This window comes from Zootoca vivipara, chromosome 4 (genome assembly GCF_963506605.1).
Source record: "Zootoca vivipara chromosome 4, rZooViv1.1, whole genome shotgun sequence".
Taxonomy (NCBI): Eukaryota; Metazoa; Chordata; class Lepidosauria; order Squamata; family Lacertidae; genus Zootoca; species Zootoca vivipara.
Genome location: NC_083279.1, coordinates 97,568,106 through 97,635,981, shown reverse-complemented (window position 1 = coordinate 97,635,981; position 67,876 = coordinate 97,568,106). Strand labels below are relative to the sequence as shown.

Sequence of the window (67,876 nt, the reverse complement as noted above, 5' to 3'; positions counted from 1 at the left end):
AGGGCTCCCCTTCCGCCCTCCTGCTGTAGCATTTGTGCTCCACGACTGCGGGATTTTCACTCGAGCACTGACCGCAGACGGCTGTGGCTACAAAGCACCTCTGTCTATCGTGGATTATACAGCCGTGCTGTTTAAAAATAAGTTTTGCACCGTCATACAATGAAGTCCTGCCCCGTACCTTGGATGCGAGAAGGGATTGTTTTCTTTAAGGGGCATAAATAAATAAATCATTCTCCTCCGCCGCAAATTGCCCATAAGTAATAAACCCAAATCTCCGAACGGTGTTTGGCCAGGTTTTTAGCAAGGCTCCCCAGAGAACCGAGTCATCTCAATGGGGTCCCTCTGTTTTATATCTCCGCTCCCCGATTTTACAGTCCTGAGAGGTCAAGCTAATATTTGCTGAACAAATAAGGTTTCTGTCTTCAGTTTAATAGACTGACACTCGGGTGAAAAGTGTCAGTTCTGATGAAGAAATCAGGTAATGGCTCATGGCTGGGGAAGCGAGAAAATATCTCACATCGAGCCAAGGAAAACACGGGGGGGGGGGGGGGCTATTAAAGGCTGAGTAATTGAGTGGCACAACAGCCATGCAGAGACGTAACTTTTCGTGAAAAGGGAGTGGGCCACTTTTCTGGGATTCTGAGCACCTTGTTATTTCGGATTGGCTTCTTATAAAGTTTTGTAAAACGGGAAGAAGGGGGGGAGAGAGAAATGGAGCAAATGGGAGCTAAATGAGTGAAAACATCATCCAATTTTATTAGTGGAGATTGAACCTGGTGCTGCCGGGGCCGGACTGTATTTTGAAAAAATAATAATGAATGAATTCCTATGTCCCACAAATAACCCAGAGATGCATTTTAAATAAAAGGACACATTCTACTCATGTAAAGACACTAGGCAGGCCCCACAAATAACCCAGAGGTGCATTTTAAATAAAAGGACACATTCTACTCATGTAAAAATATGCTGATTTCCCAGACTGTCCACGGGCCGGATTTAGAAGGCGATTGGGCCGCATCTGGCCCCCGGGCCTTAGTTTGGGGACCCTGTTCCACCCCATTCCTGTTTTCTGTGTCCTCAACAGGACCCACAGAGCCAGCTCAAGAATCCATGATCCAACCTCTGCTTAGAAACCTCCAAGGAAGGAGAGCCCGCCACTTTGCGAGGGAGTCCCTTCCGGTGTCGGAGAGCCCTTACTGCCGCAAAACTTGCCGTCTAGTCCTTTGTCCCATCATCTTGTTCTCTCAGTGGTCAATCTGATGCCTCTGGGAAGCCCACAAACCCAAGAGTCACCATCCTCACTTGGAATTGCCAGCAACGGGTATTCTCCCAAGCCTACATTCCCAGCATGTTCGCCCTGCCGTCTCAGCAATGTCTACGCTGGCTTGCTCATCTCCCCATGGGCAGTTAATGTCCTAAGTTCGATCTCTGGCACCTCCAGTTTAAAACAACCAGGTGATGGAGGAGAAGACCCTTCTCTGCCTGAAACCTTTGAATACCTGCTGAGTTGATTGATTGATTGATTGATTGATTGAATTTATATACCTCCCTATACCTGGGGGGGGGGTCTCAGGGTGGTTCACAGAATAAAATCAAGATATAAAATTACAAGATAAAAATTAAACAACAAACCAATAGCTTCCCTCCCCCAAGAAAAACACATTTTAAAAGGGCATAGGATGTAAATTGGATCAGCCAAATGCCTGGTTGAAAAGGAACGTTTTTGCCCAGCTCCTAAAGGTGTATAATGAAGGCGCCAGGCGAACTTCCCTGGGGAGAGCATTCCACAGATGGGGAGCCACTGCAGAGAAGGCCCCGTTCTCGTGTTGCCACCCTCCGGACCTCTCAAAGAGGAGGCACACAAGGGTCCGGGTAGGTTCATATGGAGAGAGGCGGTCCTTGAGGTATTGCGGTCCTGAGCCATTTAAGGCCTTATAGGTCAAAACCAGCACTTTGAATTGGGCCCAGAAGCTAATTGGTAGCCAGTGGAGTCGGTGTAATATGCTCAGACTGTCCTGCTCCGGTGAGCAACCTGGCCGCTGAATTCTGTACCAGCTGAAGTTTCCGAACCATATTCAGAGGCAGCCCTACATAGAGACTGAGACTCAGATCCATGAAGCAAAGGTCTGGTTCAAGATCAAGCGGTGCAGGGATAACAGTACAACTGCGGTTTCCTTGGGGTCAGAGGACCTTAGGGTGGTTCTAATAATAATAATAATAATAATAATAATAATAATAATAATAATTTATTCATACCCAGCCACTCTGGGCGGCTTCCAACCGAATATTAAAACAGTACAGCATTAAACATTAAAAACTTCCCTAAACAGACAACTATTTGTCTTCTAAAGGTTACTTATTCAATAGTTACTTATTGCCTTGACATCTACTGGGAGGGCATTCCACAGAATGGGTGCCACTACCGAGAAGGCCCTCTGTCTGGTTCCCTGTAACCTCACTTCTCGCAATGAGGGAACCGCCAGAAGGCCTTCGGTACTAGATCTCAGTGTCCGGGCTGAATGATGGGGGTGGAGACGCTCCTTCAGGTATACAGGACAGAGGCCGGTTCTCTGAGTCATCCGAATAAATCCCAAGAAGACCACCTGGATCCTTTGCTCACAACATCCCTTCTCAGCTGACCAGCCGGCCATAAAACTCCGTTCCGGCAGCCAAATTCTCAGCACCTTTACAAGCTGCCCTGACCATGGTCCTTCGAGCGGCAGACAGACCCTTCCCCTCGCAGCCTCTGCCCAACCTCTTGGGTCTTCTCCTTTATCCTTGTCACACATGCACAAAGACATCCCTTCCGAGACCTGGTTGCTTCTCCTTAGTGGAAGTGTTCCAAGCCACAGGACCTCCCCCCCCCCCCGTTCCACCTCACGGCTGCCGTTCCCAGCTTGCTTCCAAAGGCCCATTTTGCGCTGGGAGCCCGGCCCTTACTTGGCGTGCGATTTTAATTAGACTCTGGTTACGCCGCCTGGCAGATGTGGAATGTGGCGCGCTCTCTCTCTGTCCAGGTGGGGTAAAAAAAACCCAACACAACCCTCTTATAAAATCCTCCTGTCGTAAATGGGGAGGAAAGTGGTGTGTGTGTGTGTGAAAGCTCTCGTTCCCTGAGCCCCTTAAACACAACCACCTTTCTTAAGTGCTTAGTGCCTTTCCATTTGACTATACATCCCGTTTGCCACGTATAAGGCCCATAAACTGAGAACACAGCTGTATGTCAAATACAGGTGGTTGGTTTGCTATCCTACCCGAAGGGCACTTAGAATCATAGAATCGTAGAGTTGGAAGAGACCACGAGGGCCATCCAGTCCAACCCCCTGCCAAGCAGGAAACACCATCAAAGCATTCTTGACATATGGCTGTCAAGCCTCTGCTTAAAGACCTCCAAAAAAGGAGACTCCACCACACTCCTTGGTAGCAAATTCCACTGCCGAACAGCTCTTACTGTCAGGAAGTTCTTCCTAATGTTTAGGTGGAATCTTCTTTCTTGTAGTTTGAATCCATTGCTCCGTGTCCGCTTCTCTGGAGCAGCAGAAAACAACCTTTCTCCCTCCTCTATATGACATCCTTTTATATATTTGAACATGGCTATCATATCACCCCTTAACCTTCTCTTCTCCAGGCTAAACATACCCAGCTCCCTAAGCCGTTCCTCATAAGACATCGTTTCCAGGCCTTTGACCATTTTGGTTGCCCTCTTCTGGACACGTTCCAGCTTATCAGTATCCTTCTTGAACTGTGGTGCCCAGAACTGGGCACAGTACTCCAGGTGAGGTCTGACCAGAGCAGAATACAGTGGTACTATTACTTCCCTTGATCTAGATGCTATACTCCTATTGATGCAGCCCAGAATTGCATTGGCTTTTTTAGCTGCTGCATCACACTGCAGCAGTTAAAGTGCTGCCCATCACTGATGACAAGGGTGCCAAAGTCACTCTCCTCCCTGCGTACAGGTGAGTCCCAGTATTAGAGGTTACTGCCCACACACTGCCGACGTGCTTTTTTTTGCTCTGTGGCGGCACCTCGGTAAAACCAATTCTTACTGTTTGTAGCAGAATTTTCCCTGGAGGCAGAGGACAAGAACAGGAGCCCTGCTCAAATTCACAGTCAAAAGCTTCTTTATTGCTTGACTGGTTGCACAAGCATTTCTGTTACAGTGGTACCTCGACTTACGAACGACTCGACAACCGAATTTTTCAACTTACGAGTGGGGCAAATGGCCGCACGCTTACGAATTTCTCGACATCTGAACAGAAACCGCGGCGGTTTTAGATAGGGTTTTTCCGACATGAATTTTTAGATGGGGTTGCTTCGACTCACGAATTTTTCCGTTTCCAATGCATTCCTATGGGAAATCGTGTTTCCAATGGTGCTTTTCGACTTACGAATTTTTCAACCGACGAAGGTGCCTTCGGAACGGATTAAATTCGTAAGTCGAGGCACCACTGTACCAGCTATTTTCATTCCTTCTTTATCTCCCCAGCATGGTATAATCTCAGTCCAGTAATTAACAATCCTGACACAGCAGTCAGCGTGTGTGCATCCCTCATGTGGAAATTGCAGCCCGCAACTTCCTCCCTTTATTTGCGCCTGCAAGTTGACACCAATCAAGCCCAGGGTGTCTCTCCTACACACTAAATAAAATTCTGGAACCCTCTTTAAAGCTTCCAGGAACTTTTGTCTGTTTCTTAAAGAATGTTTTCCTAACACCCAGCTGCAGCTTCTATATGCCATCGGTGGTCAACTAGCGGCCTGTGGGCCAGATCCGGCCCCTGGGGCATTTGAAGCCAGTCTGTGGCAGCCCTGACAAATTGAAAGGAAGGGATGGTGTGTAAAAGCAGCTTTCTCGGTTTGAAAAAGTTGACGAAAGCAAGTTAAAAAGAAGTTGACACTAAGCATGAATGCACAAAAGGAGAGCCTAGGTGGGAACGAACGGCCCACCTCGTGCATAGAATTGTAGGCTCGGAAGGGGCCCCCATGGGGGGGGGGCTCGGAAGTCTGACCCCCTGCAATGCAGGCCCAGCATCCTCTTCTCACAGTGGCCAACCAGATGACCGTGGGAAATCTGCAAGTAGAATTCGAGCAGGAGAACAACTCTCATCTCCTGTGGTTTCCAGTAACTGGAATTCAGAAGCATTGCTGCTTCTGACTAGGGAGGCAGGCATAGCTGCCAAGTCTCCCGTTTTCCCCGGGAAACCCCCGTTTCCCCAGCCGAAAAAATGAATTTTTTTGTTTCCCCCCGGTTTATTCTGGTGTGACGGCCATTTTGGAACTGGGCGGAGCATGCTCAGAAGCGACTTTTGATGCTGCTCTGCCCAGTTCCAAAATGGCTGCAGCGCGACTTCTGGTGTGGCGGCCATTTTGGAACTGGGCACAGCAGCATCAAAAGTCACTTCTGAGCATGCTCCGCCCAGTTCCAAAATGGCCGCCGCACTACTTCCGGTATGCTACTTTCAGTCCGGTTCCTTATTTTTCAGAGAGGAACTTGGCAGGTATGGAGGCAGGGAAGAGCAATCCTGGCTAGTAACCATTGATAGCAACAACAACAACAACAACAACAACAACAACAACAACAATAATAATAATAATAATAAATTATTATTATTATTATTATTACAGCGGTACCTCAGGTTACAAACGGTTTGGGTTACAAACACTTTGGGTTACAAACTCCGCTAACCCGGAAGTAGTTGCTCTGGGTTGTGAACTTTGCCCCAGGATGAGAATGGAAATTGTGCACCAGAGGTGGGGTGGCAGCAGGAGGCGCCATTAGCGAAAGTGCACCTCAGGTTAAGAATGGTTTTGGGTTAAGAACGGACCTCCGGAACGAATTAAGTTTGTAAACCGAGGCACCACTGTATTTATATTCCATCCATCTGACCAGGTTTCCCCAGCCACTCTGGGCAGCTCCCGACAGAATATCAAAAACACGATAAAACATCAAACATGAAAAACTTCCCTGAGCAGGGCTGCCTTCAGATGTCTTCGAAAAGTCAGATAGTTGTTTATTTCCTTGAAATCTGGTGGGAGGGCGTTCCACAGGGCGGGTGCCACCACCGAGAAGGCCCTCTGCCTGGATCGCTATAACCTCACTTCTTGCAGGGAGGGAACCACCAGAAGGCCCTCGGAGCTGGACCTCAGTGAATGATGGGGTGGAGACGCTCCTTCAGGACGGTGGCCATCATTGTCTCCTGTGGCAGAGAGTTCCACAGTTTCCCTATGTGCTGCTTAAAGGAGGGTTTCCTTTCCTCTGTCCTGAGTCTTCCATCTCCGTGGGATGAGTGTTACCAGAGGGGGAGAAAAACTTTTCCCTATCCGCTTCCTTCGTGACAGCTTTGTGGTTCTACTTCGCTACCTGTGGGGATTCATTATCCATGTGGGGAAGCACTCAAGAATATGATCCCCTTAGTTCTGACATGGTACGTACGGTCCAAGTGTGGCTGTTACATGCTGTTTTATGAACCTGTGCTTGAAGCCCAGGGTGGCCAGAAGGGGGCAGTGCCTCCACCTCTTCTGTACCCGAATCCTGCCCCTCAAAAACTGCAACCCTTTGCCAACTGACTCAAAGCTTTCCATTCCCCGAAGGCTCCTGTCGATGATAGCAGGAATTCTGTTTCCTCCAGGCAAGTTCCAACTATTGGAAAATTAAAAACCCACCCAATAGAATGAAATTAAATTAAAATGTCCCAGGTGTGCCAAGGCTTCGTGATTGCACAGTTTGGGAAGGTGCTGGTTGAGAGGATCCAAGAAATTAGAAAGAAGAGCGGCAGGTGCCAAAAACATTAAAGGAAGAATCCTGCCTCTCTCCCGCTTAGCATTACACAACCAGCTGGGCGTTGGCACACAGATATCACGAGAAAAAATCTCGTGGTCGCACGCCTAAGGCCCAAACCAGTCCAAAGGCCTTGCAGACCCCGAAATTTCTTGCCTTCCTCTGCCATTGCCAGGTTTCTTGGGCTCCGGCTGAGTCCTGTCACAACCTTGCCAAACTTATCCATTCCAAGATATTCCAGTCGCACCCAATATTGTGGGTCTGTCCAGGATCAGGCTGGCCATCTCAGGGTCTCCTGTTTTTGTTACAAATTTTGTGTTTTTATATTGTGATTTTATGTTGTAGCTGCCCTGAGACCTGTGGTTTAATCTAGGTTGTTCGACATGCCTAATCTCTTACGTATCACCGCAATCCTTGTACGTGTCATTACAACTTTTGGCATGACTCAGAAGGGCACGGCGGAGGTTTGTAAAACCATTAGCTGTGCGAAGCGAAGGCGTCAGAAAGAAATTTCTCTCTGTGTGCATTCATAGAGTCATATAATTGGGGTGATATGATAGCCATGTTCAAATATATAAAAGGATGTCATATAGAAGAGGGAGAAAGGTTGTTTTCTGCTGCTCCAGAGAAGCGGACACGGAGCAATGGATTCAAATTACAAGAAAGAAGATTCCACCAAAACATTAGGAAGAACTTCCTGACAGCAAGAGCTGTTCGGCAGTGGAATTTGCTACCAAGGAGCATGGTGGAGTCTCCTTCTTTGGAGGTCTTTAAGCAGAGGCTTGACAGGCATATGTCAAGAATGCTTTGATGGTGTTTCCTGCTGGGCAGGGGGTTGGACTGGATGGCCCTTGTGGTCTCTTCCAACTCTATGATTCTATGATTCTAATTCTCATACCTGCAAGATCACCTTACCCAACATGTGGCCCACACAACTGCAGAACTGCAGTCTGCAGAACTGTTATAAATGCCACATAATACCCGTTCCGCCTTTGTAAAAAGTGGATATTTTAATGTGGCAAAACCTGCCCTCTGGAACTCCCTGCCGATTGACACCAGAGGAAAAAAAACAAGCCTGCCCATACATTGGTGTATGTTTTAATCTCATTTTCATTGTTTTTGTTTGCTTCTTCTGTTAAATTGCTTTTAAATTATTGTTTTTTTAAAAGTATTTTAAAAATATATATTTTTTGGTGTTATAACTGTCTTTAACCTACATCCTGTGCCCTTTTAAAATGTTTTGGGGAAAATTTGGGTTGCTGTTGCTCCTATTTGCTTATGTACTTTGTGGATTTATATTCTGATTTTATCCTGTGAACTGTCCTGATACCTGTCCTGATATAGGGGGTAATAATAATAATAATAATAATAATAATAATAATAATAATAATAATTTTATATAGTGTTTTTTTACCATTTTATTGTTTTATTTTCTTGCTGTAAAAAGCCTTTGGTTGAGGTTTTTTTAAACATCTTTATTGAAAGTTCCAAAAGTACATAATTATATGTGCACTAAACATAGGTAAAGGTAAAGGGTAAAGGGACCCCTGACCATTAGGTCCAGTCGTGACCGACTCTGGGGTTGCACGCTCATCTCGCATTATTGGCCGAGGGAGCTGGCGTACAGCTTCCAGGTCAAGTGGCCAGCATGACAAAGCTGCTTCTGGCAAACCAGAGCAGCACACGGAAACACCGTTTACCTTCCCGCCGGAGTGGTACCTATTTATCTACTTGCACTTTTGATGTGCTTTTGAACTGCTAGGTGGGCAGGAGCTGGGACCGAGCAACGGGAGCTCACCCCGTCACAGGGATTCGAACCGCCGACCTTCTGATCAGCAAGCCCTAGGCTCAGTGGTTTAACCCACAGCGCCACCTGGGTCCCATATGCACTAAACATGGCGAGATGTAAATAAAAGAGAGAGAGAGAGAGAGAGAAGAGGAACAGAACTCACACAGAAGGGAAAATAAAGGGAGGACCACCCCAAAATTGCTTATTTCACAAGGTTGTTATTGTACTTCACCAGATTGTACTTCACCTATTATAGTATTTGTGAGAATGGATTCCAAATAACACTGAATTTGTCCATGGCAAAGTCTGTGTTTATATGCAAGTTGTTTATATGTTCCAAGTTTGTATGAGGCCTGAAGGAGCGTCTCCACCTCCATTGTTCAGCCCTTCTGGCGGTTCCCTGCCTGCAAGAAGCTGAGTTACAGGGAACCAGGCAGAGGGCCTTCTCGGTAGTGGCACCCGCCCTGTGGAACAACCTCCCATCAGATGTCAAAGAGAAAAACAACTACCAGACTTTTAGAAGACATCTGAAGGCAGCCCTGTTTAGGGAAGCTTTTAATGTTTAATAGATTATTGTATTTTAATATTCTGTTGGAAGCTGCCCAGAGTGGTTGGGGAAACCCAGCCAGATGGGTGGGGCAATAATAATAATAATAATAATAATAATAATAATAATAATAATAATAAATAATAATAATAATAATTCGATCCAATCGTAGAAGGGAGCTACATTTTTATTTTCCCACTTCATCAGTATCAGTCTCTTTGCTGTGGTAAACTGCCTTGTGCGTAGTAATATAGGAAAGCAGTACACAAATCAAAAGTGGAATGCAATGCAACGAAACGCAACTGAGATGGCTGCTGGCCACAATTATTATTATTATTATTATTATTATTATTATTATTATTATTATTATTATTTAAACCCTGCCCATCCGGCTGGGTTTCCCCCACCACTCTGGGCGGCTTCCAGGAAATACCAAAATACATTAAAATATCACAGATTAAAAACTTCCCTAAACAAGGCTGCCTTTAGGTGTTTTCTAAATGTCAGGTAGTTGTTTATCTCCTTGACCTCCGATGGAAGGGCGTTCCACAGGGCGGGCGCCACTACCGAGAAGGCCCTCTGCCTGGTTCCCTGTAGCTTTGCTTCTCATAGCGGGGGAACCACCAGAAGGCCCTCAGCGCTGGATCTCAGTGTCCGGGCAGAATGATGGGGATGGAGACGCTCCTTCAGGTATACTGGGCCGAGGCCGTTTAGGGCTTTCAAGGTCGGCACCAACACTTTGAACTGTGCTCAGAAACGTACTGGGAGCCAATGTAGGTCTTTCAAGACCGGTGTTACGTGGTCTCGGCGGCCGCTCCCAGTCACCAGTCTAGCTGCCGCATTCTGGATTAATTGCAGTTTCCGGGTCACCTTCAAAGGTAGCCCCACGTAGAGCGCATTGCAGTAGTCCAAGCGGGAGATAACTAGAGCACGCACCACTCTGGCGAGACAGTCCGCAGGCAGGTAGGGTCTCAGCTGGTGTACCAGATGGAGCTGATAAACAGCCGCCCTGGACACAGAATTGACCTGTTTCTCCATGGACAGCTGTGAGTCCAAAATGACTCCCAGGCTGCGCACCTGGTCCTTCAATGGCTCGGTTCGGAGGCAGGAGTCCTTGAAATACCAGCTGCTTGGAGGGGAAAGCAATTCTGCTTTCTCACTCAGGTCCTGCTTGCCCGATTCCCATCAGGGCATCTGTTTGGCCAGAACAAGATGCCTCTGGCCTGATCCTGCAGGGCCTTTTCTGATCTCTCTGGGGCGATGCCATGTTGTTCCTTTCCGCAAAGGAACCAGTGCTGTATCGTTGTAATATCTTGAGGTGGTTTGTTCTTGTTGCTGTTTTTTGAGGGCACGTCAACCCCTCATTTCCAGTTTCCAGGATCTTTCATCCCTGGCACCGCGAAAACCTTTTGACGCTCACCATACGGCAGGATGTTGCTGCACTGGGCTCAGGAATGACGGCAGAAGCCGAAAGCCGTTCCCCGGAGGCATTCCCGAAACAGCCACCCACTCGGTGCCAGGAACGGCTCAAAGCGCCCACGGCCAGGCAAGGGCTTCCATCACCCAAGGGCTGTCTTTTCTCATCCCACCACGGGCTGCCAAGCGTCTTGCTTTCGCTTGCTGGTGAGACACAGTCAGTTCGCGGGAAATCAAAAGGTTGGAGCCGCTTATTAAAAACTGGGTTCCAGGAAGGAGCGATGGCAGACAGCTCAGCGAAAAGGTCAATTTGCCGCTGGAAGGGGGAAGAGCAAAGAATCCAAGGATAGGAGCCGTGCCGGATTTACGTATAAGCTCAACAAGCTATAGCTTAGGGCCCCACTCTCTTGGGGACTCCCAAAAAAATTTAAAGGGGAAAAAAAACCCTGGATGTGCATTTCTAAAATATAAGATAAAAAGTCAAATAAAATAAAACCTACATACAGCAACAGTGTTTTGTGTTGTGTAGGCTCCTATTTGTTATGTGCAAATGGCTTTAGATACCTATTAGGTCCATAAATTATCATATCATATATTTGGTCCAGTATACCTGAAGGAGCGTCTCCACCCCCATCGTTCAGCCCGGACATGGAGGGCTTTCTGGCGGTTCCCTCCCTGTGAGAAGTGAGGTTACAGGGATGAGATGTCCGGAGGGTGGCAACACGAGAACGGGGCCTTCTCTGCAGTGGCTCCCCGTCTATGTGGAATGCTCTTCCCAAGGAGGTTCACCTAGCGCCTTCATTATACACCTTTAGGCGCCGGGCAAAAATGTTCCTTTTTAATCAAGCCTTGGGTTGATCTTATTGACATCTAATACCCTTTTATAATGTGGCTTTGGGGGGGGGAGTTATTGGGTTAGTGCTTTTGGTTTGATTTTATATGTTGGGGTCTTGTTTTGAACTGCCCTGAGACCTCCAGGTATCCTATATAATAATGTCCATGTTGTCCCTGCGTCCAGATGTCCCGTGTGTCCCTGGGGTACTGCGCATGTCCCCCAGAGACACAGGGATTGGACGGAGGGACAACCAGGGACACAGGGATTGGACCCGTGCTCTCGGGACACAGGGAACAGCCAACTGCCGCTCCGCCAACCGCCGCTCCGAAGCCCAGTCTCATGCTGGAGGTGCGCGGTGAGGCGGCGGGGGAGAGAAGCGCTCCCCCCCCCCCGGCAGCCTTGCCGCACACCTCCGGCATGGGACGGCGCTTCCTCGGGGAACCCGAGGAAGCCGAAGCGGCAGCGGGCGCGGAGGGAGGCCCGCTTTGGCTTGGCAGCGGCGGGAAGAAGGGGAGGAATTCCTCCCCTTTTTCCCGCCACCGCCAAGCCAGTCCCGGAGCCGAATTGCGGCGCGGCGGGGTTTTTCGCTGTTTGCCTCCCCCAGGGGAAGGCAAACGGCGAAAACCCCCCGCTGCGGACTGGCTTGGCGGTGGCGGGAACATCCCGCCACCGCCAAGCCAGTCCCGGAGCCGAATTGCGGCGCGGCGGGGTTTTTCGCTGTTTGCCTCCCCCAGGGGAAGGCAAACGGCGAAAAGCCCCCGCTGCGGACTGGCTTGGCGGTGGCGGGAACATCCCGCCACCGCCAAGCCAGTCCCGGAGCCGAATTGCGGCGCGGCGGGGTTTTTTGCTGTTTGCCTCCCCCAGGGGAAGGCAAACGGCGAAAAGCCCCCGCTGCGAACTGGCTTGGTGGTGGCGGGAAGACCCGCCACCGCCAAGCCAGTCCCGGCAGGCCGCTTCCTCTAGCGCCCGTTTTTAAACGGGCTAAAATCCACTAGTAAGTAATAATCATTACTTTTATTGCAAATTCATACCAACTTGTGCTTGTGATGCTATCGGGGTGGTCACACACAACCCTGCTCCTTCAACTCTTTCAGTGAAGCTGAATGTTGGAAGATTCGGGAAAGATAAGGCCACTTCTGCCTTAACCGAGAAATTTCGTTGTTCCTGCAAGGGGACAATGACAATATCTATTCTATTCTATTCTAGGAGATGGTGTTGCGGGCTCTCACGACTCCCCCCCACGTGCGCAGGCAGGGCCGTCTTAAGCGTAGCTGGTGCCCTGGCGCCGTGGTGCGAACTATCCCTCCGGCGCCCCCCCCCATTTCCGAGCGCGCGGCTGTCTGGCGGGCACAGCGCGGCTTGGGCGGGCGCTGCAGTGTGCCGCCCCTCTGACGGCCCGGCGCCACCCAGCCTCACCTTAGGGCCGGCCCTGTGCGCAGGGGGGGCGGGCAGCCAGCCCTGTGTGGCTGGGGGATTCCCGGCTGTGTCACTGGCCAGGCCGACCAATCTGGTTGGTCTGGGGATGTGGCCTGCCCCATAAAGGCAGGACGCAGCCGGGAGATCTCTCTCTTTCCTGCTTCCAGCTGCTCCGGTTTTCCCACCCTCCCAGCCTTTAAGGTTTTCATCTCTCTCTTATATAAGGAATATAATGAAAAGCAAAAGACCAGAGCAGAGGGGGAACTGGAAGTCAGCTTTTAGAGGGGGAAAAGGGGGAGGGGGGTGTTGGAGGAAAGAAAAGGGAACGCTTTTAAGGATTTATTTATAATTTATGATTTTGTTATCAAATCTATGTTGAAGTTCGGTTTTTCTAATTAAGTTTGTATTATTTATTAGCACCTATTATTATTATTTTTCTGAACTTCGCTTGTTGATTATGATTGTGATTAGGTTTATTTGTTATTTGTAATTATTTGCTATTCATTTGTTAACACTTGTAAGTGTTTTTTAAATCTTAATAAAGTTTATTTATTAATTAAAAAAAAAATAAGGTTTTCATCTCTTTTGACCTTGATATGGACTTCGGTTGGTAGCCGTTGAGGGGCCTGGTAGGAATTTTTCCACTTGGCAAATTGGCACCAGCCACTTGGTTTTCACCTTTGTTGTTTAGTCGTTTAGTCGTGTCCGACTCTTTGTGACCCCATGGACCATAGACACGCCAAGCACTCCTGTCGTCCACTGCCTCCCGCAGTTTCGTCAAACTCATGTTCGTCGCTTCGAGAACACTGTCCAACCATCTCGTCCTCTGACGTCCCCTTCTCCTAGTGCCCTCAATCTTTCCCAACATCAGGGTCTTTTCCAGGGAGTCTTCTCTTCTCATGAGGTGGCCAAAGTATTGGAGCCTCAGCTTCATGATCTGTCCTTCCAGTGAGCACTCAGGGCTGATTTCCTTCAGAATGGATAGGTTTGATCTTCTTGCAGTCCATGGGACTCTCAAGAGTCTCCTCCAGCACCAGAATTGATCCCTTCACGGAAGGGGCTTGAATAACTCAGAGAAGCTATGAGCTATGCCATGCAGGGCCACCCAAGATGGACAGGTCATAGTGGAGAGTTTTGACTAAACGTGATCCACCTGGAGAAGGAACTGGCAAGCCACTCCAGTATCCCTGCCAAGAAAACTCCATGGACAAAGACAACATGTTTTCACCTACCTTGTAGCAAATTGTCACAACTTTTTTAAAGGTTAGGCGGTTAGGCATTGGAATATTTCTGGAGAAGGGAAGATTCGGGAAAGATAAACGAAAGCTCTTCTTCACGCAGCGCAGAGTTAAACTGTGGAACTCCCTGCCACAGGAGGCAGTGATGGCCGCCCACTTGAACTGATCCATGCAGGAAAAGGCTATCAACGGCTGATCTTCCTATGTTCCTATTTGCTGTTTGCGCCTGTGAAAGCTTTGGGGACCGTCACACTGCTTCATTTCCCATCAGGGCACAACCCGTAACTTCCTGCTGAAATCCCGTAACATTTTGTATCGCCAACATTTATACCTAGAACTTGGCTCCGATGATAATGGCGATTGCCAAAACACCCAGAAACATGCCGTAACTTAAAAAGCATAGAATGAATCCTCTTTTGAAGTCTGGTTCTGGCAAAATTTGGAGATTCTGCCTGCTCTGCCAGCTTTTGTTGCGATACTAAATCTGATTGAATTATGTGTTTTTCAAACGTTTTATGCCTAATGGCAGTTCCTGGTACCTGTAGGGGCCGGGGTGTGTGGTGTGAAAACCTTGCCTGGCATTCTTCTTCTTTTGCCATCCCCATCCTCGACATTTACTGGCAACACCATCAGAGAGGATGCTAGACTCACAGGTGCAAGCAGAGCAATAGAGACTCCTGGTTGGTGATTTTGATCACACAATTCACCATGGGCAAAAAAGAAAAAAGGGGAAGGGAGAAAAGGAAATCGCAGGGAAGGTGAATAATGACTGCAAAGTTGGAAGCGACTCCAAAGGAGAGATTCAAGGGCCTTCACAAAGCAAGCCTGTTGTTTGGCTGGCAAGTCTGGCTTCAGTTCCTCCTGGCAGCAAAGCAGATAAAGAGAAGGTTTCTGGGGCAGGTCACAGGTGTTAAAGCTCTGCTTTACAGAAGACACTCCTCTGTTTGAAGGGCTGTTTGGAGCCAATCCTCATTTGAAAGCAGCGTTCACACGCAGTGGCTGACCAGATACCCCAAAGCGAAACCAGCAAGCAGGATTCAAACTGTGGAGGCAGATCATAGCCAAAATGAAAGGCCGACCAATCTGGATGGGAGACACCTGGCTTGAGAGCAGCAGTACATGTGAAAAGGATCTAGGAGTCTTGGTAGACCACAAACTTCACATGAGTCAACAGTGTGATGCAGCAGCTAAAAAGGCCAATACAATTCTGGGCTGCATCAATAGGAGTATAGCATCTAGATCAAGGGAAGTAATAGTACCACTGTATTCCGCTCTGGTCAGACCTCACCTGGAGTACTGTGTCCAGTTCTGGGTCACAGTTCAAGAAGGATACTGACAAGCTGGAACGTGTCCAGAAGAGTCAAAGGCCTGGAAACGATGCCTTATGAGGAACGGCTTAGGGAGCTGGGTATGTTTAGCTTGGAGAAGAGAAGGTTAATGGGTGATATGATAGCCATGTTCAAATATATAAAAGGATGTCATATAGAGGAGGGAGAAAGGTTGTTTTCTGCTGCTCCAGAGAAGCGGACACGGAGCAATGGATTCAAGCTACAAGAAAGAAGATTCCACCTAAACGTTAGGAAGAACCTCCGACAGTAAGAGCTGTTCGGCAGTGGAATTTGCTCCCAAGGAGTGTGGTGGAGTCTCCTTCTTTAGAGGTCTTTAAGCAGAGGCTTGACAGACATATGTCTAGAATGCTTTGATGGTGTTTCCTGCTCGGCAGGGGGTTGGACTGGATGGCCCTTGTGGTCTCTTCCAACTCTACGATTCTATGATACGTCCGCTCACCTCCCTTAGTGCAGCGGCGTTGTGGGACGGAGGAGGCTTCACTGGGGCCCCGATGGTGGAATTCAAACTGCAGTGCCCTTCCAGATCAGGAACCGGATCCTAGCCTCCATCCCACATTGGTGAATGGTCAGCACCGACACTTTGAATTGTGCTCGGAAACGTACTGGGAGCCAATGTAGGTCTTTCAGGACCCATGTTATGTGGTCTCGGCAGCCACTCCCAGTCACCAGTCTAGCTGCCACATTCTGGATTAATTGGAGTTTCTGGGTCACCTTCAAAGGTAGCCCCACGTAGAGCACATGGCAGTAGTCCAAGCGGGAGATAACCAGAGCATGCACCACTCTGGCGAGACAGTCCGCGGGCAGGGAGGGTCTCATCCTGCGTACCAGATGCAGCTGGTAAACAGCTGCCCTGGACACAGAACTGACCTGCACCTCCAGGGACAGCTGTGAGTCCAAAATGACTCCCAGGCTGCACACCCGGTCTTCGGGGGCATAGTTACCCCGTTCAGGACCAAGGAGTTCTCCACCCCCAAAACCATACTTCTCTCTTGTCTGTTAGTCGCCATCCATTCTCCAACGGCCTCCAGACACTCACACGAGACATTCACCGCCTTCACTGATTCTGATTTAAAAGAGAGGATGCAAAATTGGGGGGGGGGGAGATGCTGAGTCCTTTTGTTGTTGTTTAGTCGTTTAGTCGTGTCCGACTCCTCGTGACCCCATGGACCACAGCACGCCAGGCACTCCTGTCTTCCACTGCCTCCCGCAGTTTGGTCAAACTCATGTTCGTAGCTTCGAGAACACTGTCCAACCATCTTGTCCTCTGTCGCCCCCTTCTCCTAGTGCCCTCAATCTTTCCCAACATCAGGGTCTTTTCCAAGGATTCTTCTCTTCTCATGAGGTGGCCAAAGTATTGGAGCCTCAGCTTCACGATCTGTCCTTCCAGTGAGCACTCGGGGCTGATTTCCTTCAGAATGGATACCGAGGGCCTTCTGGCAGTTCCCTCCCTGCAAGAAGTTGCAGGGAACCAGGCAGAGGGCCTTCTTGGTGGTGGCGCCCGCCCTGTGGAACGCCCTCCCATCCGATGTCAAGGAAATAGACAAATATCTGACTTTTAGAAAACGTATGTTTAGGGAAGTTTTTAATGTTTGTTGCTTTATCGTGTTTTTAATATTCTGTTGGGAGCTGCCCAGAGTGGCAGGAGAGGCGCAGCCAGATGGGTGGGGTATAAGTAATTTTGTAATATTTGTTGTTTAGTCGTTTAATCGTGTCTGACTTGTCGTGACCCCATGGACCAGAGCACGCCAGGCACCCCTGTACACAGGCATCCACTTCCTCCCGCAGTTTGGTCAAACTCATGTTCGTAGCTTCAAGAACACTGTCCAACCATCTTGTCCTCTGTTGTCCCCTTCTCCTTGTGCCCTCCATCTTTCCCAACATCAGGGTCTTTTCCAGGGAGTCTTCTCTTCTCATGAGGTGGCCAAAGTATTGGAGCCTACACTTCAGGATATGTCCTTCCAGTGAGCACTCAGGGCTGATTTCCTTCAGAATGGATAGGTTTGATCTTCTTGCAGTCCATGGGACTCTCAAGAGTCTCCTCCAGCACCATAATTCAAAAGCATCAATTCTTCGGCAACCAGCCTTCTTTATGGTCCAGCTCTCACTTCCATACATCACTTCTGGGAAAACCATAGCTTTAACTATATGGACCTTTGTAGGCAAGGTGATGTCTCTGCTTTTTAAGATGCTGTCTAGGTGGATCAATGCCTTGTCGTGGCGAAGGGGCTTGAGTAACTCAGAGAAGCTATGAGCTATGCCATGCAGGGCCACCCAAGATGGACAGGTCATAGTGGAGAGTTTTGACTAAACGTGATCCACCTGGAGAAGGAACTGGCAAGCCACTGCAGTATCCCTTCCAAGAAAACTCCATGGACAAAGACAACAGGCTGACTCCTTTTACCCGAGAGTTATTGATTTTCTTCCAGAGGAAATTGGGTGGAGCAGCAAAAGCAGCCCAGCCTGTGTTGCCTCCCTCCCTCTGGGCTTTGCTGGCAAGGTGGCAACGTTCGCCAGTCATGTTCCTTCTGCCCTGATCAATATGTTTGCTTCTGTGCTTTTATGTTCTTGCTGGGGCAGGGAACAAGCCCTGAGAGGCATATGCAAACCCAGCGCGTGATTCTCCTCTTGGATCTTGGATCTTCACATGATAAGACGCTTGTTCGCACCTCTGAGGGCGCAGCTGGCTGTCGCTGGCCCTCTGCCTGCTTGGAACTATAAACCATTGGAAACTAGAAAAGGGAGAGAAACAAATTATTATTTATCATTTCACGCGGTGCCTCCTGTCATGGTTTTTGATCATGGGCTTTGCACATTACACAACATTGCACCTTTGAAATTAAACCAACTCTGCTGCAAAATAGCAAGACGCCTTTCTAAGGTTGGAGCCGATTTATTTGGTGGAGCATTGAACTGCCGTTATATCGTTCCTTTTTGGGCCGACCAGAAGAAGGTAAAAAGGTCAAGGACCCCTGGACAGTTAAGTCCAGGCAAAGGTGACTGTGGGGTTGCAGCGCTCATCTCACTTTCAGGCCGAGGGGGGGGCGCTGGTCCACCACTGACAGCTTTCTGGGTCATGTGGCCAGCAGGACTAAACCGCTTCTGGCGCAACGGGACACCGTGACGGAAACCAGAGCGCATGAAAACTGTCAGGGTTGATGCGGCTACTCTTGAGTAACGACCTGGCACATGCTTGTCTTTCAGAAGTTTTTATTGGTGCACATTATTTACAGTGTAACGAGCTGCTGGTTTCATGTCTGCTCAGTCCGATTCAGATTCCTGCACTGGCGCCTTTCGCGTTCTAGACCAACATAAAAGCCGCGGAACTGTGAAGTGTTTCCCTTTCCCTTTCTCCGCCTCCTCAGTTCCGGTGTCGGGGGGGGGGGTGGTGGTCTGCGGGCTGCCTGACTTCTGTCCCCTCTTTCCTCCTCCCTCTCTCCCTGCCTATGGAGCGAGGGCTCTTGGATGTTGCTAGAGGGCTGGCACTCCCTTTCCGTTTCCTGGCTCTCCCCATCAGACCCTTCGCTCTCATGGCTGCTGGGAGACGGGCTGCTTCTGATGAGGGGGGCTGTTCTCTGTAAGCCTTTCCCCTCACAGAAACACTGTTTACCTTCCCGCCACAGCAGTACCTATTTATCAACTTGCGCTGGTGTGCTTTCAAACAGCTAGGTTGGCAGGAGCTGGGACAGAGCAACAGGAGCATTGTGTTTCTGTTATAGTACAGAACATCAGGACCTTTAAAGCCCTAAACGGCCTCGGCCCAGTAGACCTGAAGGAGCATCTCCACCCCTACCGTTCTGCCCAGACACTGAGGTCCAGTACTGAGGGCCTTCTGGCAGTTCCCTCCCTGCAAGAAGTTGCAGGGAACCAGGCAGAGGGCCTTCTTGGTGGTGGCGCCCGCCCTGTGGAACGCCCTCCCATCCGATGTCAAGGAAATAGACAAATATCTGACTTTTAGAAAACGTATGTTTAGGAAAGTTTCTAATGTTTGTTGCTTTATCGTGTTTTTAATATTCTGTTGGGAGCTGCCCAGAGTGGCAGGAGAGGCGCAGCCAGATGGGTGGGGTATAAGTAATTTTGTAATATTTGTTGTTTAGTCGTTTAATCGTGTCTGACTTGTCGTGACCCCATGGACCAGAGCACGCCAGGCACCCCTGTACACAGGCATCCACTTCCTCCCGCAGTTTGGTCAAACTCATGTTGGTAGCTTCAAGAACACTGTCCAACCATCTTGTCCTCTGTTGTCCCCTTCTCCTTGTGCCCTCCATCTTTCCCAACATCAGGGTCTTTTCCAGGGAGTCTTCTCTTCTCATGAGGTGGCCAAAGTATTGGAGCCTACACTTCAGGATATGTCCTTCCAGTGAGCACTCAGGGCTGATTTCCTTCAGAATGGATCGGTTTGATCTTCTTGCAGTCCATGGGACTCTCAAGAGTCTCCTCCAGCACCATAATTCAAAAGCATCAATTCTTCGGCGATCAGCCTTCTTTATGGTCCAGCTCTCACTTCCGTACATCACTACTGGGAAAACCATAGCTTTAACTATACGGACCTTTGTCGGCAAGGTGATGTCTCTGCTTTTTAAGATGCTGTCTAGGTTTGTCATGGCTTTTCTCCCAAGAAGCAGGCGTCTTTTAATTTCGTGACTGCTGTCACCATCTGCAGTGATCAAGGAGCCCAAGAAAGTAAAATCTCTCACTGCCTCCATTTTTTCCCCTTCTATTTGCCAGGAGGTGATTGGACCAGTGGCCATGATCTTGATTTTTTTGATATTTGTAATATTGTTGTTGTTGTTAGATTTGAGCTTCTTAGCTGCGTTTTTGCTACCCTAACTTCAAGACGCCTTTTGTCAGAGGGGAGTCACTTCAACGGTATCTCATTTCTACCCCTCCTGCAAAGTGTGCCCTGATCTAAGAGACAGGTCAACCTGCCAAGGTTGGCGTTGCTGAGCCAATCTGTTTTATGGGAGGGGAGGCAGGTCGGTCCATGATTAATGGGCGCACATCGGTGGCGTGTCCTTCGCTGGCCTTGCCTCAGAGTCTGCTGCCAAAGGAATGTCAGCCCAAGAGGACCAGTTTTACCACTGAAATGAGATCACACACCTGGCACCAAAGTCTAGGCAACAGAGGTGCTGGAGCACCGGCAAGAACAATGCGCATCTTTTTTCTTTCTGCAGCGGGGGCGGGGTGGAATTGAGCAGAAATTAGAGTCAGGAAGAATTTGGAGAGAATGGAGATGCAGAAATGAAGATCTGGGAGATAAGGAGAAGCCTGGCCATAAATGGGAAAGACGGGGAAGGAGATGTCAGTTAAGGGAAAGAGAGAGTGCTGGGGGTTGTGGGGTGCAAGACTTGGACATTTGGTGGCCATCCAATCTGGATGACATTTGCTTTCAGCTGCGCTCTGCATGCCTTCGTTCCATCTTGAAACAGGAGGGTTTAGATAAGCACATTAAATGGGGCCTCTTTTTGCGGCCTGAGGGCCACATCCCCTCCTGAGCAAAGTATGGTTATAAGAAAAATACTGCTCCTTCTCCCTTATGGGGTATCCAAGAGCCCGTATGGAGTCCTTAAGTGGGTTCCCTATCGGAAGGAGAAAACGACAAGAGGCCAACCAGAGTATTTTGACAAGCAATGCGGCTAGTAAGCCTGATCTTTATTAAACTGTTGCAACAGGGTCCCCCCTCACCACACACAGGAGGGAGGAGAGAACCCAGAACAATGGCGTGCAATATATGTTCAATATATGATTTCTACTCCGGTGGGGAGTTTCCCTTTGACAAAGTGTAGGACCATGGCAATGTGATGCTCTGGCAGGATGTGATTGCCAGCTATGGAAAGGAGGCAGGGGGACTCCAGCTCTCATGCCTCTTTATCAAGCTGCAAAAGGAGTTCCTTCGCAGGCTTGAAATCAGGGCGCCCCAGGCAGAGTCTGGGGCATCTCCTAAGACATTGTTGCTTCCCTGCTTAAAACGGGGCGACTGGAAGGTATGATATCAGGGGCTGTATGCCCATGGCGGGTGGGACTCTATACCTGGTGCATCGTCCACCCCCATCGTTCAGCCCAGACACTGAGGTCCAGCTCCGAGGACCTTCTGGCAGTTCCCTCCCTGTGAGAACCGAGGTTACAGGGAACCAGGCAGAAGGCCTTCTCGGTAGTGGCACCCGCCCTGTGGAACTCCCTCCCACCAGATGTCAAGGAAAGAAACAACTATCTGACTTTTAGGAGAAATCTGACGGCAGCTCTGTTTAGGGAAGTTTTTAATGTCTGATGTTTTATTGTGTTTCTAATATTCTGTTGGGGGTTGCCCAGAGTGGCTGGGGAAACCCAGCCACATGGCTGGGTTATATATATATAAATAATAATAATAATAGTAATTATTATTATTATTACCGTTGCATGAGAAGCAATGTCTGCAAAAGGCAGAGGTTTCTACACATTCCCGACACATCTCCCCCGCCTCCCTCCAGACGATATTGCAAGTGGCGCTATCCCACATCCCAGCCTGCCAAAAGCCAGTCTTCAGTCTGTAATCCCTGCCCACCGGGCAAGCTTAGTGCTCACCTGGCTGTTTTGCCAATTTTCTCTTGTTTGGGGGTTTCCCCACCACCCCCTCCATTTTGTTTCTACACCAACTGTTGATCCAAGCTGCATTATAATATCAGGTTTCTCCTCCATTGATTTCTATGGGCAGCTGTAATTTCCATCCCTGAAGTCATAAATGGGTATAAAAAAGGATGGGATGTAAGGTGGCGCTGTGGTCTAAACCACTGAGCCTCTTGGGCTTGCCGATTGGAAGGTCAGCAGTTCGAATCCTCGCGATGGGGTGAGCTCTCCTTGCTCTGTCCCAGCTCCTGCCAACCTAGCAGTGCAAGTAGCTAAATAGGTACTACTGCTGCGGCGGGAAGATAAATGGCATTTCCGTGCGCTCTGGTTTCCGTCACCGTGTCCCGTTGTGCCAGAAGCGGTTTAGTCCTCCTGGTCAAATGACCCGGAAAGCTGTCTGTGGACAAACACTGGCAACACTGGCTCCCTTGGACTAAAAGCAAGATGAGCGCTGCAACCTCACAGTCACCTTTGACTGGACTTAACCGTCCAGGGGTCCTTTACCTTTACCTTACCCTGAGGCTCCAGTACTTTGGGCCACCTCATGAGAAGAGAAGACTCCCTGGAAAAGACCCTGATGTTGGGAAAGATGGAGGGCACTAGGAGAAGGGGACGACAGAGGACGAGATGGTTGGACAGTGTTCTCGAAGCTACGAACATGAGTCTGACCGAACCGTGGGAGGCAGTGCAAGACAGGAGTGCCTGGTGTGCTATGGTCCATGGGGTCACGAAGAGTCGGACACGACTAAACGACTAAACAAAAGCAACCCTGAGATATTTGACAGGCGTGATGGCAACTTGATGTTGTGGATTTGGGAGTTAGGATGATGCCCTGCGTCCCTCCCCCAATTCTTGGGGTCCTGAACTCAGGGAGGGTTGGAATCTAAGAGAGGTTTCTTTTGCTGAACTGGTCAGACAAGTAAGAAGTCAATGGCCTCAGCTGGCCACTTGAGTCTCCTCATCAGCACCCCAAAAGGATGGGCCAGGTTGCGAGAGCTACAGCTAAGAGAGGGTGAGTTAATGGATGGGCTTTTCCTCCAGCCCCCTCACCTATCTGCTGGGTAGGAGAACAAGAGCGAGAGAGTTGTTTGAGAGCTGAGTTGGCTGCAGGCTGGGAGCTGGAGACACAGAGACCTGCTTGCTCTGCGCCGGCCCCAAAGCTGCGACTAATGGAGAAGCGCCATCTGTTTTGGTGCTGATGCTGCGAGACCCTCCATCTTATGCTCAGGCTGTTTATATTTGCAAATAAAGCCATATATCCTAAAGGCAGCGCCATCTCTGCAAACCTTCATTCCATTGATCTGAAAGCTGCATTTGATTCAATCTCTTGAGTAAGACCGTGGGATAAGTAAAGCAAATAATTTAATTAGACAGCGCCTGTATGACATTGAGCGACAGAATAATTTGGTTGCAATGAGGAAATTTTGCCCATGCTATGATTCTTTCCCACCTAGTCATTTTGACACTTTGCCACCCCATTTGCAAAATTTGACAATTCCAAAATACAGGCGCTATTTCACTTTTGCAAGATTGAATATAATCATAGAATCATAGAGTTGGAAGAGACCACAAGGGCCATCCAGTCCAACCCCCCCGCCAAGCAGGAAACACCATCAAAGCATTCTTGACATATGCCTGTCAAGCCTCTACTTAAAGACCTCCAAAGAAGGAGACTCCACCACACTCCTTGGTAGCAAATTCCACTGCCGAACAGCTCTTACTGTCAGGAAGTTCTTCCTAATGTTTAGGTGGAATCTTCTTTCTTGTAGTTTGAATCCATTGCTCCGTGTCCGCTTCTCTGGAGCAGCAGAAAACAACCTTTCTCCCTCCTCTATATGACATCCTTATATATATTTGAACATGGCTATCATATCACCCCTTCCTTAACCTTCTCTTCTCCAGGCTAAACATGCCCAGCTCCCTAAGCCGTTCCTCATAAGGCATCATTTCCAGGCTTTTGACCATTTTGGTTGCCCTCTTCTGGACACGTTCCAGCTTGTCAGTATCCTTCTTGAACTGTGGTGCCCAGAACTGGACACAGTACTCCAGGTGAGGTCTGACCAGAGCAGAATACAGTGGTACTATTACTTCCCTTGATCTAAATGCTATACTCCTATTGATGTAGCCCAGAATTGCATTGGCTTTTTTTAGCTGCTACATCACACTGCTGACTCATGTCAAGTCTGTGGTCCACCAAGACTCCTAGATCCTTTTCACATGTACTGCTCTCAAGCCAGGTGTCTCCCATCCTGTGTTTGTGCCTTTCATTTTCATTTTGCCCAAGTGTAGTACTTTACATTTCTCCTTGTTAAAATTCATCTTGTTTGCTTTGGCCCAGTTGTCTAATCTATTAAGGTCATTTGTGTGATCCTGTCCTCTGGGGTATTAGCCACCCCTCCCAATTTTGTACTTGAGGGTCAATTTCAAAAAGTTCCACTGGGAAAACGAAAACGATTATGTCCCTGTGGAAATGGGAGTATTGAGTCAGTGGTTTGTGATTCTAGCTTGCACTCTTTATAAAGATTTGAGGAGTGAGCTTATTACCCCTCTGCTATTGTCCATGCTAGGTTGCTCAACCATTGCTACTGTGTCCTGTCCTTTCTTTTAGCAGATCAAGATGATCAGGTGACAGCAAAAAAAGGCAAGGTTTTTAGCGGGGGCAATTAGAATAAGATCTATTATTGCTGTAAACCCCCAAAATGTATTTTCTATAGTTAAGTTTTTATCTCTATCTTCAGTACATTTTATTTTATTGCGATGGCTAGTGGCTGATGCCTGTTGTCTTTGTCCATGGAGTTTTCTCGGCAGGGATACTGGAGTGGCTTGCCAGTTCCTTCTCCAGGTGGATCACGTTTAGTCAAAACTCTCCACTATGACCTGTCCATCTTGGGTGGCCCTGCATGGCATAGCTCATAGCTTCTCTGAGTTATTCAAGCCCCTTCGCCACGACAAGGCATTGATCCATGAAGCTGAGGCTCCAATACTTTGGCCACCCTCATGAGAAGAGAAGACTCCCTGGAAAAGATCCTGATGTTGGGAAAGATTGAGGACACTAGGAGAAGGGGACGACAGAGGACGAGATGGTTGGACAGTGTTCTCGAAGCTACGAACATGAGTTTGACCAAACTGCGGGAGGCAGTGCAAGACAGGAGTGCCTGGCGTGCTATGATTCATGGGGTCATGAGGAGTCGGACATGACTAAACGACTAAACAACAACAGTGGCTGATGCAAATAAATATTATTCTGCTTCTTCATTCCAAGGAAACTAAGTCTGCGCAAGCCCCTGAAGCCCCAGACATTGGCGTGGCGTGTAACACTATGATTAAGGAAGACATTATATATATAAAATAGCAAGAGGAGGATGCTTGGCTTCAGAAACCAGTTTATTCCGATCTATGAGACAGAGATACACATCTCCAAATAAATAGATTTCTCCCCAAACACCCCCCAATCAAAACAGGGATAAATAAATTTATCAGACTGTGAACCTTTTCCCAAAAAACGGACAGGGTGAGTGCAAGTCCCTTTGTACGCTCTCCTCTTGTGACAAATGGACCATGTGCTTCTTGGGAAGATGCATCTCTCGCTTGAGTTGAGTGCAGCTGAGAACGGTGTGAGATACATAATAAATGTGATATAAAGGTAAAGGGACCCCTGACCATTAGGTCCAGTTGTGACCAACTCTGGGGTTGCGGCGCTCATCTCGCTTTATTGGCCGAGGGAGCCGGCGTAGAGCTTCCAAGTCATGTGGCCAGCATGACAAAGCCGCTTCTGGCAAACCAGAGCAGCGCACGGAAACACCGTTTACCTTTCCGCCAGAGTGGTACCTATTTATCTACTTGCACTTTGACGTGCTTTCGAACTGCTAGAGCTGGGACCGAGCAACGGGAGCTCACCCCGTCGCGGGGATTCGAACCACCGACCTTCTGATTGGCAAGCCCTAGGCTCAGTGGTTTAACCCACAGCGCCACCTGCGTCCCAAAAATGTGATATAACCATGTGCTAAACTACTATTGTAGTGCACAGTGTAGACAGTCTGCGCGAGACTCGTGGCGCCAAAACCCCCATCGTTCCAGGCACAGGTGAGTGATGGAGAATGTCTGGTTTTAAGCACAGGGAGAGCTGAAAGGGTTTTCTAACTCCACGTGGGAAGGGCTGAACCACTTTTGAGAACATAAGGAGAGCCTGCTGGAGCAGCCAACGGCCCATCTAGTCCAGCATCCTGTTCTCACATTGGCCGACCAGAAGCCCGCAAGCAGGATCCGAGCACAAGAGCCCTCTCCCCTCCTGGCAGCTGGGATTCAGAAGCATGGCTGCCTCTGACTGTGGAAGCAGAAGGCAGACATTGTCTGTCCCTGCAGCCTTTCAATTCTTCCAGGCAGCTGCCATGAGCAAGCAGCATTTACCAGCTCTGCCATATATACAGTGCATATGCACCTAGGTAGTTTGCATGTAGGGACCCAGGTGGCGCTGTGGGTTAAACCACAGAGCCTAGGGCTTGCTGATCGGCGGTTCGAATCCCTGTGACGGGGTGAGCTCCTGTTGCTCGGTCCCAGCTCCTGCCCACCTAGCAGTTCGAAAGCACATCAAACGGTGTTTCCGTGTGCTGCTCTGGTTCGCCAGAAGCAGCTTTGTCATGCTGGCCACATGACCCAGAAGCTGTCTGCGGACAAACGCCGGCTCCCTCGGCCTATAGAGCGAGATGAGCGCTGCAACCCCAGAGTCGGACACGACTGGAACTGATGGTCAGGGGCCCCTCTACCTTTACCTAGCTTGCATGTGCAGGACAGTTGCCGAACGTGAGCCTGGATAGCTCAGTTGGTTAGAGCCTTGTCATGATAATGCCAAGGTTGCAGGTTCGATCCCCATACGGGACAACTGCATATTTCTGTATTGCAGGGGGTTGGACTAGAGGATTCCCGGGGTCCCTTCTACCTCTGAAATTCTACGGTTCTATGGTAAAATGTTAGAGGGTTTCTTTTAGAATCCCTCTAGCTCGTCGGTTCCCAAAGTGGGTGGTATCGCTTGGTGGGATTACACAGTGGCGGAGGAAGCCTCTCGGGCACCTGGGGCAGTGCGCCCAGGGGCAGGGCGAACCACCCATAAGGGTGGGCCGGGGTGTGCAGCGCAACACGGTGCCCATATGGGCTAGGGCCGGGCCCCGCTGCATGGTGGCCATAGGGACGGCAGAGCTAGCGGCATCGGTGTGTATCCCATCAGACTTTGAAAAACTGGTATCAGTGGGTCAAGTTCATCCATTTTGCTAATTTGGATATGCAAAAGATATTAAAAATAAATTGAAGGAACCTCAGAAAAAGGGGGAAGGAAACAAAGTTTTAAAATGTCGAACTGATTGAAAAATGAGTGAAATGTATATATCTGAAAAGCGTGTGTGTGTGTGTGTGTGTGTGTGTGTGTGTGTAGTTCATCCATTTTGCTAATGGGGGGGTGGCGGCGGGAGGGCGGTTATTGTTTTGCTTTGCTATGTATTTGCTATTTTTATCTTGTGCTTTTATGCTGTGAACCGCCCTGAGATCTATGGATGAAGGGCGGTATACAAATTTAATAAATAATAATAATAAACTAAATAGATTTCAATTGACTTTGGAATAAATGTGCAATTGCTATTGTTGTGTTATTATCTTCCTTGGTGGGTTGTGCAAACTGCTTCTCTGAAGAACGCTTTCCCTAGGGTAAGGTAGCCGGGGAAGCGGGGATGAGTTTGTGGACCATCAAGGTGGAGAAATTTGGGGCAACCTTTGCGCCAGACACCCTTTCCCCTCCTGCAGCCAAACGAAACAAAAAGCACTTGACATAAGGCTTACATTCAAAATTCAAATGAGAGGCCGAAGGAAAGTGGGCTTTTTAAAGTGTAGTTTGTCAAAGTATCCAGGGGAGATCATTTGAATTGTGGAATGCCTGTTCCACTTCCTGAATTCAGATTTCAAATTCCAGCATCGGATGACAGCACTTGGAGTTTGCAGATTCGTCAATTCTTGGCTGTACCCAAAACCTCGAGCGACGCAGAGACTCCTACAGGGCGGCTGGGAGGCAAATGCAAAATATTCCGTTTCTGCAACGGAAACCCTCTTCCTATCCGACACATGCCCTTTGCTATCCCAGAAGAGTTGGTGCAACAGCAGAATCAAAGCTCTATGGCGACTGTTCCCTACATGCTCAATGAGAAGCGGCAGCCCTTCAGTCTCCCCTAAAGGGTTAAAGCATCTTTCCTGGTCTCAACCCCCCCCTCACCCAAGCAGGAAGCAGGTGAAAGGGCCATCCATTCACTCTTGCAGCATTTGGAAAGGCTGGTTGCACCGGCAGGATCTGGAGCGTTGAAGTCAAGCGGCCATATTGGTCGTCCTCGTTGCCATGAGGTTAATTTGCTGGCATTTTCATAAAGCTGGTTGTCGATTGTCTTTCCTGTTTCTGCGGCGATTGTTTACTCAATAATGCAACTTTCCCCCATATATATTAATATCAATAGACCCCCCTCCCCCAATTCTTTTACAAGTTCTTTATTTCTCTGTCCGGACTTTCGGAGATCTTCGCCTCTGGGCCTTGAACCAGGAACGTGTTCCAATAAGCTGAGAGAAGATGGAAGGATATTTATTACTCACTATTCCCATGAAATGTATACCCTATAAGGGCAATAAACTATTTATAGAATATTATCTCTCGCTCCCCCCCCCATCCTAAAAAAAAATGCTAGCAAAGAGAAAGGATCCGCTGGTACTTTAAATACTAATTTATTGCAGTGTGACCTTTTGCAAATGAGAATCTCCTTCTGCAGATGAACCTCCTTTTGCAAAATGAATCTATTCCTTCGCAAACCACACGCCCTCTATAAGGAACACAGGAAGATGACTTTGGCTATGTTAAAACATTGAGTCCTCCTAGCTTGGTATTTCCAACCCCAGATTTCAGCATCCTGGCGAACCTCCAGTTGCATTGACTATAACTCTCGTCATTGCCAGCCAGCACGGCCAATTGCATCTGGCCGTGGCAGACCTAAATTTTGGGGGGCCCTGAAGCTTCAGCTGTCATGGGGGCCCCTTCGCAACCAGCAACGTTGGGTACCATCAATATCGTCTTCAATGGAGTTGGTTCCACAACAGATCGCCAACCCCTTGCGCTGGCGTGCTTTCAAACTGCTAGGTTGGCAGGAGCTGGGACCGAGCAACGGGAGCTCAGCCCATCGTGGGGATTCAAACCACCAACCTTCTGATCGGCAAGCCCAAGAGGCCCAGGGGTTTAGACCACAGCAGAATTTTCTGCCCTCTCCCCTCCTGTGGTTTCCAGCAAGGGCTATCCAGGAGCGTTGCTGTCTCTCAGCTATGGAGGCAGAGCAAATTTATCCAATTCTCTTTTAAGGTTTGGTGGAAATCGCTGCCTCCGGCAGGAGCGATTCCCAGAGTTTAATGATGTCCTGAGTCCTTCATGCTCCAGAACAGCCATGACACCATTGCTAACCCTTGAGAGGTATGCGTCTGCTGGCCTTTTAAGAAAAGAAACAAATGTCCTTGCAGTTTCTGGTAACAAGACTTACATATCTTCCAGGAATGCTCCAGGAGCTATTTTTAATATGGGGGATTATTTTTTAATATGGGGAGGGGGAATGGATTCGTCTGACACATCTCCCGCTTCCCAGAATGCCAGATGGATTGCAGATTATTAGACACCAAACAGCTCTACAGACTCGCGAAGGATGCAATTCGGCGTGGGTGGGGGTTTTGTAACCCCCTGTCCGCCCTCGACGAAATGCGAGCGGGTGTCTCTGGCATCTTCTGATGTCCCGTAAAGTGCAGAGAGGGAGGAAAGACTCCCAGCCAGCAGCCCAGTGACTAACATGGCACAGAACAGAACAAATTGCGAGCTTAAGGCGATGTGTTCACACCTGGTTAAGCCTGCAAAGGGCAGCTGGTTTAAAACTCGCCCCACATTCCGTTCCTTTCCGGCGCTTGTCAGGTTGGGAAAGTGTTTGTTTGGGAACAGAGAACAGGGCAGAGGAACCAAGGCAGTAGAAGCAGGGGCAGAATTTCACGGCGGACAAAGAATCAGAGAACTGTTGAGTTGGAAGGGAACCCCAAAGGTCCACTAGTCCAACCCCCTGCAATGCCGGAATCTCAGCTAAAGCATCCATGGCAGATGGCCGTCCAACCTCTGCTTCCAAACCTCCAAGGAAGGAGAGTCTTACCAGCCCTTTCCACAGCTCTTACCATCAGAAGGTTCTTCCTAATTTTAATTGGAATCTCCTTTCTTGTGGCTTGAAGCCATGGGTTCGAGTCCTGCCCTCCAGAGGAGGAGAAAACAAGCTTTTGCTCCTTCTTCCATGTGACAGCCCTTGAGGTATTTTGGAGATGGGTCTCATACCGGTATTTCCTCCCAGTCTCCTCTTTTTTCAGGACATAAACATAACCAGCTCCTTCAACCGTTCCTCATCAGGTTTGGTTTACTTCATCACCTTGGTCGGTTGCCCTCCTCTGCACACATCCCAGCGGAATGGGAACACGGTGGGATGTGATGAGCACATGGCGGGCTGGAAACTGCTCCCTCCCCGCATCCCTCTAGGCAGAGATGCCACACAATGGCATCCAAGACATTCTGAATGCAAAGCAAATGCTTGGACCTGGGATTATGGCAGCTCCCCTAACTCTGCCCCCCGCATTTAAAGCACATCCAATGGACATTTCAAGTGCATGACTTACCCCAAAGAACCCTGGGAAGTCTAGTTCATTAGGGATGTTGGAGATTGTAGGGAGAAACTACAGTTCCCAGGGTTCTTTGAGGGAAGTCATGTGCTATAAATGTGCATTTGGCAGTGCTTTCCAAAGTATGGTGTGGATCTGCCCTAAAGCTTGGGACACGCTGATCGGAGTTATATTACAGAACATCTGGACCTTGAAAGCCCTCAACAGCCTTGACCCAGTAGACCTGAAGGAGCGTCTCCACCCTCATCATTCAGCCTCGACCCGGAGGTCCAGCTCCGAGGGCCTTCTGGCGGTTCCCTCCCTGTGAGAAGCGAAGTTACAGGGAACCAGGCAGAGGGCCTTCTCAGTGGTGGCACCCGTCCTGTGGAACGCCCTCCCATCAGATGTCAAGGATAAACAACTACCAGTATCTGACTTTTAGAAGACATCTGAAGGCAGTCCTGTTTAGGGAAGTTTTTAATGTTTGATGTATTATCGTGTTTTTAATATTCGGTTGGGAGCTGCCCAGAGTGGCTGGGGAAACCCAGCCAGATGGGTGGGGTATAAATAATAAATTATTATTATTATTATTATTATTATTATTATTATTATTATTATTATTATGGTGCCAGGCTGACCAAGGCTGCCCTGTCCTATCATTCCCAGGCATCTTCTCCCCCCCCCTTTTAACCAAAAGACTCCAAACTTTCTCTGCCTTGTTAGTGTTCTGCAGACCAGGAGTTATTTTCCACTGGGGAGCGTTCAAACACACCACCCTCCCCCCCAAAACCTGGAATCTCAGTGGTAGACTCCCAAGAGAGCTTTGCATCGCATGGCATGCTTAGTTTTACAAGAAGCCCCCGTTCGATGTTGTTAGCTTCAAGGCAGCTTGTCTTTCAATTTTATGGCATTTCCCCCCCCCCCCAAAAAAAAAACACCCACCACTGGTCTTGCAATCCTACCTCATCTTTCCTGCTGCAATGGGGAGCGGAGAGGGAATCAAAGACATTTTTGTAAGTTTGGTTGTTCCTCCCGCTGGAGCTAACAACATTCTTATCAAGCCACCACATCTCTGGGATTCTGCGTTGGCCCAACCCAAACTGCCACGTCACCTTCGAAAGCTCCGCTCGGGTCAACCATACCTTCGTTTGTCCTGGAAACCAGCCGGAAGTTCTGCACTTCTTGCCGGAACTCTTGCTTCTTGACCTTCTTGATCTGGATCAGATGAAAGATTCCTACAAACAAAAAACAAGAACACAAGAGCCAGACACAGGTGCATAGTTTAGAAAATTATGGGGGATGTGACACATAGATAGCAGTCAAGTACAACATTCCTTGTTTTCCTAGAGTGGACATAAAACGGGATGTTTGGTCCAGCCAGTCAGAACTTCCTGTTTCCTCCTGGGCTGGGACAAACTTCCTCTTACATGTGACTAGAGGTGGGCATGACCTTACCTGTCCAGGTAACACAAAAGGACAAGGCACGCTGCATACTCTCCGCTCTTTGACTTCCTCCACAATTGGAGCAGCAGCTTTTTAGCTAGAGATACTCTATTGGCTTCCAACCAACAGAGGACAAAGGGACTATCTCCATATGGAATAGATTGCACATGTATATACTTTGTAACTAAGTCTGCCTTCAGGAATCCATCTGTGAACTGAATGTGTGAGTAAACTTCATATATATATATATATATATATATATATATATATATATATATATCGTATTATTCTTCCTATAAGACACCCCCATGTATAAGGCACCCCCTAATTTTTGACATTATTTTAAAGGAAAAAAGAAAATACGGGAAAATACGGTACTTTGCACAATATTGTGTCGTGTCTATCCTTTTAAGAGGGGTATAAGGGAAATTAGCAGGAATCTAATATTGAGAGGCTTAAACAAACTTCCAACAAGGTAACCGCTGTGCGTTTAAAAGGGGAGTGTAAAACTTTGCTAAGTTATAGAACTTGCTAGCGCAAGTTAGAAAGGATATTAATAAACAATATATCCTCTCCTGCCTCCCTGAACATCCCCACAAATTACATACACACACACACACAAAGGTCTATCGTTTCAAAAGTGCTGTTGCACGCTACCTCGATCTCTCAGCGCTTCAGCGTTCCAGGCATTTACACAGGGTTTGTGTCTCATGAATGAGGCACAGTGAAGACTGCGATATCTTTAGGATATATGCTTCACTTACACACATATACAACCTGAGCCTACGATGGAGGGGCTTGCGGCATTGATGTGTGCAGAGGAGGGTTTTGCTTTTCCCCGTAGCCGCAGCCTTGGATTCAAACAGAAATCAAGCATGGCTCCGGCTCCCTGTCTTCCCAGCCTGCAGTTTGCTTCTAATTCCCATAATCTGCACCCAAATTCTGAATTCTGGCTTTGAGGGAGGGGACCCCATCCATTTGCCACTTCCCTGCAAGAAGTGAGGTTACAGGGAACCAGGCAGAAGAGGGCCTTCTCGGTGGTGGCGCCCGCCCTGTGGAACGCCCTCCCACCAGATGTCATGGAAATAAACAACTGTCTGACATTTAGAAGACTTCTGAAGGCAGCCCTGTTGAGGGAAGTTTTTAATGTTTGATGTTTTATCGTTTTTTATATATATATTCTGTTGGGAGCCACCCAGAGTGGCTGGGGAAACCCGGCCAAATGGGTGGGGTATAAATAATATATGATGATGATGATGATGATGATGGCATCTCACACCAGACCCCTTAATTCCCCATCCCCTCACCAGGAAGCTCGCTTGGTTATTCCTGGAATTACAAGGCTCAATTAGCTTCCAACACTTGCTAGATCCAGGGATGTCGAGGGGTCTGGCATAAAAGCTTAACACTGCAATGGCCACCCGGTTGGCCACTGTGAGAACCGGATGCTGGACTAGATGGGCCACTGGCCTGATCCAACAGCCTCTTCTCACATTCTTATGCAGACTGAAGTGGCACAAGCCATGCTGCCCTGCCAGGATTCGACCACCTCCCCGGCCTCAGGTGTGTCGCTGGAAGCAAACCTAAGAAGAACGTCAAACTTATTTCCTTGGAGGTTTTTAAGCAGAGGTTGGATGGCCATCAGTCATGGATGCTTCAGCTGAGATCCCTAAATTGTGGGGGGCTGGACTAGATGGCCGCTGGAGGTCCCTTCCAACTCTACAATCCTATGACTCTTTGGCTCTATTGTCGGACCAGCTGGAGCTCTGGCTGTGCTGTAACACAGAGCGTGTAAACGACATTTATATTATTTTGCCAGTTCATCCCTTCTCCTATCTAAGAGAAGAGAAACCTTCTCCTCTCTGCCCTGCCCATCCCTTTTTTTCCACAGCTCTGGCCAAACATGGTACATATTTCATCCGTCCGGCAGACACAGCAACTGGGTTTTGGGTTTCTGCTAATTCCCCCGACGTTTTGAAACGTGGCTCGAACAGGAAATATAAAAATATTTGTCTGCAGATTTATGCGCCTTCCTGTGCCGCTGCCATTGAGTCAATTGTTTAAAGCGGAGAGAAAAACGGACTGAGGTGCCTTTTTTTCTCCGAGAGAGGGAGAGGGGGGCGTGCGCCCACATTGAGTCATGGAGGCGAATCCTGCCAAGAGACTTAAAGCAGGGGCATTTGCTAAGCACATAAAAGATCTGGGGCTGGAGCCTCGGGGCACATCTTTGCATGAAATTTGCATATGCTAATTCACACGCACACAATGCAGATCCCCAATTTGAATGCCACAGAAGACATGCCAGCTGATATTTACATCCAACCCTTGCCAGATAGACTCCTATTAATTGGGGCTCCACCCCAGATTATCTTAGGTCAAGTCCTTCCAATTAACTTCACCACAGATCCTAATCCAAATAAACTCAGTTCCCCTTCAATTACCAACCCCCCCCCAAAAACTCCCAAACTCTAGATAAAATCATCTTCAATTAATTTATTTTCTCGTGTTAATATCCTACCCGGTTACTCCCATTCGATTTCCCCAAAATTCTTGGGCACTCAGGAAAAAAGGTTTGGTTGTCTGGACCCCGCTCCGAGGAACCCCTCCTGGACTTAAGGAAGCCCCCCCCCCCAATCCACACCGAGCCAGCCTCCATCGCAGAGGGTTGCAGTAGTCAGGGGTGGCCAAGATACTGTGATCTACTCACAGAATTAAAAACTGGCAGTGATCTACCCCTTTTTTGGGGTTCAGGTCAGGGAGGAGGCAAAATGTTGAGCTTTTAGGGCAGCCACAGTTGTTCAGCTTCTTTGGAGGGAGCCAATGATCTACCAGTGATCTACCGCAGACAACCAGTGATCTACCAGTAGATCACGATCTACCTGTTGGACATGCCTGAAGTAGATGATGTGATTCTGTGAAATGGGCCCTCGGACTCGGGAAGGATCCAGAGATGATGATGATGATGATGATGACGATAATAGGGGGTTAAAGTGTTGGTCGAGAGCCCGGAAGGCCAGGGTTTGAATCCTCACTCGGCCATGAAGTCAAAAATGGTCAAAGGCCTGGAAACAATGCCTTATGAGGAACGGCTTAGGGAGCTGGGTATGTTGAGCCTGGAGAAGAGAAGGTTAAGGGGTGACATGATAGCCATGTTCAAATATATAAAATGATGCCATATAGAGGAGGGAGAAAGGTTGCTTTGATGGTGTTTCCTGCTTGGCAGGGGGTTGGACTGGATGGCCCTTGTGGTCTCTTCCAACTCTATGATTCTATGATAGCCATGTTCAAATATATAAAATGATGCCATATAGAGGAGGGAGAAAGGTTGCTTTGATGGTGTTTCCTGCTTGGCAGGGGGTTGGACTGGATGGCCCTTGTGGTCTCTTCCAACTCTATGATTCTATGATAGCCATGTTCAAATATATAAAATGATGCCATATAGAGGAGGGAGAAAGGTTGCTTTGATGGTGTTTCCTGCTTGGCAGGGGGTTGGACTGGATGGCCCTTGTGGTCTCTTCCAACTCTATGATTCTATGAAGAGGACCAGTGGTCAGGGACGATGGGAATTGTAGTCCAAAACATCTGGAGGGCCGAAGTCTGGGGGTGTCTGGGCTAAGGCATAAGGCAAGCAAGACCAGGGTTCGAAAGTCCTCGCTTGGTCACGAACTCTCCCTTGGGTGTTCCATGTCTCGCTATCTGTTTGCCTGGCCTACCCCACAGGGCTGTTGTGTGGATAAAACAGAGGAAGGGGAGCCATCTAGGGCCCCTTTAACAAGCCTACCCATCCAATCTGTTGAATAGCATCACCAGTGTACAATACAACTGGCACTGGTCTCTTCTTACATTTTAAATTTAGGCTGCTTGTGTGGGAGGAAGAAAAAGAGAGAAACTAGGGATAGATAATAGAATCATAGAATTGCAGAGTTGGAAGGGATCCTAACCTTTATTATTATTATTCTTTAATTGTATTTATTTAATTGCATTTGTGCCCCACCTCCCCCCACCCAAGGAGCTCCAGGTGGCGCACATGGTTCTCCCCCTCCTCATTTAACCCCCACAACAATGTAGGCCTCGGATGTAGGCCGGCTGAGAGAAGGCCCCCAAGGCCACCCAGGGAATCATAGAATCGGAAGGGACCACAAGGGCCATCCAGTCCAACCCCCTGCCAAGCAGGAAACACCATCAAAGCATTCCTGACAGATGGCTGTCAAGCCTCCGCTTAAAGACCTCCAAAGAAGGAGACTCCACCACACTCCTTGGCAGCATATTCCACTGCCGAACAGCTCCTACTGTCAGGAAGTTCTTCCTAATGTTTAGGTGGAATCTTCTTTCTTGTAGCTTGAATCCATTGCTCCATGTTCGCTGCTCTGGAGCAGCAGAAAACAACCTTTCCTGACAGATGGCTGTCAAGCCTCTGCTTAAAGACCTCCAAAGAAGGAGACTCCACCACACCACACTCCACCACACTCCTTGGCAGCAAATTCCACTGCCGAACAGCTCTTACTGTCAGGAAGTTCTTCCTAATGTTTAGGTGGAATTTTCTTTCTTGTAGTTTGAATCCGTTGCTCCGTGTCCGCTTCTCTGGAGCAGCAGAAAACAACCTTTCTCCCTCCTCTATATGACATCCTTTTATATATTTAGCTAGAAATCATGGTAGTTGTAGGCCAAAACATCTGGAGGGCCGCAGTTTGGGGATGCCTGCGCTTAGCCCAACCACTATACCGCAATGTGGCAGGCGGGGTGGGGAGGTGGGCTCCATCAACCTCCCATCAAGCCAAGATGGCTGTGTGGTCTAGTGGGTTAGAGTGCCAGGATTGTGGAGTCCTGGGTTTCAAATCCTGACTCGGCCTTGAAGCTCACCGAGCGACTTTGGGACAACCTCTCACACGCCAACCTTCTGCGCATGGTTTTTTGGGGCCCACTCATTGGGAAAACCTGAAATTGATAGCCGTTTGGCTTGTTCCGCTGCCCAGAAACTTTCCTTCCACATCACTCCTTTCGGGCGGCTCCTCTCCTCCGGCCTCCAGCCTAGAGACCACACAACGAACGCCGTATACAACCGGCAACCCCCCCCCCAAACATAGCGCCTCCACTGCTAACAGGTTGTAAGCGATATCACTGGTCAAACATGACATGGAACTGGGTGACCTGCTCTCTCGGTCCAGAAAGCATTTGTTACTCTGAAAGTATTTATTACCCCCTCCTTGCGAGTGGCTTTGAGATTGGACTCGGGTTGCTTCAGCAAAATCCCAGAGAGAAACTGTGGAGTCTCAAGCCTGAGAGAAGACGAGGAGGAATCTTGGATGAAGCTTCACTTTATCCTCTCCCTCCATTGAAGTCAGAGCTTGACCTCTCTCTCTCTCCATGCTTAACAATAAAGAACTCCACCCAGGCACGAGATCAAGGCCACCAATTTGATGGGGGCAGCATGCCTCTGAGGTGGTGCAAAGCAACTTTTTAAAGCATGAAAGTATCCTGGGAATTGTAGTTTGTTCTGGGTGCTGGGAATCGTAGTGCTTGTTCGGGTGCAGACGGCATTTGCTAAGATTCTTTGGTGTGTATGCAGCCACATGCCGGGGGCCAGAAACTGAGTACCGTATTGGCCTAACACTCTCCCCCCCCCCAAATTCCGAACGTGAAAAGTTAAAGCGCAGCTTAAATTTGCAACCTTACCAAAAATGGGCTTTTATGATATTGCTGCTGAAACAGACATACGGTAAAATGGAACAACAACAAAAAAAGTTCTATTGCTGATTTGTGAGCTTGAGAATGTTGTGCAATTAATTCTAATGTAATTCATTACTTTTTTTTACTATTCATTTACTTTTTTACTATTCATTACAGTGCAGGATTGATTTTTTTATTTGCATTTACGGTGCGACAAACAGGTGTTTAACCCACTTGTGGGTCCTCTCTAGTACCCGAAGGGTTTTCTTCAACATAGAGAAGTTCCCTCATTGCGAAAAGCCAAGTTGCAGGGCCTTCTCGGTAGTGGCGCCCACCCTGTGGAATGCCTTCCCATCAGATGTCAAAGAGAAAAACAGCTACCAGACTTTTAGAAGACATCTGAAGGCAGCCCTGTTTAGGGAGGCTTTTAATGTTTAATAGATCACTGTGTTTTATTTTTCTGTTGGAAGCCCCCAGAGTGGCTGGGGAAACCCAGCCAGATGGGCGGGGTATAAATAATATATTATTATTATTATTATTATTATTATTATTATTATTATTATTATTATTATAGCTGGACTTGCTCAAAACAAGCCTTTGCAACCTAATTCCTATGCTTTTAATTTTGCTGCCAAGGATGGGATTGTGAAACTCTACTCCACCTACACATTTGGAATCCTGGAGAGGTTAGTTGCAATTCATATATCCTCTCCTGTCCATTGAAACGCACCCCATGCTTGCCGCGTGGGGAAGACCAGCGTGACCCCATTCATCAGCAACAGAAGGAGCATTTGGCTGCGATTTCTGCATTGCAGGGGGTTGCAGGGGGTGAAAGACCCTGAAGGACCAGGTGTGCAGCCTGGGGGTCATTTTGGACTCACAACTGTCCATGGAGGCGCAGGTCAGTTCTGTATCCAGGGCAGCTGTCTATCAGCTCCATCTGGTACACAGGCTGAGACCCAACCTGCCCGCAGACTGTCCCGCCAGAGTGGTGCATGCTCTGGTTATCTCCCGCTTGGACTACTACAATGCGCTCTATGTGGGACTACCTTTGAAGGTGACCCGGAAACTACAACTAATCCAGAATGCGGCAGCTAGACTGGTGAGTGGGAGCGGCCGCCGGGACCACATAACACCGGTCTTGAAAGACCTGCATTGGCTCCCAGTACGTTTCCGAGCACAATTCAAAGTGTTGGTGCTGACCTTGAAAGCCCTAAGCGGCCTCAGTCCAGTAGACCTGAAGGAGTGTCTCCACCCCCATTGTCCAGCCCGGACACTGAGGTCCAGCTCCGAGGGCCTTCTGGCAATTCCCTCCCTGCGAGAAGCAAAGCTACAGGGAACCAGGCAGAGGGCCTTCTCCGTAGTGGCGCCCACCCTGTGGAATGCCCTCCCATCAGATTTTAAAGAGATAAACGACTACCTGACATTTAGAAAACATCTGAAGGCAGCCCTGTTTAGGGAAGGTTTTTAATGTGTGACATTTTAATGTATTTTAATCTTTGTTGGAAGCCGCCCAGAGTGGCTGGGGAAACCCAGCTGGTTGGGCGGGTTACAAATTTATTATTATTATTATTATTATTATTATTATTATTATTATTATTATTATTACCCTTGGTGTACCTTCCAGCTCTACAATTTTATGATGATTCTATGATCTACCTGCAGGATAGTAAAGGGGACATTCAGCGAGACCCCCACCTGTTGGCTGGAGAAAAAGCAGCTATCTACAGGGAGCTCACATCAAGAATGCTTTGGTTGAATATTATATGGATATAATATTCAGTTCTAATCTTGGGGAAGGCTGTGGACTGAAGGTATTAGAATAATAGAATCATAGAATCATAGAGTTGGAAGAGACCACAAGGGCCATCCAGTCCAACCCCCTGCCGAGCAGGAAACACCATCAAAGCATTCTTGACATATGCCTGTCAAGCCTCTGCTTTGTTGTTGTTGTTTAGTCGTTTAGTCGTGTCCGACTCTTCGTGACCCCATGGACCATAGCACGCCAGGCCTCTGCTTAAAGACCTCCAAAGAAGGAGACTCCACCACACTCCTTGGTAGCAAATTCCACTGCCGAACAGCTCTTACTGTCAGGAAGTTCTTCCTAATGTTTAGGTGGAATCTTCCACCTAAACATTAGTGCACCTAAGCATTTAATGCAGTAATTAATTTTACTGCATGCAGTGCACTTAAAGAAAATGTGGTGAAAATGATGTATAGATGGTATTTAACACCATCAAAACTTGCTAAAATGTTATAGGACAAGATCTAACGAGTGTTGGAAATGTAAAGAAAAGGAAGGTATTTTTTACCCTATGTAAAGAGGACTTGTAAAGAGGTAAAGGCTTTCTGGGAAAGGATATATAATGAGTTAAAGAAAATGTTTAAAAATACTTTTTGTTAAATAAACAGAAGCTTTTTTACTGGGTATAGTGGGTGAAGAGATACACACACAAAAAAGGACAAAAGACGTGTACACAAAAAAGATATGTACGCAACAACAGTGGCAACAACAACCCTTCTAGCCTAAAAATGGAAACCAGAAGAAGTACCTATGAAAGGAGAGGGGCAGATGAAAATGATGGACTTTGCGGAACTGCGAAGCTGGCAGGAAAAATCCGAAACCAGTACAATCAAGTATTCCAAAAGGACTGGAGTAAATTTGAAATATCATTGTAAGCAATTAACAACACTAGCAGGGTTATCCGAAGACTTGTAATGAGAATTTTTTAACCTTTCTATATTTATTTAAATTTTGAGGTATTTTGTAATGGGTTATATTAGAATTGGAAAATATATAAAATGCTGTGATATAAAGGTTACATTGGGAAATCAATAGGTGGGAGGGAAGGAAGTCGATAGGCTCTAAAGAGCAAAACAAGTGAAGTGGATAATAATGATGTGATTATATAGGTTTAAATGGAAAATTAATAAAAAATATTATTTAAAAAAGAGAGAACGCTTTGGTTGAAAGACTGTGTTTAAGTCCTCCAAATAAATAGATGAAACTCATAATGCTCATTACAAGCAAGGCCAAAAACCAGACGCACAAAAGTGAGAGCGTTGCAGGTTCGAAAGCGGTCCTCACCTTTCACCAGCTTCCAGATGTAGATCTCGACGTCTTCCGAGGATTCCCGCTCAATCGCAATCTTCCTCAAGTTCTCTTTGGGGTTCTCTGAGGTGGAGGACGGAACGAACGTGTAGACGGACACTTGGCATCTGGTGGTATCGACCCCGCTTTCGGTGGGCGTCTCTTTGTCCTCTGAAAGTACACGAAAAAGGGTTAGGACCTTCCAAACAACCCAGGCGAGTTCAACCTCAGAGGCTACCCAGAAACTTTTTTGAGCTCGGGGGGCCGCATTCCATCCCGGCCAACCTTTTGAGGGCCGTAGCCCATTCCACTGTCGGACAGCTCTGACTGCCCGAAAGTTCTTCTTGATGTTGAGTCGGAATCTCTTTTCTTGTAACTTGAAGCCATGGGTTCGAGTCCTACCCTCCAGAGCAGGAGAAAACAAGCGTTCTCCATCTTCCATGCAGGGGCGTAGTGTGTTGGGGGGGCTGGGGGCCGCCCCAGTGCAGTTTTTTTGGGGGGGGGTGCTTTTCTCATGATGCCAGCTGGAGGGTACCGTGAGAAGCAAGCAACAGATCGCACTGCCCGGCAAGTGTCGCACCCTGCCCTGTTGCGTCCTCCTCACCCACCCTCCAGCTGGGCTCTGTGCCATGCTAGGCTTGCAGGGCACCGTGAATGCACCCCTCACAGCAGGGCTGCGTTGGCTGGCCAGGCTACCCGCTGTGGGGCTGGGCAGGGGGCAAGGGGCGCTCTAGCTGTGCGCTCTGCCCCCACGGCGTACGGCACATACCTTGGCACAGCTGCCCTGGGTGCCAGCAAGGACCGCTCTGTCACTGCTTCCAAGCGACAGCCCTTCAGATTTTTTACGAGAGCTATCCTATCTCCTCCCCATCTCTTCTTTCCTTTTCCTGTATACAGGCTTCCAAACGAGGACACCTGGTTGTTGGCTGCTGTGTAGGGCTGTGTAGGGCAGGTGTGGAGGATTCCCTGGTCCTGAATGGGGTAACTGTGCCCCTGAAGGACCAGGTGCGCAGCCTGGGAGTCATTTTGGACTCACAGCTGTCCATGGAGGCACAGGTCAATTCTGTGTCCAGGGCAGCTGTCTATCAGCTCCATCTGGTACGCAGGCTGAGACCCTACCTGCCCGCGGACTGTCTCGCCAGAGTGGTGTATGCTCTGGTTATCTCCCGCTTGGACTACTGCCATGCGCTCTACGTGGGGCTACCTTTGAAGGTGACCCGGAAACTGCAATTAATCCAGAATGCGGCAGCTAGACTAGTGACTGGGAGTGGCCGCCGCGACCACATAACCTGAGAGGTCTACATTGGCTCCCAGTACGTTTCCGAGCACAGTTCAAAGTGTTGGTACTGACCTTTAAAGCCCTAAACAGCCTTGGTCCTGTATACCTGAAGGAGCGTCTCCACCCCCATCATTCAGCCCGGACATTGAGATCCAGCGCCAAGGGCCTTCTGGCGGTTCCCTCACTGCGAGAAGCAAAGCTACAGGGAACCAGGCAGAGGGCCTTCTTGGTAGTGGCGCCCGCCCTGTGGAACGCCCTTCTATCGGAGGTCAAGGAGATAAACAACTACCTGACATTCAGAAAACACCTAAAGGAAGTTTTTAATCTGTGATATTTTAATGTATTTTTGTATTTGTTGGAAGCCGCCCAGAGTGGCGGGGGAAACCCAGCCAGATGGACGGGGTATAAATAATTAATAATAATAATAATAATAAATGCTAAACTTCTGTCTTGTTGATGCTCCAGCTCAGGCATCCCCAAACTGCGGCCCTCCAGATGTTTTGGCCTACAACTCCCATGATCCCTAGCTAGCAGGACCAGTGGTCAGGGAAGATGGGAATTGTAGTCCAAAACATCTGGAGGGCTGAAGTTTGGGGATGCCTGCTCCAGCTTGTTCCACCATCTGCCCGATGGAATGAGCACACTAGATTGATGCAGCCCAAAGCCTTGAGTCATGGCATAGCCCCAGTTCCAGGACCCAAATGAGTGACACCCTGCTGGCTCCCTTGCGCACCTACGCCGAGGTCTCATTTACACTCTTCCCGCTCTCCCCTGCATCGTTCCTGTTTTCCAGCCGCCTGCCATGTTTATCTTTGGCCTGCCAAAGGGCTCACGGAGAGACGTAGTCTGGCCCTCGGGGTGTTTCCTTCACCTGCCACTGGTAACGTTCTGTTTTTGCTTCTGGAGTAATTAATAAATTAAGTTTGGGTTTATTGTGTCTAGTCGAGGTTCTTGGGCGCCCCAGCCGCCCATGGCCTCTTCCTTGAGCTTTTCTTGCTGGGGCAGAGCTATAAATAAGTGGCGTTTAATTCAGAGGGGGCAGCGCTGACAGCGAGTCATGCTCCGCATACAAGCAACATGTCCCAAAGTTCATCCGCCAGGGAAGCCTGTGAAATTTGTTTCTTAGTGTTTCTAGTCTTTCCAAAATTTCAGCTTGTCCTTTCTCTCGCTCATAGGGTCGTGTAAGGATGCTTTATTGTTGCTATGGCCATTCGTTAATGTGAATAAAGTTTTATCTATCTAGCCTAGAATTTTAGAGTTGGAAGGGACCCCTGAGGGTCATCTAGTCCAACCCCCTGCAATGCATCTGCCCCCCCCAGTCCTATACAGCAAAGGGGTAATACACACAAGCACGAAATGCAGTCAGTGTGTTTGTTTATTACCTGGGCAGACTTTACAGCATTTCCCTTCCACGTTTTCAGGTTCCTCGCAGGGGTACTCCTTGGGGCATGTGATCTTCCGGCAATCCTGGCTCCCGTCTTTGCAGGTGCACAGGATGCAGGGCAGGAGCACAAAGTGGCGGATCGTTGGGTGCCACACTTCTCCGTGCGAGTAGGTCTTCCCGTTGTACACACAAGCTGGAGAGAGAGAGAGAGAGAGAGAGAGAGAGAAGACCACGGGTGAAAATACAAAAAAATAAAGAGTGCAGTTCATGTTCAAGCCATTTGAGATGGGTGGGAAAGTTAAGGATAGCAGGAAGGTAAAAGGTAAAGGTGCTGGAGGAGACTCTTGAGAGTCCCATGGACTGCGAGAAGATCAAACCGATCCATTCCGAAGGAAATCAGCCCTGAGTGCTCACTGGAAGGACAGATCCTGAAGCTGAGGCTCCAAAACTTTGGCCACCTCATGAGAAGAGAAGACTCCCTGGAAAAGACCCTGATGTTGGGAAAGATGGAGGGCACAAGGAGAAGTGTTCTCGAAGCTACGAACATGAGTCTGAGCAAACTGCGGGAGGCAGTGGAAGACAGGAGTGCCTGGCGTGCTATGGTCCATGGGGTCACAAAGAGTTGGACACGACTAAACGACTAAACAACAAAAGGTAAAGGTAAAGGACCCCTGGACGGTTAAGTCCAGTCAAAGGCAACTATGGGGTTGCGGCGCTCATCTTGCTTTCAGCCCAAGGGAGTCGGCATTTGTCTACAGATAGCTTTCTGGGTCATGTGGCCCAGGGGTGTAGCAAAGGGGGAGCGGAGGGGGCAGCGCCGGCACCCTGCTACATAGCGCGCATGTGCAGCATCGCTACATAGCGACGCATGCAAGTACGTAACAACGCATACGTCGTACGTAGCAATGCCTCAGCCCCGGGTGCGCGTCATGTTTGCCGCTCCGGGTGCCTGAGCGGCTTCCTACGCCAGTGATGTGGCCAGCAGGACTAAACCACTTCTGGTGCAATGGGATACCGCGACAGAAACTAGAGCGCATAGAAACAGTGTTTACTTTCCCTCCGGAGCGGTACCTATTTATCTACTTGCACTTTGACATGCTTTCGAACTGCTAGGTTGGCAGGAGCTGGGACAGAGCAACGGGAGCTCACTCCGTTGTGGGGATTCGAATCGCCAACCTTCCGATCGGCAAGCCCAAGAGGCTCAGGGGTTTAGACCACAGCGCCACCCGCGTCCTTAAGGATAGTAGGAAATGATGTATTCCTTCTCTCACGCTAGTGAGTGATATAACAGAGCAGATTCCCCTCAATATAGCTGGAAGCTAGTTTGCAGATTCATTTGAATCTCTTAGTTAAGATTATTTCCTGGTGTCCCCTTTGATCCCTCCTAAAAGAATAAAGACAAGAGAGTCTTTCTGAGTAAAGTAACAAAATGTTTACTCACATTTCAGTTCACGATTTGATCCCTGAAAGGCAGGCTTTTTACTTAGTGTCTACGTAAAGAAACTGAGTTCATTCTCATAGGGAGACTGAACTCGCGTACTGCTGGCTGAGAGCCAACAGAGAGCAAAATGTCATTAAGACAACCAAGCGGCTACAGGAGAGCAGCATGACAGCTTCAGGCGCAAGGGAAGAAGCCCCTCCTAGAGCGCATTGCAGTGTTCACCTGAATTGACGTTACCTTTTTTGTTCTGCTCCTTCAGAATAATTCTGACCGTTGTGCCTCCGCTTCCCACTTTCTTCTTTATGTTCTTGGGGATGAGCTCCAGCGAGGCGCCCGTTGGGGGATCAGCTGCTCCGGCAGATCCTCTGCTCCCGGCGCCCACCGCACAGTGGTAACGGGGGTGCCTCTGCAGAGCCAGACAACATGGCGAGATCCCCAGTCAATTCAGCAGGCAATCTCATTGCAGGGGGTCAGACTGGATGACCCTCCGGGGATCCCTGCCAACTCTGATTCTAGTCTCATTCAGTTAAAGGCCCCTTAAATTTAAAGTTCCCGAGATGTGGGGACTAACAGGTGGGCAATGAAAGCGGATTCTGAGAGCCCTTACAGAGGCAAAGAGATTTCAAGGTTGGGAGGATAAAGACCCACCACCCGTCACTCAGTGGTCTGAAGATCTCACTGACCTTTCTACATGTGAAAGTACAGTGGTACCTTGGTTCTCAAATGCCTTGGTACTCGAACAACTTGGAAGCTAAACACTGCAAACCCGGAAGGAAGTGTCCTGGTTTGTGAACTTCTTTCGGAAGCCGAACGTGCTCCGTTTTGAGTGCCACACTTCCGTTTTGAGTGTTACGCTGAGCTCTGTCCGTTTTTGCTATTTATTTTGCGTTTTTATGGCTCTTTTTCTTTCTTTTTTTGTGACTGTGTGGAACCCAGTTCAGCTATGGATTGATTGATTGATTGTGTGACTGCAGTACATTGTTTATTGCTTTCATTTTATGGATCGATGGTCTCGTTAGATAATAAAATTCATGTTAAATTGCTGTTTTAGGGGTTGTTTTTAAACGTCTGGAACGGAGCAATCCATTTTGCATTCCTTTCTATGGGAAAGCACGCCTTGGTTTTGGAACGCTTTTGGTTTTGGAACGGGCTTCCGGAACGGATTAAGTTTGAGAACGAAGGTACCGCTGTATACCTTCCAATCATCAATCTCATTTGGATAACTATTTCTGATATATGGGCTGCCTATACAGTACCGATATATATATTTAGATTGGGATTAATGGATCGTTGTGGAAGTGGGCCAAAGTTCTTTCTTTCTTTCTCTTACGTTTGCAATTAAAAATAAATAAATAAATGGGACGGCACTTATTCAGTTGAATAAGAACCTAAGCAGAACTTCCTGGAGCAGACCAATGGCCCATCTAGTCCAGTATCCTGTTCTCACAGTGGCCAGCCATGTGCCTGCAGGAAACCCGCAAGCGGGATTTGAACACAAGAGCAACTCTCCCCTCCTGTGGTTTCCAGTAACTGGGGTTCAGAAACACTGCTGGCTCCAACTGTGGAGACAGAGCAGAGCCAGCATAGCTTGTAGCCCTCGACAGCCCTCTCCTCCTCTGTGAATTAGTCTAAGCCTCTTTTAAAGCCATCCAGGTTGGTGGCCATCGCTGCCTCATGTAGCAGGGAGTTCCACAGTTTAACTGTGCGCTGTGCGAAGAAGTCCTTTCTTTTATCTGCCCTGAATCTCCCAACATGCAACTTCAATTCCAATGTTATGCATTGTAGGGACTAGATGGGTCCCTTTCCAGCTCTATAATTCTATGAATCTACTAGTGGGACCCGGCCACGCGTTGCTGTGGCCCAGTCAGGGCCCCCGTACCCCGGTGGAGGATGGTAGGGTTAGGGTTGTCCCCGGGGAGTGTTGGCCCCTCCCCCTGTATCTCCATACCTTGGCCCCCACCCTTGGAACTGTCCGAGTCATGTATTATGGTCATTGGCCAGTAGATGGCGCTATGTTGAGTTCCTTAAAATTGGCTTTTATCTGCCTCAGGTGTGACATCTGTCTAAGCAAACTGTATAAGATCCTTCACGTATTCGCATGTGATGTTGTGTCAAAATTTCAACGCAATCGGTCAAGCGGTTTCAGTGAAAAGTGGAGACACGCAAACATGGTCGGTTATATAGATATATAGATAAAAACTATAAATCTATGTTGTTGTTGTTTTAAATAAACCTTCTCTATCTACTTTCTCTATGTCACCTTTTACTGCGACAAATTCTGAGAACCTGTAATGTTTATTGCACGTGAGACGACCTGCTAGTGAGCGATGTTGAACGCCAAAGTACATACCTCTAAATTAATTGTGTATTTTAAAGAAACAAAAACTGAAAGCTTTACTTACGACGCCTCTGTTTAATTGGGGCTCTTCTATCAACCTCTCAAAGGAATTATCTGCAGAGAGAAAAGAAAGAGCATAGTTCTAGGTGGGAGCTTCACATAGAAAGCATATACCTTGGTCCATCAAGGAAATTTACCCTGTCCTGTTTATTCATTCAGATTCCTAACCTGACCGAAACATTAGAGTGGCAGCACCCCTTTGTAACACACTCACTATATTTTGTCCAGATGAACCATTTTCTCTCCAGGATCAAGTAAAGTGAAAAACGGGATCTGCAGCTTTAAGGAGATGGCCGCTGAGCACAGCATGGACTGGCTGGTGCCTGTGACATCATGTGCCCATTTTTCACTTATTGGCCTGGAAGCACTTTTGTGGTCCTTTTTAAATTGCTCGAGTTTTCTTTCTTGTCTTTGTTTGAAAGATAGTGTAAGGGTGACTCCCTACAGGGAGCCAGCCCCCATCATCTTAACATCCACCTCGCCAAGCACAGGGAGCAGCAGTGGGTCTGAAGCAGCCATGGGGGAGGAGAGAGACTCGGAGGGAGAGAGAAGCCAGCTTGCGGAATGATGGGAAAGCCCAGGGGAGGAGAGGTGCCGGCAAGGGCTCAAGGATGCTGGAGAGCCCTTCCACTGCCCTGAAAGGGAGGAGGCTGAGAGGGCATCGCTCCTTTCGGCGCAAGAGTTAAGGAGAGCACCGCGACGCAGGTCAAGGGGGAGGCGTTTTGGGGTGCCCCGACTACTTTGCTGGCGTGGGAACAGACGTACGCCATTGCCGGATTCTGATTCGGAATTAGAGGTCATGTTTTAAGCTGTCTCTGCACTGTAGATACTTTGCACAATACAAGTCTTTAAAGACAAACTGGACTCAAGCGGAGTTACTCTAGAGTAGCCACGACGACCCTCTGACAGATAGCAAATGAATGTTTTCGTTTGAAACATTTTACATGTAGTTCTTTAAGAAGCGATGGCTGCGGTTCAAATTTTAACGGTACGCGTGCATAGAGTTAACCCGGTCGAAAGTTAACTTTCAAATCATTTGTCAGGGCAGCAAATTTCTGGGATCTCTGGGCTTAACAGGAGCACCCCGAGGTGAAACAAAGTCCACCACACACACCCCGACTCTGGGGCTGCCTCCCTCATCACACCCTATTGCCCTTCACTCCAGAGGAAGTAACTATTCACTATATCAAACAAAGGGAGAAAGGAATTTATTAAGAGACAGAACTTGAAGAAACCATAGAACATGGGTAGGCAAACTAAAGCTCGGGGGCCAGATGCAGCCCAATCGCCTTCTAAATCCGGCCCGCGGACAGTCCGGGAATCAGCGTGTTTTTACATAAGTAGAATGTGCCCTTTTATTTAAAACGCATCTCTGGGTTATTTGTGGTGGATAGGAATTTGTTCCCTTCAAAATATAGTCCGGCACCCCACAAGGTCTGAGGGACAGCAGACCGGCCCCCTGCTGAAAAGGTTTGCTGACCCCTGCCATAGAATCTCTACCTCCACCACCCTATACAGTGGTACCTCTACTTAGGAATTTAATGCGTTCCGAACGCACATTCGTAAGTCGAAAAAAATTGTAAGTCGAATCCCATAGGAATACATTGGGAGAAAGAATTCGTAAGTAGAAGCAACCCTATCTGAAAATTCGTAAGTAGAAAAAAATCCTGCCTAAATCACATCCAAGATGGCGGACGAAGCTCCGTTCGTAAGTAGAAACATTCGTAATTAGAGTCATTTGTAAGTAGAGGTACCACTGTATAACCAAATGCAAGGAGTTCAGATGGGATGGGGAGAGGCAGGGCCGGTCCTTCCATGAGGCAGAGCGAGGCAGCTGCCTCAGGCGGTAAATTCGGGTGGTGTTGGAATGGAGCTAGGAATGGCTGCCACATGGTCTGCCCTGCAGCCCCCAAATTAGCCTGCTGCCCTAAAGTTCTGCCTCAGGCAGCAAAAAAGCTCCAGTTTCTCCTGAGTAGAGGAAAAATAATCTTCCTCCAGGAGGAGGGCAAAGGAGCTTGAGATGGCGCTAGAAAAAACAACCAATTCCTGCACAGGGCAGCCCAGGAAATGTTAACAAAGGGCAGTGTTTGGCGGCAGACAAGATCTCTGGCTGCGTTTCCCATCCTGCCACAGGTCCATGGTGTGGGAGCAAAGGATGCAGCGAGGATCATGGTTCTTCTATTACCTCTGCAGACTTGGCAACAGGAGCCTGGCATCGTTTCGGGAGAGGCACACAGCACCTCTGGGCAGGTCACCAGGCCACAGTAAATGTGGCCTTCCTGAGAAAAATACAAGAAATCCAGACACTTTGTCAGTAGCAGTCTCTCCCCACCAGATGTGTTTTGAGCTAGCTAGCATTTCCAAACTGTCTTCAAGGGCAGGCCCAGCTACATCACATTGCAGTAGTCTAACCATCCGTTTCCCTAGAGCTTGGGTGTCTAGCTTCTGATTGAAAAGGCCCCTGCCTGCACACTCCTGCCATAATAATAATAATAATATATTATTTATACCCCGCCCATCTGGCTGGGTTTCCCCAGCCACTCTGGGCAGCTTCCAACCGAATGTTATAAACAGTACAGCATCAAACATTAAAAACTTCCCTAAACAGGAAGACAGCCTTCAGTTGTCTTCTAAAAGTAAAATAGCTGCTTATTGCCTTGACATCTGCTGGGAGGGCATTCCACAGGGCGGGTGCCACTACCGAGAGGCCCTCTGTCTGGTTCCCTGTAACCTCACTTCTCGCAATGAGGGAACCGCCAGAAGGCCCTCGGAGCTGGACCTCAGTGTCCGGGCAGAACGATGGGGGTGGAGATGCTCCTTCAGGTATACAGGACCGAGGCCGTTTAGGGCTTTAAAGGTCAGTACCAACACTTTGAATTGTGCTCAGAAACGTACTGGGAGCCAGTCCAGTGTAGATCTCTCAGGACCGGTGTTATGTGGTCTCGGCGGCTGCTCCCAGCCACTAGTCTAGCTGCCGCATTCTGGATTAATTGCAGTTTCCGGGTCACCTTCAAAGGTAGCCCCACGTAGAGCGCATTGCAGTAGTCCAAGCGGGAGATAACCAGAGCATGCACCACTCTGGCGAGATAGTCTGTGGGCAGGTAGGGTCTCAGCCTGCGTACCAGATGGAGCTGGTAGATAGCCGCCCTGGACACAGAATTAACCTGTGCCTCCATGGACAGCTCGGGGTCCAAAATGGCTCCCGGGCTGCACACCTGGTCCTTCAGGGGCACAGTTACTCCATTCAGGACCAGGGAGTCCTTCACACCTGACCGCCTCCTGTCCCCCCAAAACAGTACTTCTGTCTTGTCAGGATTCAACCTGACTTATTATATTAATAATAATGATATTATAATAATTTATTATATAGTATTTATTATATAGGTATGGTGGCCTCCCCACCAGGCCCCTACCCTGATGTTAAGTGTGTGCTAAGCAAATACTTTCTTTCGTTTCCCCCAGGCCTGTTGTCATATACTGCAGCTCCTCCATTTTGATACATGCTCGGGTCATGCAGAGGTTGCCCCTCGCTTTATTCTATTCAGCGAGATTTGATCATTTGGGTTGCCCTCTTCTGAACCTTCCCCAACTCCTCAATGTCCGTTTTGAGGCGAGGCGACCGGAACGGCCCTCCGAAGCCACTTACCGAGCAACTGCACTGGGTGCATTGATTTGACTGCCTGGAAGGGAAGAGCTCGTTGTGGGTGAAGATGTCTCCATGCCGGTAGGCCGTGCCGTTGTAGCGGCAGGAGGAATTGGCTGGCGTCTGGGCCCCAGAAGGAGTGAGCAGCTCTGCAGAGGAAGAAGAAGAGACGATCGGGAACGTTTTCTCTCCCTACATCCCCCTGCGACAATTTTTCCAGGAGTGTCCAGCTGTGGCAAACCACATGTAATGATCTCTGCCAGCCAAGCAAGACCCAAAAAGAAGTAATGACCCTCCGGCAATTTATATGTATACAGTAGTACCTTGGTTCTCAAACTTAATCCATTCCGGAAGTCCGTTCCAAACCAAAGCGTTCCAAAACCAAGGTGGGTGCTAAGACTCAAGGGGGCTACAAGGGAGCGCTGGAGGTGTCAATGAATGGCTATCGGAGATTGAAAAACTGGTATCGCTGAATCAAGTTCATCCATCTCATTGAGTTAATTAAACTAAATGGATTTTGAGGAAGAGTGCAATCAATTGCCGCTGCTTTGGATTTTTAATGTGTTGTTATCTCCCCAAGGGGGAAGTAGCCTGGGAAAGTTTGGGAGCCACCACAATAGACGACTGTCCATACAGGTAGGTAGCCGTGTTGGTCTGAGTCGAAGCAAAATAAAAAATTCCTTCAGTAGCACCTTAAAGACCAACTAAGTTTTTATTTTGGTATGAGCTTTCGTGTGCATGCACACTTCTTCAGATACACTTGAAACAGAAGAGTCAGACCCTTATGTATATACAGAGGGTGGTGGGGTGGGTGGGAATGGGTGATGGGCTGATGGGAGTGGTAAACCTGTAGATGGCTGTTAACGACTGCAGCCCATCACCCATTCCCACCCACCCACACCCACCCTCTGTATATACATAAGGGACTGACTTCTGTTTCAAGTGTATCTGAGGAAGTGTGCATGCACACGAAAGCTCATACCAAAATAAAAACTTAGTTGGTCTTTAAGGTGCTACTGAAGGAATTTTTTTATTTTGTCCACTCTAAAGAGGGACACACAGCCACACTACCCACAACACAGAGAAGCCCCTGGGCTGGAAAGGGATTGTAGAAATGTTGCTATGATCAATAATTTTTTTATGGGGATACAAAACCCAGAATTAATAAAAAGAAGATGGTATAAACCCCAGAAAACCAGTGGACTGTGTCTCCCCAACATAAAGTTATATTATATAGCAAATCAGTTAAGACAGGGGTCAGCAACCTTTTTCACCTGTGGGCTGGTCCACTGTCCCTCAGACCATGTGGGGGGCCAGACTATATTTTGAAAATAAAAATAAAAATGAACGAATTCCTATGCCCCACAAATAACCCAGAGATGCATTTTAAATAAAAGCACACATTCTACTCATGTAAAAACACCAGGCATGCTCCACAAATAACCCAGAGATGCATTCTAAATAAAAGGACACATTCTACTCATGTAAAAACACGCTGATTCCTGGACCGTCCATGGGCCAGATTGAGAAGGCGATTGGGCCGCATCCGGCCCCTGGGCCTTAGGTTGCCTACACCTGAGTTAAGATATATCATAGACTAGCTGACCCCGCCACGCGTTGCTGTGGCTTAGTCTGTGAAATGGGCCCTCAGAGTCCCCCTTCAGACTCCCCTGTAGGCCCCACTGGGCTGTTTCGTGTCGGTGGGGAGATCTCCGCAGAGGGCGGTAATCGTGGATCGGGCAAGATATGAGCGGAGGGCACGGATTGTGGATTGGGTAGGATGGTGAAGGTCGAGACCTATGAGGGGATCTCTGGGGAGTGGGGGGATCTCTGGGATAGGTACCTCTGTGGCGGGAGGGGGTCCTTGGGGAGCGGGCTACTGTTGGGGCGGCCTGGTCCTTGGCAGAGGTCTGTTCTCCGGGGTGGCCTGTGTCCCGGGGTGGTGGGGTGGATGGAGAGTGGCTGTTATTTTGCCAGTGGGCGGGATTTTGGGTGTATGTTTGATTTTGTTTGGTGGGGTGGATGGGGAGTAGGCGGGATTGGGTGTATGTTGGATGTTGTTTGTTGGATGTCCACTGGAGGGGGCAATTTTTTGTATACAAATCCAGGTTTCTACCTGTCCTAGGTGTGTGTATGGACAATGTAAGTGGATAGAGACACTCTCACATGTGCTCCCGATGTTGTTGGCAAATTTGAGGACGATCGGGTAAGCGGTTGTGGAGAAAGGTTCGTTGGAACAAACATGCACCCTCTACATTTTTATATATATAGATGGGATACCAGAACAAGGCAGGGACCCAGGTGGCGTTGTGGTTAAACCACTGAGCCTAGGGCTTGCTGATCAGAAGGTCGGCGGTTCGAATCCCTGTGACGGGGTGAGCTCCCGTTGCTTGGTCCCAGCTCCTGCCAACCTAGCAGTTCGAAAGCACCTCAAAATGCAAGTAGATAAATAGGAACCGCTACAGCGGGAAGGTAAACGGCGTTTCCATGTGCTGCTCTGGTTTGCCAGAAGCGGCTTTGTCATACTGGCCACATGACCTGGAAGCTATACGCCGGCTCCCTCGGCCAATAATGCGAGATGAGCGCGCAACCCCAGAGTCGGTCATGGGGTCCAGAACAAGGAGAGCTAGAATGGTTATAGAGTGGTACAGTGGACCCCCTGATTACAAATTTAATTCGTTTCAGGGGTCTGTGGACACCCCAAAAAATCCATAACCAGAGGCGCTTCTTCTGCGTGCCCACACAGCGCAATAGAGTGTTTCTGTGCATTCACAAGCGGTGAAACCCGGAAGAATTCACTTGCAAGTTTGCTGCTTTTGCAACCTTTTGCAATTTTGAATGCAATTTTCTTCCCCCCACCCCCAATATGAGGATATTTCTCACCAATGCATTTGCACATACATTTCTGGGGAAGGGGGCACTGCTAGAAATAGCAGGATATGTTGTTGTTGTTTAGTTGTTTAGTCGTGTCTGACTCTGAAATGTACTCGGAGTCGAGAATGAATTTCATGCTCTTTATTCAGCTCATAGTCATCAAGGAGAAGAGGAGAAGAAGAATGGCTCTTTTCCCAAAACCATCTGCTTATATACATTATTTACACAATGGGCCTTGCGTGATTGGCTACTTCAGGGCTACACCTGTGGGCCAATTATATTGTGGATTGACTTCTGCCTGCAGCCTGATTGGCTGCTCCTACAGGCCAATCAGGTAGCAGATTCACTTCTGCCAGCCGCCTGATTGGCTGCTCCAGCAGGCCAATCAGGTTGCGGATTCACTTCCACCTGGAGTTGGATTGGGTAGCTCCCGCTGATTCTGAATCCTATTGTTCTAGGATTCAGCTCAGTACATAACACCCCTCCCCTCTAAGTTCCAGTCCTGCCCGGGAAGTTGCATTCGTAGTCCCCAAGGTCTGCTGGCCGCCTCCGTGTGCGTTGTGGCCTGGGGTGTTCCTTGGTCAGGGGTTCTGGTTCTGGCTCGTGTTCCGAGGCTGCTGGCTGTGCCGGGGCTGTCTGGTCTGGCGCCACTGAACCACTAGGTTGTGGCTCTGGTTCCGGTGTCCTTCCAGCCTCGGGGCGCCCCTCTGTGCCTACTGCTTCTGCTTCCCCTGTCCACCCCTCTCGCTCTACAGGCCTCACTGCCCTGCTGTCCCCTTGGGACCCCTCTGTCCCGCTCTCCTCCCGGGTTCCTCCTGGGAATCGTCGCCGTAGCTGGTCGCAGTGGCGGCGCCAACATTGCCCCCCTTCCGTTAGTACCTCGTACGACACGGGACCGGTCACCTTGGTGACTGTGGCGGGTACCCATGCTGGGCCTGCCCCAAAATTCTTTGCGTACACTGCGTCCTGGGCCACAAATGTCCGGGGGTTCCTGCCTTTCCCCACCACTACCTCATCCTGAGCTCTGTCGGGGTGAATTCGGTCCAGTCTAGTTGCAAGGCGCCGGCCCATTAGTAGTTCAGCTGGGCTCCGGCCCGTCGTTGTGCTTGGGGTGCTGTGCTGTGCTAGAAGAAATGCGGCAAGGCGGTATTCCCAGTCCCCTTGTGTCATGCGGCGGAGGCTGTCCTTAGTGGTCCGCACCATGCGCTCCGCTTGGCCATTGGTGGCCGGGTGGAATGGTGCTGAGCGGATGTGGCGGATGGCGTTCTGCGCTGTGAAGATCTGGAACTCCTCTGACGTGAATGCGGTTCCATTGTCCGAGACGAGGGTGTCAGGGAGCCCGTGGGTTGCAAAAAGCTTACGTAGTACCCGGATGGCTGCCGCCGTAGAAGTGGACGGTACCAGTGCGACCTCCAGCCATTTGGTGTAGGAATCCACCACTATGAAGAATGTTTTTCCCTGGAAGGGGCCAGCGAAGTCCACGTGCAAGCGTGACCATGGATGTCGGGCGGACTCCCAGGGCTGGACTGGGGCCCTTGGGGGATCCGGGCGGGATTCTTGGCAGGTCTGGCAGTGTTGGACCCAGGCCTCTATCTCTCTGTCAATCCCCGGCCACCACACATAACTCCTGGCAAGGGCCTTCATCCTCACTACCCCTGGGTGTGTCTCGTGTAGGGCTGTGAGGACCCTTTTGCGGAGGGGCTGGGGAACAACAACCCTGCTTCCCCATAACAGGCACCCCTTGTGGGCCGACAGTTCATGTTTGCGGTTTGTGTAGCCAGCGAATTCTGGCCCGGGGCTGCTGCTGGGCTATCCTCGCCACACCCAGTCCAGGACCCGGGAGATGACCCTATCTTTTGTGGAATGGTGCGCAACTTCTTGTGCCTGAATGGGTCGGTCGGGAAGCAGCTCCAGGGTCATAACCTCTTGCGCAGGCGCTGGGTCGGGGCCTGTTTCTGGTAGTGGTAGCCTGCTGAGGGCGTCTGCGTGGCCCATCGCCTTCCCAGGGCGGTGGATTAGTGCATACTGGTAGCCGGCAAGGAAAATTGACCACCTGAGGACACGTGGAGACAACACTTGGGGGGTCTGCTTCTCGGGGGCAAACAGGCCAAGCAACGGCTTGTGGTCAGTCACTATGGTAAAGGGCCGCCCGTACAAGAAATCATGGAATTTTTTTTCGCCCTTCACGATTGCCAGACCCTCCTTGTCAATCTGTGAGTAGTTTCGTTCGGCTGCAGCAAGCGTCTGGGAGAAGTATGCCACCGGCACCTCTCTTCCATCCGGGAGTTGGTGTCCCAGGACAGCGCCGATGCCATAGGGAGAGGCGTCGCATGCCAGCACCACTGGCAGCCTCTCGTCGAAGTGTGCCAAGACCGAGTTCGAGACGAGCAAGTCCTTGACTGCCTGGAATGCGGCCCTCTGTCGCTGGCCCCACACCCAAGGGGCCCTTTTATCTAGGAGTCTGTGTAGGGGCTCCGCTACCGCTGCCTTATGGGGAAGGAAGGCATGGTAAAAGTTCAATAGTCCCAAGAATGACTGAAGTTCGGGCTTGCTCTTGGGCGCTGGGGCCTCACAAATGGCCCGTACCTTGTCACCGGTTGGATGGACCCCTTCTGCGTCCACCTTAAATCCCAGAAAGTCCACCTGCGGCACTCCCAGTAAACACTTTTCCCGCTTCACCTTGAGGCCCGCCGTCTGGAAACGGTGCAGGACGGAGCGGAGGCGGTCCTCAAATTCCTCTGGTGTGGGCCCGGCGATCAGTACATCATCGAAGAAGGGGGTGACGCCAGGGATCCCTTTAAGGAGAGAGTCCATTAGATTCTGGAATATGCCTGGTGCCACGCTAACGCCAAATTGCAGCCGCTTTACTCTGAATGCCCCTCTGTGCGTCACAATCGTCTGAGCCTCTGCTGTGGCTTCGTCCACAGGCAACTGTTGATACGCTTGGGCCAAGTCCAGTTTGCCAAAGATTTTTGACCCAGCCAGGGTGGCGAGGACATGGCTGACCACTGGCACTGGGTATGCATGGGCCGTGAGAGCCTTGTTTATGGTGCATTTGTAGTCTGCACAGATGCGGACCAAACCGTTAGGCTTGACGGGTGTGACAATTGGAGTTTCCCAGGGGGCGTTGGGCACCGGCTCCAGCACTCCTTGCTCCACGAGCCGGTCCAATTCCTCGTCTATGCGGGGTTTCAGGGCGAACGGGACCCGGCGGGCCTTGTGCCTGATGGGTCGTACAGCGGGGTCTAGCTGTAGGGCAATGGGGGGTCCTGTATATCGTCCCAATGCCCCATCGAAAACCCCTGGAAACTCTTTGCATATGGCGTCCACGTCCACTTGTAAGCTAGTGCGGTTCACCCCGGTAACGGCTAGCCCCAGAGGTCCAAACCATGCCAGTCCCAGTAAGCTAACGTAGGGGCCCTTAACTACCAGCAAGTCCAATTGTTGCTTTCGCCCTCGATATTGCACCCTGAAGGTCCCCACCCCCATTGTAGGGACCTTACGTTTCTGGAAGTCCCGGAGGGTGAATGGGGCCGGCCTTAGTTTGGGACCCCCATTAGGGCACAGTTCCCTTAATGTTCGGGCCGAGATTATGGATAGAGTTGAACCCGTGTCCAGCTCCATGCGGCATGGGGCTCCCTCTATCTGTACCTCTATATAAATTTTCTCTGTGCTGGGATGGGGCAACTGGAATACCTGGTAGTCCGTGATCTCCGTCGAGTTGCCTTGGTGCATGGTGCCGTGTGACCTGGGGCTCCTGGGTCGGTCATCTGATGCTTGTCGACGGGTGAGTCGAGCCCGACACACCCGGGCGATGTGTCCCAATTTTCGGCACTGCCTGCACTCTGCGTTGCGGAAACGACAGGTCCTCCTCTCGTGGTTCTCCCCGCAGCTTGCACAGTTCCCTCCTTCTCGTCGAGGCTGCTGTGGTGTGTGTGCTGCTTGAGTGCGCCGCTGTACTCGGTGTACTTCCTCCCTGTCAGATTCGGATTCGTCGGTGAGGTCTTCGTGGTAGACCCTCGGTTGGGATGGCGGGGCCGGTCGTGCCTCTTGCGTTGACCTCTCGGCGGCTTCGGTTGCCAGGGCTTCCTCCAGAGCAATCTGGAACGTGAGGTCTTTTTTTGCGTAGAGGCGTCGTTGCAACATCTCGTCCCTCAGGCCACCGACGAGGCGGTCACGAAGCATGTTCTCCAACTCTGAGAAGTTGCATAGCCGGGCGGCTTGGCGGAGGGAGGTCACAAACCCAGTTATGGTTTCCCCCGGGGCTTGCCGCTTTGCGTAGAAGGCATTTCGGCAAGCTACCACCGAGGGCTGTGGTGAGAAGTGCTCCTTCAGCCGTTCCATTATTGTTTTGTAAGAGACGGTAGCGACATCTCTAGGTGCAAGGAGAGCCCGGGCGATTTCAAACGTCTCCTCTCCACAGACGCTGAAGAATGTCGCCCTCTTCATGGCATCGTTGGTGACTTCTTTCGCTTGCAGGAGGAAGTTGAAACGGGCGGCGTACCCTTCCCAGTCTCCTGATGCTGGTTTGAATGGCGAGAAGCTGCTGTCGGTTGCCATTCTGGGTTCCTTGGGTCCTGGAGCTGAAGCCTGGATGCACGGTGCGATGCAGCGGTGCAGCAGGTGGCGGTGCTGCGGTGCAGTGCGTGGTGGCGGTCAGCTCAGCAGGATCCCACCTTCGTCGCCAGTGAAATGTACTCGGAGTCGAGAGTGAATTTCATGCTCTTTATTCAGCTCATAGTCATCAAGGAGAAGAGGAGAAGAAGAATGGCTCTTTTCCCAAAACCATCTGCTTATATACATTATTTACACAATGGGCCTTGCGTGATTGGCTACTTCAGGGCTACACCTGTGGGCCAATTATATTGTGGATTGACTTCTGCCTGCAGCCTGATTGGCTGCTCCTACAGGCCAATCAGGTAGCAGATTCACTTCTGCCAGCCGCCTGATTGGCTGCTCCAGCAGGCCAATCAGGTTGCAGATTCACTTCCACCTGGAGTTGGATTGGGTAGCTCCCGCTGATTCTGAATCCTATTGTTCTAGGATTCAGCTCAGTACATAACAGACTCTTTGTGACCCCCTGGACCAGAGCACGCCAGGCACTCCTGTCTTCAGCAGGATGTAGATATATATATATATACTGTTTGTGTGCTGTCAGGGAGGGGCATTCAAATCCACTTACCTGGGCACTTGGAACAGCACTGGTGTGGGTCGCTGATGGGATTCGGACACTGAAGAGGCGGGCACTGGATTTGGGAGCAGCTGACATTGGTATCCTGCATGGAAAAGGGAATAATCAGTGAGGTTGAATCACTGGCTCAATATCTATCATCAGAACAAATCCAGTTCTGCTCTTTGACTTGGAAGCCTCAGCCTTTTTCAAGAAGACAATTCTTAGAGCAACAAAAGTCTTTAAACAACTCCATGCCTTTTCATTTCCTTTGTTTGACTGGTCAGTGTTTATCCAGATAGATCAATCAATCAATCAATCAATCGATAGACAGCCAACTCTGTTATGTATTCAGTGGTCTGAGTTTGCCTGAGCTTGAGTCTGGACTAAGGATTCCGATGAGCTCCTGTGTTCTGATTCGATACACGATGTCCAATCACAGAACATTTCAGGATTTGGGCCTCTGCCATTGGCCCCTGAACTCTTGAGTCGTGATTCGCAGCTTGGAAGTTTAGACAGCCAATCACATTGGGAGTGGGAGTGGCCCAGGCTTTCAGGAATGTATATAAGCCGTTGCTTTGCCCCTGTTTCCCAGTTATGCAGTTCAATGAAAGTTCTTGCTGTTATCACTGTGCTTGCCTCGTGGGAACCCACCTATACTTCACCGGTGATGAGGATGGGATGCTAGGCTAGGTATGCAGCCCTGGATAGCTTCCACAAGCTGAAATCACGGCTGGGCAACGGTTGCCTCAGCTGAGCTGAAATCACTGACTGCAGCCACAAGGCAGATCACACAGAGCGGACGTCTGCCAACCCTCACCCCATCCTCTCACACAGTGCTGGATTTACATATAAGCTAAACAAGCTATAGCTTAGGGCCCCACTCTCTTGGGGCCCCCAAAAAACTTTAAAGGAAAAAAATTGGATGTACAATTCCATAATACCTGTATAAGATAAAAAACAAATACAGTGGTACCTCGGTTTATGAAAACAATTGGTTCTGAAAGTCTGTTCATAAACTGAAGCGAACTTTCCCATTGAAAGTAATGGAAAGTGGATTAATCTGTTCCACATGGGTCTGCGGTGTTCGTAAACCGAAAATTCATAAACCGAGGTGTTCATAAACCAAGGTTCCACTGTAAAATAAAACCTACATGCAGCAACAGTGTTGTGTAGGCTCCTGTGATATAAGTCATGGGCCCTGCCTGCTAGCCTGCTCCCTAAAATATCATTGGTTTGCTCCTTTCTATATATAGGGTGCCTACATTCTGCATGGACTGGGTGCATGTATTTCAGTTCAACAATTACTTTGATAAAATACACATTTGTTATGTGCAAATGGCTTGAGATACCTATGAGGTCCATAAATTACCACATAGCATATATTCAGCACAAAAAAAAAACAGCGACCATTTGTTGTTGACAAAGGACAGCTGGACATATAAAGGGCCCCATTCCCTTCAATAGTTTAGGGCCTCATCAAACCCAAATCCGGCCCTGATCTCACATCAAACACGAAATACCCTCGAGCCTTTGCCCCCTCCCCACTGCATCCCTCCCTCCCCGCTTTATTCAAACTTCTGCTGGTGCTTAAAACCACAGATACATTTTTTTTCTTTTTAAAATGTTGTATCGCCTATACATTTTCATTTTAAAAAAATTATTTTACTGTACTTTATGCAAACAGCTTAGGGATTTTGCACATTAAGCAGCATAGGCGTATTATTGATGATGATGGCTGCTTGGGTCATCATCGCTCAAAATATCTCATCAGGAGATCCTGCCGCCAAGCCATTTAAGGATTTCGCAAGGTACCTCAGAGCAGGTGCACCTGATGCAATACATCACTCCTTGCGGCTCCAGGTAAGGGTGCCAGCTCTCCCCTGCCTTGTACTTCTTGCTGTTAAATACGCAGGAGACATCTGGATCTGGAAATCAAAGCATGAGGGTGTCGTGTTCAAAGTGGGGAGAGGAAAAGCAACCAGGAGGTAGAATGACCTAAAACGACATGTCCCTCACCAAGTATTGGGGAGCAAGCAACTCATACTTCAGTGAGAGTCTTTATGACCCATGAGGTCTAGAAACTTGCTTTAAAGATGAAAACTGAGATTCTCATAAATTCAGAGCTTGGTTCCCCATGGGTAGTCCTGCTTTGTAGATCGAGCAAAAGTATTGAGATACTTTTATCCATCTCCTTCTCCTGAACATATTACATGGAGAGAGCCGGGGGGAGCTTGCGGATAAACCAGTAGCCTACTGGCCAATTTCCAGTAAGCCTCTTAGCTCTTGCTGGTGGTTGGGTGCCTGTGGCAATTGTTAGATATATGAACCAGGGCCGTCTTTACCATATGCACCAGATCTGCCCAGCGCCCCCAAATTTAGTTAATTTCACGTGCATGGCGCCGTTGTGAATGACAAGCTGGCGCGGTGTGTCTTTGGTAAATGAGCGCACAAAGTCGAAAGTCCTTTATTGAAACAGTAGGTATGCATTTCGGCAAAACCTAGGTACAGTGGTGCCTCGCTAGACGAAATTAATTCGTTCCACGGGTCTTTTCTTATAGCAAAAAAAATCGTCTAGCGAATCCCATAGGAACGCACTGAATTTTTTTATACTTTTTTTTTGCCCATAGGAACGCATTAATTGAATTTCAATGCATTCCTATGGGAAACTGCGATTCGCTAGACGAATTTTTCGTAAAAAGCATTCGTGTAGCGAGGCAACCTCCGCTCGAAAAATCATTTCGTTAAGTGGAAATTTCGTTAAGCAGGGCATTCGTTAAGCGAGGCACCACTGTATTTTGTTTTTCTAGCTTGATCAAAATTCTTTATTGTTTCATAGCAGGTAGATAGTTAAGAGCTTAGGCAGCTTCAGTGGCGGGCGCCTGGCACCCAGATTTCGGTGCCCGGGTGCCCTGCACCCCTTGCACCCCCAGGTAAAGACGGCCAAACCCCATCAAGTCCAGCATTCTGTTCTCACAGTGGCCGACCAGACACCTGGGGGAAACCCGCAAGCAGGATCCGAGCACAACCAACATTCATTTAGTGGATTTCCACGAGTTATTGGGGAGGGGGACATGTCTCTTGAGTCACTTGCATAATTTTACAAACTCCTATCATGTTTCTATCAGCTGTCACGGAGAACTGCTCTGACGCTCCGTGCAGACAACATGGGACAATTGTTCAATTCAGCATAAGGCCGCTGGTATTAGATACCCATCTGCGGTTGCACAGACAAATTGTGGCTGTGTTTCTCACCCAGAAAACAAGTGTTTCCTCCCAGGGTGTGCCCTGCCCTCCAACGTTTGTCAGGCGTGCGCTTGATTTGCATTCTGTGAGCTCTGCAAACACTGAGAATCAGAAGTGCTCTCCCACGAATACAGACCCTCCAAGTGCTCCTATTTTCCGGAGACAGACCCTGATTTACAGCAGCCACCCCGGTTTCTGATTTGATCCTGAAAGGTGCCACTTTTCCTTAGGGCGTCCCTATTTTCATCGGAGAAATGTTGGAGGCTATGGAGTTATGCAACCCACCCCGAGCCAAGGAGATAAGTAACCATGCAACTTTTAGAAGACTTCTGACGGTGTTCTCAAACACCTTGGTACTCAAACAATTGAGCCCTGAGTGCTCACTGGAAGGACAGATCCTGAAGCTGAGGCTCCAATACTTTGGCCACCTCATGAGAAGAGAAGACTCCCTGGAAAAGACCCTGGTGCTGGGAAAGATTGAGGGCACAAGGAGAAGGGGACGACAGAGGACAAGATGGTTGGACAGTGTTCTCAAAGCTACGAACATGAGTTTGACCAAACTGCGGGAGGCAGTGCAAGACAGGAGCGCCTGGCGTGCTATGGTCCATGGGGTCACGAAGAGTCGGACACGACTAAACAACTAAACAACAACAACACTCAAACAATTTGGAACCCAAACACTGCAAACCCGGAAGTAAATGTTCTGGTTTGCGAACTTTTTCCGGAAGTTGGACATGCTCCGTTTTGAGTGTTGCGCTTCTGATTTGAGTGCCGCACTTCTGTTTTGAGTGTTACGCTGAGGTCTGTCTGTTTTTGCTATTTATTTTGCGTTTATATTTTATTTTTTGCTTTTTTGTGACTGTGTGCAACCCAGTTCAGCTACTGATTGATTGATTGATTGCGTGACTGCAATACATTGTTTATTGCTTTCATTTTATGGATCAATAAAGCTCCCTAAGCTGTTCCTCATAAGGCATTGTTTCCAGGCCTTTGACCATTTTGGTTGCCCTCTTCTGGACACGTTCCAGCTTGTCAGTATCCTTCTTGAACTGTGGTGCCCAGAACTGGACAAAGTACTCCAGGTGAGGTCTGACCAGAGCAGAATACAGTGGTACTATTACTTCCCTAGATCTAGATGCTATACTCCTATTGATGCAGCCCAGAATTGCATTGGCTTTTTTAGCTGCTGCATCACACTGTTGACTCATGTCAAGTTTGTGGTCTACCAAGACTCCTAGATCCTTTTCACATGTACTGATCTCAAGCCATGTCTCAGCTGGTTTGTGATTCTGGATATCACTTCTTTCCTTCCTTATTTCCTTGAATTATTCCTTTCCTTTCAGTTGGAGTCACACTCTCAAGACTGTCGCCTCAGCTCGAGAGGTTGGCAGTAGTGCACATGACTTGGCTGTAGACAGTCCTGGGTTCAAGGTGTGGGAAAGACCTCTGCTGTTGGCTGGGGGAGATGGACTTGAAGGCTCTCCACTCGGAAGCCTTGGAGAACTACTGCCGGTCAGTAGAGACTCTCTGAGCCAGCTGGACCAAGTGCAAGGCAGTTTGCAATTTTCTGAATAATCCGACAGCACAAGGCAGCATCCTATGGGGATAGGTAGGATTTTTCTGCTACCGACACAAATCTACTCTGTTTTTCAACTCGACCCTGTCATCTTAATTTGTTCTGCGCAAGTAAGCTACAGAAGTCCAGTTTGCGGCAAAGCCATGGTGATTCCTCAATGATGGAAATCTTTACCCCACTGTAGATTATTAATATTCCTCGATGTTAACCAAATCCCTAAAATATTTCACTTTTTAACGAATATTTATAACTATTTCTTGTTGAATTTTTCCTCTGTCGTGTTCTGTTATATTTTTAACTAATAATTTTGCCTTATCTTTGTTAAGTTTGAAACCTGCAACTTGTCCAAACTCTTGTATCTTCTGTATAACCTACTCAAGTGAATTTAATGGGTCTTCTACCGTAATTACTAAATAATCAGGAAATCTTTATCACACTGTTGAAGGGAGCATGCCAGAATGCGCAGCCTATCTCCTCATGAGCACCCATATTCATTCCAGGTTCTTTTCTTAGGTGTGCCTAAGTAAGAAAATGTGTCCATTTCTATAGGTGCAGCAATGCGTTGGACCCGATGCCTACTGTTTCCTGGTTTGACAGAGAGCAAGAGAGTTTTAGCACTTATAGGCTGTTGTGGTCACTAGCAGAGTTCTTCAAACTTGGGTCCCCAGACATGGTCGGACTACAACTCCCATAACCCACAGCCAACTTGGATGATGGGATTTTTAGTTGAACATCTGGGGGCTACAGGCTGAAGAAGGCTGGTCTACAGTATGTAAAATGGTATCTACAGGACTTAAAGGAAGAAAGAATCATAGAGCTGTAGTTGGAAGGGACCTCCAAGGGTCATCTAGTCCACCCCCTGCAATGCAGGAATCTCAGCTGAAGAATCCCTGACAGGTAGCCATCCAACCTCTGCTTAAAAAACCTTGATGTATGCCACCAACCAACACAAGTTATAACCTGGAAGCCACACCACCACAATGACAACCAAGAATACAGATATTCTCACACTCAGTCCAGATCACTGTGGGACTCAGCATGAAAGCGAGAAGAAGCTTTTTCCTGTTCTATGATTTCCCGGAGCTACAATGCTCCTGGTGGCTCATGCAAGTGAGCCAAGCCGCGTAGCCCTGTGCCACAAATGAAGGGAGAATAACCCGAGAAAGCCACGGTCACACAATCCAATCTGACCAGGAGGAGAACCTCATCTCTCTTCTGTCAGCTTAATTTCCATTTTCTTTGCCTGCTGCCCCCCCACCACAGCAAACAAGCTGACTCAACTGAACAACAAAAAGCTGCACCCTATTGAGGTGGTGGTGCAGAATAGATTCCTCCTGTAAGTGAGCCAGTTCACATACTCCCAGGGTGGGGGGGGGGGAAGAGAAGGGAATCCCAGAGGGCTGAAGAAAGTGACAATCTGCAACCATGTCGGAAAGTCCTAAGTGGAAGCCCCTTTCAGATCCTGCCCATTGAATCTTTCCGAGTCCATTTATATTGGAACATACATAGCAAAGGAACGCACCCTTCCTTTAAGTCTGAATTTAATCACAGAATCATAGAATTATGGTTGAAAGAATCATAGAATCTTAAGAGGTGGAAGGGACCCCCAAGGGTCATCTAGTCCAACCCCCTGCGATGTAGGAATCTCAGCTAAAGCATCCAAGGCAGGTGGCTACCCAACCTCTGCTTAAAAACCTCCAAGGAAGGAGAGCCCACCACCTCTTGTGGGAGTCTGTTCACTACCGAACAGCTCTTTCTGTCAGTAGGCTTTTTTCCCCAAATTAGTCAGAATCTCCTTTCTTGTAACTCGAAGCCATGGGTTCGAGTCCTACCCACCAGATCAGGAGAAAACAAGCTTGCTCTCTCTCCTATGGGACAGCCCTGAATACATTTCCTCAAATCTCCTCTCAGTCTCCTCTAAACATACGCAGCGCCTTCAACTTAGGCTTAGTTTCCAGACCTTTGCTTTGCCCTCCTCTGCACACCTTCCAGCTTGTCAACATCCTTCTTAAATTGTGGTGCCCGGAACTGAACACAGTATTCCAGGTGGGGTCTGACCAAGGCAGAAGAGAGGGGGACTATTCTGCCTTGGTGAGAAAGGAATGGCTAGCAGCCATCGATAGCCCTCTCCTCCTCCACAAATTACTCTAGAGCAGCGGTCACTCAGCAAACTTTTCCAGCAGGGGGCCAGTCCACTGTCCCTCAGACCTTGTGGGGGGCTGGACTATATTTGGGGGGTAAAATATGAACACATTCCTATGCCCCACAAATAACCCAGAGATGCATTTTAAATAAAAGCACACATTCTACTCATGTAAAAACACGCTGATTCCCAGACCGTCCACGGGCCAGATTTAGAAGGCGATTGGGCCGCATCCGGCCCCCGGGGCCTTAGTTTGCCTACGCATGCTCTAGAGCAGGCATAGGCAAACTCCAGCCCTCCAGATGTTTGGGACTACAATTCCCATCATCCCTAGCTAACAGGACCAGTGGTCAGGGATGATGGGAATTGTAGTCCCAAAACATCTGGACGTCCGGAGTTTGGGGATGCCTGCTCTAGAGGCATTCCCCCATTCACCGCTGCAACAGCATCACCTCTGCTACAAATTAGGAGCCGAGATTGAGAGGGAAAGAGCCATTTGATCGAATCCGGTTGCATGAAATGGGCAACCCAGTGGAGCACTGACTCAGGGTGGTTGGTGTGCTCATGGCAGCACTGTTGCAAAGGTGAGCAAAAAGTGCCAGGCATGTGGCTCAGATAGGGCACAACCCACCCAGAGAATCTCCCTAGCACAAGCCCCAGCTAAAAGGAAAGAGACCCAAGGAAGAGCATCCAAACGGGTCTCGCGTCAGAGGCATCCCAGTGGATCATCGTGCTGCAGGAGGAGTATTATAGAAAAAACGCAAGCCACCTCTTGCAGATTGTATCTCCCTTTGCACTGGCTAGATGCAAATCTTATAACAGATGCAAATCCAGAAATAGTAACGATATTTGAACGGTCAAAATTGGCACACTGCACCCCCAGATTTTTTGTTTGTTTGTTTGTTTGTTTATTGCATTCATCCTTCACCTTTTCCCCACCCCTCAAGGAGCTGAAAGGTAGCTGACATGATTCCCTCTCTCTATTTAATCCTCACAGCAACCCTGCGAGGTAGGTTAGGCTGAGAGGGTCTGTGACTGGACCCGCCCCCACCAGTTCACCCAGTGAGTTTCATGGCCCAGTTGGGGATTCAAACCCTGGTCTCTCCCAGGTCCTTGCCTGGCACTCTAACCACTGCACCGCACACCCTCCCCCAGCCAACAGATCCTCCGCCTTCCCATCCGTTCCCCTAGACCTTTCTGTGATTTTTATTTTTATTTTAAGCCTTTCCGTCGCAGTTTACTTACCGGCATCGGTTCCCAAAGTTAAATAAAGGAGCAAGCATCCCAGGAAAAAAATAACCTCTTGGACTTCTGCAACCATTCTTCCGTTCAAGATGCGACAACAGGAGAGAGGGAGGGAAAGAAGAGGAAAATGTAGGTGTATTCCAATATCTATCTATCTATCTATCTATCTATCTATCTATCTATCTATCTATCTGCCTCTCTGGGCACCGAGAGTTTCTGGGCACCGAGATTGGAAGGAGCAGAGACCAGAATCCTCAGCCTGCAGAGTTCTTCTTGGCCATCCACCTGGGAGAACAGGCAGCCGTCCTGCCTGCAGAACCAGGTGCTCTGGGCTCAGCAATAATGCCTCCTTCAGGGAAAGCAAGGAATCACTGGAGCACAATTTCTAAAAATCAGCCTTTAAAAACCTCTCTCTTCTCTCCCCCCCTTCCTAAGTTTTCTTAAGCAAAGCAGCAGGAGGGGCTGAAATCCAGAAAACTTTAACCCTTTCATTTCTGAGACTTCTCTCTCTCTCTCTCTCTCTCTCTCTCTTTCTTTCTTTCTTTCTTGGATTCTTCGCTTGTTAAATGACAACATCTATCTGCACCCTTTGGGGAAGCATCTCAGTCATGTTGCCG

The 67,876-nt window shown here is 48.8% G+C and overlaps 1 protein-coding gene across 1 annotated transcript; it reads right to left on the bottom strand.

Moving 5' to 3' along the window:
* Window positions 1–27,160: 27,160 nt before the first annotated feature.
* Window positions 27,161–67,651, bottom strand: CHRDL2 (chordin like 2). Its single transcript, XM_060274045.1, has 11 exons — window positions 67,260–67,651; window positions 60,865–60,977; window positions 59,062–59,155; window positions 51,009–51,154; window positions 49,548–49,641; window positions 47,367–47,416; window positions 45,202–45,370; window positions 43,522–43,716; window positions 40,858–41,031; window positions 31,802–31,894; window positions 27,161–28,556 (listed from the first exon to the last, which is right to left on the bottom strand). Exons 1-11 carry the CDS (start codon window positions 67,333–67,335, stop codon window positions 28,477–28,479), a joined length of 1,284 nt encoding a protein of 427 aa, XP_060130028.1. The 5' UTR covers window positions 67,336–67,651; the 3' UTR covers window positions 27,161–28,476.
* Window positions 67,652–67,876: the final 225 nt, after the last annotated feature.

Coding starts and splice junctions, on each gene's coding strand:
- CHRDL2 (XM_060274045.1), bottom strand. CDS start 67,335: ATGGTTGCAGAAGTCCAAGAGGTTATTTTTTTCCTGGGATGCTTGCTC. Junction 45,371..47,366: donor CCCAATTAAACAGAGGCGTC/GTAAGTAAAGCT, acceptor CTGGCTCTGCAG/AGGCACCCCCGTTACCACTG. Junction 43,717..45,201: donor GAAGGAGCAGAACAAAAAAG/GTAACGTCAATT, acceptor CTCTCTCTCCAG/CTTGTGTGTACAACGGGAAG.